Consider the following 71,873-nt stretch of genomic DNA (forward strand, 5'->3'; position numbering starts at 1 on the left):
CCAATACCTAATTAATCACTAATTATATTCCTCAATGTCAAAATTAACCCCAATATATTCTCTAAATTTCCATTTATAACCCCAAGCTCGCCTCGAGCCGGGTATAAATCCCCGCCGTGACTTTTTCGCTTAACCGCTCACTAGGATCGCCTCGAATCACAGATCACGAATGTATCCACATAATAATGTGGTCTCAACAATTTATCACATTTATATACAGTTATGCCCTTGACGGGCCAAAATTACAATTATGCCTTTTCTAACCTAATCAGGGCCTACATACATACTAATACTCATAGTCACGCATCTCAAATATTCAAATAGTCATATAACATACTTTTAATCATTAAATCACATTTATTCCAATTATGCCCTCCCGACACACTAATCAAGGCCCTTAAGCCTCATTAGTAAATTTGGGTCGTTACAGGTCGCCTCTGAGGGACTATCCTCGAGCTCTGACTATAATTTGGCAAACCAGTCCTCCATTCTCTAATCTTGGGCAATCCGCGCTAACGTGCTTAACCATTCCATGTACAAAACATGCCTTCACTTAGCAACCTCCCAGATGATGTCTCCCGCATACTGGCACATACTAAATAACTTGACCAAGCCTCATCGCCGCCCTGACGGCTAACCTGTAAATTATAACCCTTCCTGTCAACACCAGGATTGGTAGAACTATCAGGGGTTCTTCTTTTCTGATTAGTGAGCATCTTCCCTTACTTAATCCCGCAAATGGTAATACCAGTACCCGCCCTTCTTGCCCTACGACATTCGCACTCCATATATCATCCCTTATGTCTTTAATAACAAGGCCCTCCCTACTGCCTGAGCACAGATAGAAGTCTCATGCACTAGAGCGACCCTAACTCTCTAGGCCATCCCAGAGTTCACTCCTCATTAAACAAAAAGCAGATCTAACCAACCCACCAAATTCATTGACATAATCTTCGTTGTCTTACCATTCTGAACCGAGTTCGTAAAATCATTAGTCTTCGTAGTTCAAATTTTATCACAGTAGTTACTTTGATCAAATCACTGTCTGAATTTCCTCCTAACCCATCATGACAACATTTGTAATGACCCAACTACTCTAGACTTTGGACCATTAATGAAAACTACACATAAACCCTAATCCTTAATAGAACTTACAAGTGAAAAGATCATAACTTTATTAAAACTTGTAAAAATAAAGGTTAAACTTACATAAAATTTAAGTTAGGATATGGGATCCCATTGTTTTAAAATCAAAACATAACATAATTGTAATTAAAAAGGATTACATAAATAAGTGCGGAAAAATACACATAAAACCATAAGTAAAGACTTCATCCTCAAATCGAAACTATCGGCTTCTTGAATCCATTCCGCCTCAATACACATGCCCCAAAACTACCAAGAACCTTTCCCGCCACTAAAGCTATTTTCCTACACATATAAACAAAAAGGAGTGAGCCTAATGCACAGCAAGGAAAATCTAACACATAAACCATATACATAAATTTCATAAAGAAACATAAAACATATCATAACACTTATGTCACATACATACTATAATGGCCATTATTACTTGGGGTCCCATAAACTAAACAAGTCATATGCCCATTAGATTAGTGGGGCTTGCTATCTAAGCAAGTCATATGCCCATAATCTATTTGGGGCTTGTTAGTTGTATAGGTCATATGCCCAAGCCTACAAACATATTTAGCATAGCATATTACATAACATAAAATCATAAGATAACATATAAAATCATATAACACATAAATCCTATCCTATTTTCCTTACCAAAATTACCGGGATATGAGAACAGATTTTGGGACTTTGGAACACTCCTAAAAACCATAAATGGGAGAGTGAGTATACTAAAGAGAATGAGATGAAAAGAATGGAAGAACAATACCATTGAGAATATACTTACCAAAAACTTATGTTCAAGACCTTAAGTTTCCTAACCAAGAATAAAGAATAAGGTTAGAATGCTGAGTAGAAGACTACAATAACTTAAAGAAAATAATACCAAATGAACTAGAGTGTGAAATACCTAGAATGCTTCTATAGCCAATCTAAACCTTGAACTGAAATGCTATAAACCTTACTTCCCAAGTGTTTGGTAAGCTTATAATGATCAAGCTTATAATTCCCAACCCAAGTGTTTACACTCTCAATATAATAACCTAGCAACTTGCAGCCTCTGAACTTAGAGTAATAGATGAATAAATGGCTGGGTACTAGGTCTTATTTATAGAGTTTAGAAATGAAAAGATCTTCATTTAACTTGAATAAAAATAATGGCTTTTTAATTGAAAAACATTTGAATTATCGTTCAGCAGAGGCTGAAGACTCGTTCAGAAAGATGCTAGACTTATCAAGAGGTTGAAGATTTGAATGGAGAACATTTTCAAAATGTTTCAAAATGCCCTGAAGGAGGCAATATATCGCCTGGGCCAGTATGCCTAAGGCAATCGTGCGACGTTTTTTTTTTCGTGCTGCGATATATCGCCCCCTATAGCTGCGATATATCGGCATACGCTGAATATTTAAACACGAAATTACACATTTTTAGCTTAATTTGAATTGAGTAAATAGCCTTGACTAAGCCCTCTAACGTTTTCAAAGTTGCTGACTGACCCTAGGATATTCAAATTTTAACCTTAATAAATTTATTCCTCAAAATACTTAATCATTAAAAAACATACACATGACATGTGCTATAATCTTATTGGATCTTATCTAAACCTTATAATATAATAGATATTATCCTCAATATCAGTCATATTAACCAAACCTTAGGTTAAAATTAATATTCCTAAACTATAGGTTAAACTTAGAAAATCTACAAGTGTTACTATGAGTGTCCAAATAAATCCCAGTCTGAACCAAAAATCCATAGTCATAACAATAATACTACTATTACTATTATACTACTATCTAACTAGCTAAGTAAAGTTCTTTGGACTCTACAACATTCAAGGTCTAGAGTACTATTTCCTACAACATCAGGGCATCCTCCTGTCGCATATGTATGGCGCAACTACTCTATCATGGCCCACCATTCTCATATCATCAAGGATAGAGTTAAACATGTCCATCCACTGATCACTTCCTAAGCAAACCTAAACCTTCCTCGAAAACAAGAGGATAATGCTTCTAACATCGTCCATACGGTAACTCTTATCTGTTTCCGTCCTCAGGTTGAACCAACACTGGTGCCCCTTCTGTCAAGACATACAAAGCAGTGTTTCCCCAACGGAACCCACTGTCTCAACCATCCAATCTTCTTATCCAGATATAGCAGCCTTACTTGCCTACCAACAAACATCTGCTGCAAATTCCAGGGGCAGATGGAGGGTTCCGACCCTAACTATCATTTGCAGCCCCCATTCTAACAATACCAGGTCTAATTAACTATCTTGAGTACATACATTCTAAATCAATCCGCAATCACCGACTTAACCCCTCAACCCTGATGCTCATATCAAGAATCATCCCACAGGCAGGTCCAAACAATCACAATAATCACACACACAATATACATATCAAAGCACCAATCTGCATTACTCATGCATTAATTATCAAATCCCATTACTACCAAATATACTCATACACATCATGCTTTCTATACTAGCATGTAGATAAGGCACATAAGTTCAATTTAAACAAGTAGCCACATAATCATGTCATTAGATACCTAACTGTGAGTCGAGCTTATCTTTAGCGGCGAGTGTACACGCCCTGCCAGTCTTCAGGAACCCTTAAACCTAGATCGCTCTGATACCAAGTTGTAATGCCCTAGATAACCAAGATCGTTACATTGTGTGTTTAAAATGGTGCTTAATCTGCTAAGCAAGTCATTTGAACTTAAATGTGTAATTAAAGACTAAGTCGAGGTCAACTAATAAAAGATTTGGTCAACAAAATGATTATTTTTCATTAAAATATTAAGTTTGTACACGGGATCCCAAAAATCAGTTTATAGACTTGTAAAAGATAAACAAATACAATTTATCCATCCTAAGCGGCAAAACAGGGTTTAACCCTGGTTCCTCCTAAGTTATCTCGACCGTGGCGATCGAGCAGGCTGCATATGTACACATCGCCCTTGAAGCTCTCCAACTCATGGCTGGTCCAGCTATCAACTCCCTTACCTGCACCACATAACATCCGTGAGCCAAGACCCAGCAACAAAACTTAAAAACAACAAACATATATAGCATAAGAGCAATTAAAAAACTTCAAACCAATTAACTCAATTAATCAATAGAATACAAGTATCAAGCTAGGCAACGATTAGCATATACTTTCACATATAACTCAAACTATAATACGAATACTTAGGTGTCAGTGCCCTTAGGCCGAGACCTCTGGTTACTTAGCTGACCCCGTCTCGCTTAGGTCGAGTCCTATTAATTATTTAGTTGACCCCGACTCATTTAGGCCGAATTACGTCCAATACGCTTATCATCAGCCCTGACATCCTTAGGTCGTACTTTCATATCCCACATAACAGATATATAACTCACAGAACGCATATACTCAATTATAGGGAATCTCAATCCCAAGACAACCACATGGGTGTAGTTTTCTTACCTCGAATCCCGAGAAGCAGGCGTATGACGACCTGGAGCACGATCCTTAATTCCTGAGCCCTTGTGGTAAAACCTAGTCACAATGCGATAATGGATAACAATACGATTCTACATCATTTAAAATCTTTGGAATCAAATACTAGCCTCCAAGACCTTGATTTCTACTAAATCGGGTAGTAGAAATCGTCCCGAGCACTTTGGTTTGAATCCTCGAGCCTAAAAACCTTGGCTTCCCTCCATTTTCCATTTAGGGCCGCAACTTGCCCTTAAGGGTCGCGGCCCGCCCCTTAGACAGAGGTCAGGCCCTCCCTGCTGGAGGACACGGGTCGCGACTTGCACCCCCTGGATCACGGCGTGCCCGGCAAAATAGAGGCATCCCAGCCTCTTCAAGCACGCGGACCGCGGCCCGAGGCCCCAAACCCAGAAAAAACCACCCTTTTCCAGTGTTTTCTTCCCAGGCGAACTCATAATTCCTCACCCAATTCAATCATTATTCCCATAATTAACCCAGAATTCATATCACAGTATCATAACCAAACTAAATATCCCAAAACTCATTAGAACACAAAATTAAATCCTAAGTCTGAATCTAAGCAACACCCATAAGTCATAGCCAAAATTCAACAAGATTAGTATAGAATCCTTACCTCAAACAAGCAGGAGTTCAACCCCCAGCTACCACAGACTTGACCCTAGCTTGTTTTCCCCAAGTTCTCAGCCTCAAATCCTTGTCCCCTCAGCTAGTTTCCCATGAGTTCCTCCAAACTTTCAAACCTTATCTTTGAGGGAGAAAGAGAACGTGACAGAGAAAGGAAGAGAGATTATTCTGTGAGTTGAGAAAAATCTAGATAGTTCTATCATTCCTAGAATCAGCTAGGTGTAATATTCTTAGCTTGGAAAACACCAAAATTCCCTCGAATACCCACTTAACCTTTTAATTGCCCTAAGGGTAAAATGATATTTTTCCCCAATTCCTGCTAATTCCTCAAGTCATCCTACAAATTCCCAACTAATACCGACATGCCCATTTAATCACCAAATACTTACTTGTTACTCAATAAACCTCAAATACACATTAACTTTCCAAAATACCCCCAGGCTCGCCCCGAACCGGGTATTTAGCCCCGCTGTGACTATTCCGCTAATCTGCTCACTAGGATCGCCTCGAGCCGTATACTGTAAATATATCCACATAATAATGTGGTCTCAATCATTTACTCACATATATTAACATTTATGCTCGCAACGGGACAATATTACAAATATGGCTCAACTATCAAGAATGGGCCCACATGCATATATTTAATACTCATAAACATACATATAGTCATACTTACATTATCATACATATCATGCATGCCACATAATCACACATATATCTAGTTCTGCCCTCCCAGCACGCTAATCAAGGCACTAAACCCTATTAGCATTTTTAGGACGTTACAACTTCTCACCCTATTTCTAACTCCCTTGCTTACAATAAGCTTTCAGATCCATTTCGTGTTGTTGTTTTAACCACAAATACAACACTTGAGCCAACTTCCTACACTGAAGCATGTACCCGTCTCGAATGGCAAAAATCCATGCAACTTGAACTACAAGCTTTAGAAGCCAATAAAACTTGGATTATTACGTACTTCTCTACCACCCGACCACAAAGTCGTTGGTAGCAAATGGGTGTATAAAATCAAATACAAACCCAATGGAGAATCTAGAATGATGCAAGGCACGTTTAGTTGCCAAAGGGTACACCCAACAACAAGGTATTAAACCTTGAATCTTATGCTCCTGTAGCCAAGTTTAACACACTCAAAATCCTTCTTGCTTTTGATGCCCTTAAGCATTGGCATCTCCATCAAATGGATATAAACAACACATTATTGCATGGTGACTTAGAGGAAGATGTTTATATGAAATTGCCTAAAGGCTATCCACTTCCTTCAACATTCCCAAAAATCTCAGTTTGCAAATTGCAAAGATTTTTTATATGGCATCAAACAAGCTTCTAGGCAATGGTACCAAGCTTAGTTCTACATTACTAACCAATGGTTTCAAACAATCTCCTTTCGACCATTCATTATTCATCAAAAATAGTCATGGCATCTTCGTAGCAACCTTAGTCTATGTTGATGACATAATTATTGCTAATAATACTCCTAATGCCATTTCATATTTACAAACACTCTTGATAGTAAATTCAAACTAAAGGTCCACTACAGTTTTTCCTTGAAATTGAGATAACGCGATCAACTAAAGGCATCTTAGTATCTCAGTGACCTTTTACTCTCCAATTACTTAAGGACACTGGTTTTTTAGGAGCAAAACCTGCTCCCACCCCAATGGAACCCAACCTTAATTTAAGCAATGACATTGGTGAAATTATTTTAGATCCAACATCTTATCGCAGCCTCATTGGGAAGCTCATATATATTAACTATAACCCATCCTAACATCTCATTTGCTATCAATAGGCTTAGTCAATTTCTCTCATCTCTCCACGAGTTCCTCATCAACAAGCTAAGGATTTTACAATACTTAAAATCTACGCCTGGCCAAGGCCTTTTTTTCCATGCTAACTCTTCTTCTCAGGTCTCTGCATATGCAGAAACAAGTCTCAGTCCTCACAATGTTCAAGTCAAGTTGTTTGCAGATGCAGATTGAGGTGGCTACCTTGACACTCGTCGATCCATATTTGGTTATTGCGTGTTCATTGGTGATTCTTTGGTCTCCTGGATCCTCCGCCAAAGCTGAGTACAGAGTAATGGCAAATGTGACTTGTGAAGTCACATGGATTTTGGCCATCCTCAAAGATTTCTGCATACATCATTATAGCTACCATTCTCTACTGTGACAACAATTCTTCCATTCACATTATTGAAAACCCAGCATTGCACGACAGGACGAAACATGTTGATATTGACTGCAACATTGTTAGGGAGAAAGTTAACAAAGGCGCACTCAAAATGATACATGTCACTTCAAAAAACAACTTGGCTAACATATTTACCAAAACTCTCTTTCCAACTACCTTCAAAGACATTGTATCCAAGATGGGTGTCATCAACTTATACACTCCATCTTGAAGGGGCCTATTAGTAGTACCAATTGTTATGTTAGTTATCTTGAATTAGTTAGGTTGTTATTATTCTCTTTTGTACAACTCAGTCTGTTACTTTCGGATAACTAATTTTGTTACACAAACATAACCCCGTGGTTAGTGATTCTAACTACTGCATTAAGTTGCTTATGAAGTATTGCCTAAATACGCTCACAAATCTGTTTTGATTTTCACTATTGTAGTAAGTTTGCTAACCTTGCCAAAGTGTCTTATCTATATGAACGGGGACTCACTAGCAATGGCTTAGCTTATTTGGATCATCTTTTATTGAGATGTATACATTAGTTAGTTCTTTGAGCTTTTCCAACATGTAACAAACTTAGGTGACGTTTGGTTGGAGTGAATGAAAATTGATGAATATGAATGGGAATGGGAAAAAGAATAGAAATGGAATAGAATGGAATGAAATGAAATAAAAATTAATATGAATAAAAAAAATTATTAAATTTTTTTCAATTTTGCATTAGAATGGTTTTTCCTCCAACTTTCAAATGGAATAGTCATTTCACCAAAATGGTGGAAAAATAATTTTATTGAAATGACATTCCAATACTCTAAAATACAATCAAACAAAGAAATAAAATGAAAATTAATTTCTTTCCATTCCATTACCCCTAACCAAACATCACCTTAGTTCGTGTTAACAATTAATGAATTTTCCATTAAAAAAAGGAATTAATTTGATTTGATGAAAATGTCACTCCAACTTCAACCTACAACTAGTCTAGTCTAAAGTATTTCCATCTCTCTTGATAATTGACACATTTATGAAGTATATTCTCATGTACTTTAATATATAGGATGAATTGAATATGGTTTTAATTTTTATTTCATTAGGTGTGCTTCATTATCTGTAAAACTATGTACTTATTTATTTCTCTTCTAAAACATTTTTCTATTGGATTATTGCTCGAGGTTTATTCCACTGGATTTGTTTATACATCACTGTATCCTTCTGTGTTGTGTATACATCTTTGGTTGGATTCGCTTGATCTTAACTTTTTCTTTTTTTTTTTTAAAAAATACATTTTTAAAAATTTTAAAGAATATATATATATATAGCCATTAATACATAACTTTGCTAACTAATTAATTAGTGCAGGTAATTGCAAATCCGTTGCCATATAAAATAAAGAGAATTGAAGTGTGTAGAGACCTCTAGAATGTTAGCAATATTATTGTACATATGCATATATTCTCTCTCTTAATTCGAAAAAGACTGATTTACCTACTATATAAATGATTACATAAATAATATATATAGCCAAATTAAATGACTAAATTAATTAAATTAGCTAACTGGTATAGTTATTTTAGTGATTTTAGTTAGAAAAAGAGATCATGACATATATATATATATATACGATTGAAACTCTTCTCTAAAGAAAATGATTTCAATTCATATATAACAAACTATGTAATAGAAATCTTTTCTCTCAAAAATTACACATTTTTTTTCTTTACTTCACCACTTTAAATTTGACAAATTATTATTTATGTATAGAAATATGTTAATATGAAAAGGTCAAAACTAATTTAAATTTGTTATGAAAAGGGATTAAAAAAATATAGTGTAGTGATCACTCTTGTCAATTCAACTCAAGTGTTGATCACCTATATGAGAAATCATTTAAACAAGTTACTTAGGGTGAAACAAAAGTACTTATTAACTCATCATAATCATAATGATCATAATCATAATCATAATAATCATAATCATGCATGGCCCATGTGGTGGTGGTGGTGGAGAGAATATTGTTTTGTTGTTATATACGTAAATATTAGCTTCTGTCAACGGTGAAGAAGGAATATATTCTTAGACGATTGACAAATTAGTAAGGTTCAACTCTAGCTATGAGATTCTTTGCCCCTCAGATCTCTATAGAACCTTTTTCAAATATCCTACAGAAACCCTATATATTATATAAATATATACACAAATGTGTATATATAATATAAGGATCGAGTTTCAAAATAAAGAGAGAGAGATATACAATGCTTTGACCATATTTAAAGACAAAATCCAGATTCACTAAGATCTTTATAATAAACAAAGTTGGTGATCAAACATCCACATTATTAATTATTCACACATTAATTTACAAAACCCCCCCTCCTCCTCTTATACATATATATATAAATACATATTTATATATGTTCCATATTTCCTCCTTAATACATATATCTCATGATTTTCATCTTATGACCATAACAAATCACCCAAGTTCTATCCCTCTATATCAATATAGTACTTAGAAGTAGTTAATTAAATTAATTAACCTCATTTTGTCACAGGCCGTAACTCATTTGATCATAATGATGATCATGAAACATCTCATTATTAGACTGATGATGATGATCAAGAACCACAGAAGTAGACTCCCATGAGTTTGAAGATGATGATTTTGATGCGTCGAACTCACTAGACCACCATAGCAAGCTGTCCTTGGAGACCACACCATTCATATCCTTGAAACAATCGAACCCATCAGAACCCATTTGATCATGGAAACCAACTGTACCACCATGATCAGCTGCTGATCCATTAAGAATGCCCTCAAGCTCGGCCTGAAAAGCTTGAATATTACCAGTCTGATCTGATGACCCTTTCGCACCACTGATCTGATTATCTTCGTCAACAGCCATATCAGCAGACGATGAGCCATAAAAATCACCCTGCTCGTGATCATGATGATTATTAGGACTAATCACGTGATGATTATTGTGTACTTGCATGATCATGGGGTTTTGGGTTATTATCAGCTCAGGATTGTTAGGGTTAGGGTTAGGGTTTACATTCAAAGAATGGAAACTTTGTTGGATCATCTTTTGTTGGTAGGGATGAAGCTTAGGCCACAGAGCAGGATTGTTGTAAAAAGAGAGAGGGTTTTGGAGGCTTTGAAGTTGCATATGGAGCTGGAGCCTTTCAATGGCTGAGCTACTCAAGGTCTCAGAATCTTCCAATAACCCACCAGCCGCCGGAACTTTTCCGTCGACCGCCGCCGCCGCCGCCGCCGCTGAGGATAGTATTCTAGTACCATTGGATTGCTTGCGCCTTCCCAGTAGTTTTTTCTTCAGTCGAGTGTTCCAATAGTTTTTTATATCGTTATCTGTTCTTCCTGGTAACTGAGCTGCTATTATGGACCACCTATACATACAATTTTATATATATAATAATATATATATAGAAGAAATTAGCTCCAAACCCTATGAGATATATATATATAACTGTGTTTATATATATATATTGATCTAAATCTTAAGCATGAGAGTTTCTAGGCAAAGAAAGAATCAGGACAAGAGACATGGGACAACATGTTAAGGTTGAAACTTATTGCTAGCTTGTTTTCCAAGTAGATATGTTTATATATATATATATATAAAGAGAGAGAGAGAGAGAGAGAGAGAGAGAGAGACTGACCTGCTGCCAATACTTATGTAGAGACTACAGATGATGTTGTCTTCTTCTTCAGAGAATCCACCATGTTTGATATTAGGTCTCAAGTAATTAAGCCACCTCAATCTGCAACTCTTTCCACATCTCTTGAGCCCTAAACAACCAAATTAAAATACCCACCAAGAGTTTAATTAATTAATCAATTAATTATTACCAATGGAAAAAAAATATATCAAAATTTAATTTTTTGCATACCAATTTTCTGGGGAAGAGCAATCCAATTGCCACCAGTGCCGTAAGTATCGATATAAGCCTTGAGCTTAGCATCCTCCTCGGGTGACCATGGTCCTTTCTTCACGTTAGCCTTGTCACAACATGGAGCTCGACCCATCTTTTTGTTTCTACTACTTCTGAATCGATTTGTGTCTCTTTAATTGATGATCTTGGATAATAAGAAAAGTGTTTGGCTTTGTATTTTGATTGAGTCTATATATGTTGTTGAAAAAAAATGAAGAAGGAGGACTGGGATTTATAGTAGTTGGGAATAGTTGGGGGTGATGTGATGCTTATGAGGACAAAAAAGTCTTACAACATCTGCCTACCTCTCTCTCTCTCTCTCTCTCTCTCTTCTATAATTCAAATTCAACCTCATTTCTAGGGTTTAATTGAGTAAAATTCACACTCTCTCTCTCTCTCTATCTCTCTCTTACTTTTTTTGGATTAGTTCAATAATCCATATTTAACAATATATATGCACACAACTAGACAAAGTACACCACGATTTTTCTTCTACTTTATAGTTTTAAATTGTACTGCTTTTTCATAATTATATATATATGTGTTTTTAATTAACTATGTATTAAGTATTAATTTAATTTAATATGTTTGAAATGAATGTTGGAGGGTATATTTATATATTGATCATAAGAAACATCCATCCATGCCATCCTCTTATTTTGTCACTATTATCCTTGAAATGTATTCCATTTCATAGACCTTAATAATTAATTAATTGTAAGCCACCCTATATATATTTTACTGTTTAGCTTTATTATTATTAAACAAACATTATATATAGAAATGACCCAATTGGATGTGCCTACTTTCATTAAATTATTTTGCACAAACTTGTATTATTTGCCATAATTTTATTTTATTGGCATATATATAATATATGACTGCTGTAAAAGTCTTGGGATTAATTAAGACTCTAATTAATATTACTTGGATTGAGCCGAAACATATGACCTTGGGGAATGTACTTTTCGGAACATTATCAGTGTACTGTTTCAACTTTCAGATATCCATGATTTTCATTGGATTGTTTTTATTTTATTATTTTGTTTTCCAATTATGACCAAAGCTAGAATATGTGTAAACTAATTCTATATGGTAATTAGTGTAATAATAGCCATGTCGGTAGGATCAAATTATATACCATATCTATTAATTAAGAGTTAAGAGTCTTCTTATTTGACATATTAACGTGCACAGAATATCACATGAGGTGATACCACATAATTAGTTAGCGATATTCTACAATAATTATTAATAATATAAATATATAATACCTGAAATTGGATTGCTCTAATAATAATAATACATCACTTCCTTACGGTATTGAATAGTGCTGCTGGTGCCCCTAACAATTCTCATTAATTAATTGTGAATTGAAATATACTTATAGTAGGTACAACAATATATATAGGGTTATTTATCAAAATAATTTTTTTAATAATCATTTTGCATAATAATTTTGTTTTGATATATAATTTTTACAAAATAACCTTCCCCACATCTTATCAAAAATTAACAACAAAAAATCTATTTTGCAAGAAAATAATATAAAATGCCCTATTTTCACCGATTACTCATAATATTACATATTTATATACTATCTATTATATATTAAAAAGAAAAAAAAAAAGAAAAACTTCTCATTGCTTTTTTATTAGCCACTAGCATTATGTATGGAGTATATAATCACACATACACGTTTATATATAATATATATATAAGATTTAATTAATTTTCGAATTAAAACTTATGATCACCAATAATTTCCCCATACATGTTGTCCATAAGATAACAATTATCTACATAATTAAAGAAATATTGTATCATATTACAACTTGGGTAATTAATTAATTTGCCATACATAAATAATATGACCTATATAGCTTAATTAGCTACGTACAAGTACATCAGTCCACATGACAAGACTACTTAAAAAGCAAATTAAGCCAGCCAATCTATGTATATTACTAATTACCTCTTTTATTTATTGATGAATTTGGGACAGTACACTTTTATAAATCGAATCACATATATACTTAGAAAAAATAAATTAATATGGCAAATATATTATTTAATCTTACTAAGATGAATGAATTATTAGTTCATAAAGTCATTATAATAATAATATATTTCATTAACTATTGTAGTGTTAGTAAAAAAAAATTCCATTATATTAATTTTTTTACTATTATTATTATTATTGTTGTTGTTGTTTCCTAATTCCTATACACTTTCAGACACATGTATAATAACGTACGAGACCTGCTAAGAACATAAGAAACAATTTTATATATATTCTAACAATTTAATATTTGACTTGTTCAACTCATCAGTTTTACGTTATTAACTTCCTTTCAAAAAAAAAAACTCAGTTTTATACGTTAGTACCGATAGCAAAAATAATTGTCACATATATGGTCAACAGGTCAAGGTTAATAATTTTATAACTAGCTTTATCCCTACACATTTTCTTTTCTTTTTCTCATTAATAATTGAGATTTTCCTCATATATGAAAGAACGTTTTAGTAGTTATACTAGCTAGGTTTTTCTCTAGAAATATATATATCGATTAGGAAATCAAAACTCGACACGTTTTGATCCCATTGAACAATTGTATTTATGTATCGTCTTATAAATATATATAGTGGAATCAATTGATGATCACTAAATTGTATATATATATATATATATATAACTCTACTACCATTAATTAGGGTTGACTGTATATATAATTTCTAAATGATATATATATATGTGATGACAGCAATAAATGTGACATATATATATATATATATATATATATATATATATGAACAAGTCAAATTCTCCCTATTGATTAAATTACTATCATAGTTCACTACAATATTTTTTATATATAAAAAATAACACTATATATATATACCTAAATAATATCCGTTTTTCTTTATTTTATTGTTATAGTATAAACATGTTGAATCTAATTGTGACAAGTTGGCTAGGGGGTTAATATTATATATATACAGATTATATATTATATAGTAGCCAAGGATGGCAATAGTTAAATAATTGAAATAATAAGAATAATAATAATAAATTACCAAAACAAAAAGGCAGACGTACATAATTAATTATCAAAAAGCTTTTAGAAGAAGCACCACTCATATAATTGACCTCGGTTTTCCCTACTACTATTACTTTATCATTATTAATTAATTAATTAAAGAGAAAACTTTCAAAAATATATATTTATTTATATATATGTTAATTAATTTTATTACGAAGGAGGAAAAGAAGGCTAGGAACCACAACCACGTAGAAATAACCAAGAAGAAACTATCAAAATTTGAAAAGCACTCAGTTCCCCAAAATACTAATATTTTAATTATGAGTACCCAAATGGACTCAGATCTTTATGGCAAAGAAAAACATGCTTCTGCTTGTCTTTCTCTAAACCCTAGAATCTCTATATATAATGCTTTGAAACTAACTGAAAAGAAATTATTAAAACAAAATTATTAACATTTCATCATCAAGAAGACCAAACTTATCAAAGATTAGTATTGTAATGTATTGAGCTGGTAAAGGTGGTCCTGATGATAAGAGGATAAGTATGGCCTGTATATATGTATTTATCTCTTAATAATGCTAAGTACAATTATTATTATTATTATTATTCATACTTTAGGTTTCTATACCTAGCTAGCTTAATTAATTATCTTGCATTATATAATATATATATAACACTTTTTTTATTTTCTTTTTTGAGTTTGACTTGGCTTTCTTTTTATTAGCTCTAACAAATATGAGTCACACACATATATATAGAAGAAGCAAGTACTATATGTGTGTGTGTGAAGTTGAATTTGAATACTTATTGTTATTGACTTTTTTATATGACCATTCTAATAACTTCTTGGTAAGTTGGAGTTCAGAAGCAAAAAAAAAAAAATTATTGGTTTAGTCTCATGACCAGGTTAATCTCTAATGATCTACAACATTTATTTAATAAAGGCTAAATTAAAATGGGAAATTCATGTGTGTATTTTACAGACTAGTGTCTCTGCTATATAATGATTGTTTGAGTTTGAAACTAGGATTAATTTAGAAAAACCTTTTTAAAAAAATCTTGGTTTAGTACTCTTACCATGTTTAAACTCTCTACAACATTTAATTAATAAAGGCTAAAAAGAGGGAATTTAATTAATTTAAAATAAATTTATTTGTTTGGAAAAAGTGTGTACTGACAAGAATTATGGGGCTTTATTAAAAAAATAATTGGTGATTAGTGGAGTTACTCATGTTCTTATTAATGACTCAATATTTTTACACGTATTCTGTGTGAGACACCATACTCCAATATCTTGCCTCAAGATGGTGGCGATTTTTCGCTCACCAATCTTGAATCACCTGATCTCAAGTGTCTTTTTGCACTATGCGGATCTCATGCGACTTAGCTCACTATTTGGATATCAAGTGTCTTATTACACTATGCGAATCTCAAGCATTTTTAAATTATTGGCTCATCACTCCTTGGATCAGTGTGATCGAATGTCTGCTAGAATAATGATACCATGACAAGAATCATGAGACTCCATCCAAAAAATCAATTAGTGATTAGTAAAATTACTCATATTCTTATTAATAATGGCTCAATATTCTTACATTTATTTATTTTAATTTACACATGCTCTAATGTCAAAAAGTAAAACAAACACAAATAAAACTGAAAGACATATACATTTAATCTCATAATTAATCTCATCATCACTAAATTGTCAGAAAAAGTAGTACAAAATTGTCAGCAAAAGATATTGGTACGTATGATTTTTCTTCTCAAAGTTCTGGAAGTAGTTGTATATTTCTTGATCCGCAAAAGACAAAAGTCAAGGGAATCATTTTAGTTTCTCACTACTTATTCTTAATAAATATATACAAAGTCAAGAGAAAATTTATATATAATTAGAAGATTTTGTAGGAAAGGTATATGTACTGATCTAATTATAATTAATTACTTTTTCCCTTTTTTTTTCTTCTCTTTTCTTCGTGTAAGACAATGAAAGTTAATCAAACACAAACCTAACAAAAACCATTAATCATAGGGTAATAAATAGTGGTATACCTAATTGTTTAACAACATTTGCATGCATAGATATATTAATTGGTCTCATCATTAATAATTATTTTATATTTTGGGGTTCTTATATAAATATATATATATATATGTATATATTGTTTTCTTGGATCCTTTATCTGTCATTTTCCATTATATATATTATAGGTCAAAATTACAACCAATATATAATCCCTAATGTTTCACTTGATCACCACCTTGTCAATGTAATAATATTGCCTAAAGAAATTTTTATTGTGACCATATATTAATTATCAAAGGGTTGAAATGTAATAATATTAATAAATGTTAACCTTATACATATAAAAATAAATAAAATCAAAATGCATAATATTTAAAATGTTAGACCCGATCGAAGATTGTCATTTACATAAGTATGTCAAGGACCATATAATTCTACAGAGAATTACGAAATATCTCACTATAAATATATCACTACTAATTCTAACATGTTACCTGTTTATTTTTTTTAATTTAAAAAATAATGGGAAAACGAGGGCAATTTAATAACCTCACTTAATTTGAAATACAATATATTTTAGTAATTTCTTAATTATGTGAGATATATGGAAATGTGTGCATGCAACTCAAATGGGTATTTAATTAGTAATAACTTCATACATATGATAATTAAAAACGTGATGTTGACTGAGTAAGTATTGAAGTGAACATTTTAATATATAGTTTAAAAAAAATAGGCATGTAAATGGGGTGGGTCTGCCCTGTCCCATTTTTCCTATTTAATTTTTTTAAAATACATTAAATTATAATTTTAGAATTTTCCGTCAACCTGAATATTTTTTTTATTGTAATTTTTATTTTTTACACTTCGTATCAACTACACTTTCAAATATTATATTTTGTTTTCTTTATTTTAAAATTTACAAAAATAAATATGAATTATATAAAATATACTTTTCAATATTTACAATTCTTTCTAATCTATTTAGAATTAATGATATTCTAAATCACATATACAATGTCAATTTTACGCATTATGCATATATATAAATAGCATTAGAGAATTGAGTTAGAGTATAGAAAAAAAAAAAAAAGTTTTCGAAGCGGGGCGGGGGGCGGGGCTGCCCCGCCCCGCTTGAATTCATAGCCTGCCCCGAATTCTGCCCCGTTTTTACCGGGGCAAAAAGCCCCGCCCCGCCCCGCCTCACCGCCTTATTTTACCATGCCTAAAAAATATATTTTTTCTAGGAAAAAAAACATGTACGCACACAATCTTTGATTTTTTTTTTTTGTGCAATGAAGAGCACATTATTATTTTGAATGTAGCAGAAGGAAAATTCCTGATTTTAACAAACTTATGGTAGAAGAAAAGAACATATTATTGAATTGAATTAATTAAATTTGAACGGTAATAATAATTAAACAACAAACTAAAATAATCTATCATCTGTGAGATGATTAGTTAACTTTTTAAATCAGTGCATGTGCGGAGCAAAATTTTTATATATAGCTATATAACTAATAATTACTTAGAGGAAGAACTACCATATTTGAATTTTAAAAAAATATACAAAAAAGTCAAATCAATTATTATTGTTAAGAGTGAGAATTTGACAATATATATCGTACGTACTAAATTAGTTGGTAACTATATATTAAAATAAACCTTGCTAATGAGAACTCGACATGCATGCAGTTAGTATTAATGCTTTTTATCCCAATTGAAATAAAATAACACTGCTTAATTAATTACTTATTATTTTATAGTTGACAATACATAATTAATTATAATTAACAAGGATAATCACAAAAGCATCATCTCTACTACTTTATTGGCTACATTATTACATTCTACTAATGTGGTTTTTAAAAACTAATTACAAAATCTTTCTCAAATGGTGGGATATGATCTCATTGTAGTTCAAACTCTAAAGTTTAATTAAATTTAAAACAAATCAAGAGAGCATAATACACTCTTCATTAATCTAAAATAATAAAATATAACACAAATATTTTATACATGGACTTTTTCATTGTATTTTTCATCTAAATTTCATATATATAGGTTTGAAATATCTATTATGTCACCTATATATATATACCCATTAATCATTGATTATCTTAATGGTAACTTCTTATTTCAGGTATAGATTGAGCTAGCTAGTAATAAAATTAAGTTCTAGTAGTAATTTCAGAAATTAATTAATTGGGTTTTGGTTAAGGAAAAACCAGATATATAGTGATGCCTAATTAGTACTTAATTGCACCCTTTAATATTTTTACTGAAAAATACATATATATATATATATATAGAGTCCCCTGGCAAAATAGTCGATTCTTTAAAGTTATTTTGCAATCTAGTATAGTTTTAATAATTATTTATAAAATAGTCTCTTATAATTTAGACAACTAATTAAAAATTTAGATAAAATTTTAGATAATTAGTCAAAATATTTAAGTAACTGATCGAATTTATTCAGAGATGATTTTACAAAACTTTATCACAAAGTATAGCAGAGTTCAAAATCAATCAAATAAAAAGTTCATTTTCACCAAATTTTTATATATAACACCCAAATCATATATATATATATATTTCTAGAAATTCTTGCTTATGTCACCTTTGAAATTAATCTCCAAATCACAAAAATTAATGAAGTAGTCTAAGCAACACAGAAAACATTCAGAAAGTTCACAGAAGCTGAACAACACAGAGATAATAAAAATCTATCATCATCGCCACTAGGGTTGACAATAATTAATATTCATTTATTGATCATATGAATGTTCCATGATAAGACAGCCAAGTTAGCTAGCTAGCTAATTGACTTTTAAACCAACACGTATATATTATAATATTTAAGAATAATATAATTAAAACAAAAAAACAAAAAAGTAGTGAAGCTGTTATACATATAAAGAAGTGTAAATATATATATTCTATATAGAACCCTATCTGTTGTGTATCGCATAACATATTTAATATGCATGAAATAACTTTATGTAAACTAAGGCTAAATAGTAACACTATTATTAGACGTAGCTACAAAAAAAGACGCAGTTGCTGACCTCAAATTGGGGTCTCTGCCCTGTCCCCCAAAGTCTTTCTTTTCTCTTGTTATTATTTGGTAACCAAAAAAAATTCACCAAACCTGTTACTGTATCTATTTATATATATATATATACACAAAATATTTGTGTGACTGTGAGTGTTTTTGATTTTTGAACAATTTTTTTTTTATGACTGTGTATATTGTAGCTATTTAGGGTATCGGCAAGCAACAACATGTTTGAATCTAATTTTTGATACTGTAAACTATTTAGAATTTTCTAAAAATCGCGTTCATGCTCTAAATAGCTACAATATACACGGTCATAAAACGGTGAGCAACATGTATTTTTTGGTACTGTAAACTATTTAAATTTTTTTTAAAATTGCGTCGATGCTCTAAATAGCTACAATATACACGGTCATAAAATGACGAGCAACAACATGTATTTTTCGATACTGTAAACTATTTAGAATTTTCTAAAAATCGCGTTCATGCTCTAAATAGCTACAATATATACGATTATAAAAAAAAATCACGTCGAAAAATGTTCATGAGTCAAAAACACTAAAGAGTCTCACCGATAGGCTGAAGCAGCCCCTATAAGAGATATATATATATATATATCAAATTTATATGAAGATTTTTTTGTTTGAATTATTTTTTGAGTGAGAAATTAGTAAAAGGATTTCATGGGGATTCCGAGAATTGAACTCGGGACCTTTCGCTCCCTAAGCGAGCATCCTACCACTGGACTAAATCCCCTATTGTAGTCTTCTTCTGCACCCCAAATTTTATGACCCATGACAAGAGAAACATAATTGTACCAGTTTGGGACTTGGGAGGGACCACTACATTATGTACATGATGAAAATGGTCCATACATATATATGTATATGTGTATATATAATAGGGTTTGTGTAGGTGGACATTTGTAATTTCAAAGCCCTAACAACTGTTTGTCGTACTGATTTTGTACTCATTCTTGGAGAGAACATAAGAACAAACAATATTCAACATCTTCTTCTGTATTGGGTGTTATTTGAGTGAGTGAGGCATATTATCAAACAGGTTATAGGCGTGTAGCAGAGGTTGAGAAGAATATAAATCTTTATGGAAGCAAGAAGTCAAATGAAGGTTTGACTTTGAAACCCTAAAGTCTTTGCCGTGTGTTAGGAAATTAGGTATATATATATATATGTGTGTGTGTATCTTTTGATGGTGTCATAGAATTTGACCCCTATGGATTTTGTATATTGAATACATAGTTGGTAATGCCAAGCCAATTTCCTCTATCTATAGCTATAATATTAATACTTCATTCTATAATGATTAGGAGACACTGTACTAATTTATAGGCCCTCTTAGCAAGATTACAATCTTATTGAGTATAAAGATAATGTAAGTCAAACACACATATATATATATATATATATATTATCAGAGGCTTTAAAAATTGAACCCAAATCATCAAATCACCTTCCAATCAAATTTGGGTAGTGGGTAATCAGTGGGGACAATTGTTTGGACCAAAATTTCAAAGCAAAGAACGAAAAGAAAAAATTTCATGTGCAATTAGTTTGTTGGTTTATAATATTGCAAACTTTATCACGTTCTTGAAATGGTTTTTATAATAATAATCCCTTAACATTCTTATATTTGCAACTAACAAATATATAATGTTAGAAGTTAACTAATTACGTTGATTTCATTACTAAAATTATCTACTATAAATTTTTTTATTAATAAAAAATTATGAAATAAATTTTAATTATATTAGAATATTTATAAATTGATAAATTGCAGGTTGCTTTTATTTTACATTTAGAAGCAAATATGCTATTTTCATAAATGAAGATCTTCTTTGAGCAACATTTATTTTTTGTGTGAAAAAATCTTTCTTTTCTTTTCTTTTTTTGATTTAACTTCTAAAACTATCTGGTCATTTAATCCTTTTTAACACTTTTAGGAAACAATGCTTATTTAATTAGTGCATGAACTTAGAATCGAGTTACATTTAAAAGTTAATGTAATGGAATAATATATCTATATGAAAAGTATAAAAGAATCATTTTATTAGCAAGGATAAAGTTAAGTCACAAAAGCAGAACCACTTTCTCAAATGATTAAGAACCTAACATATATAGTAATCAAAATCATATCAACTAAAATTTAAAAAAAAAACCATCAAGCATGTAAACTAAAATTAAATAATAACATGGGTAGAATTTAAAAAATGAATTAAATTTTTTGAAGCTTCACCACAATGCTTCGAGGATCACTGATATCGGATGCTCCACAAATCACCAGAACATAATGTTGGGATTTCTTACAATCAATAATTATAATAACAAAAATATAGTTTCTACAACTCTAGGAGCCAAAAATACATATAACCAACACACTTGTGTATTAGGATAACCCCATGGAGTGGAATTTAACATAAAATAGAGAAAATCCCATAACAGAACATACAATAACTTCGACTCAATTCAGAAGCACAATGCATCTCTATCTATAAATATATCTCAATCAATATAGAGCATCAAACACAGGAATTGCCATTTATTTATGTACAAATCAAAAGAACTCGGTTCTCGCTTCAAAAGTGTTATAGTATCACCATATATCAGTAGTAGTCACCCTGGTCCTCTCCAAAATATCAGACCTGTTAAGAGAGCAAAAAATCATGTCATTACTAGAAAATAAGTTAGTTTAAGGCAAGGAAGACAAAAATTAGAGGGTATCATCAAACATGGATAACTCACATTCTGATCGAGTTCATAGTCGTCACTGGTTTGTTTTCGTCTTCCAGGTAATTTCTGGTAGTGAGTGCATATAATAGGGGCACTCAATAAAGAAAGTCACCATTTTTTTTTTACTAATACAAAAGATTTTGATGGTGATAAACCAAGGAATAATATGTATTATTAGAGCCTTCCATATACATAGAAACAGTGGTGGCTTTAAGTTGAGAGACGTCTATGCTTCTCATTATTTCGCTCTTGGGAAAAAGTATTGGTGACCAATGGGGGGAATAGTAAGGAGACCGCATTAAGATTGAAAACTATTTCAAATTCATTGCAGCAGCCATGTTCCTCAGCTTCTGCGAGATTTCTGAAAACGACGGTCTCTGTGCTGGATCAGAGGACCAACAACTCTCCATCAAAGCCCTCCATTCAGGATCGCACCATGATGGAATCTGCGGACGTAATGAGTTGTTCACAATTCCTCCTGCAAATACATTGAAGAATAAGATAACAGAATCAGAATCATATAGTTCTACAAAATTGTCATAGCTCTCACACAAATATTGTAGATTAAGCACATTAAAACACTTATAATCCTTTACTCGGATACTGAACAACTTGTTCTATCGTTTTTTCTGATGAAATTTCACTTTTTACATTTACAAGTAATAAGACAAGTTCTACAGGTCAACCATATTGAGTTCAAACATAAACTGGGAGAATAAAGGGACTCAATCAGCTATAGTGCTGTGGAAGAAGCTAAAATGGACTCAGAGAATGCTTCCTCATTATCAAGATCATTTCTATGAACAAACTTCGATGCTCTACCATTCATCACCTTCTATGCTAAGACTAACTAATTAGCTCAAACTATCTTTAAGTTGTAACTTCTCATTGTGTCTAGTTGTCTAAATCTCATATGCCAGTTTACATGCTGTCACATGTAGCAGTTTTCTGTAACTGAATGTAACAATGATCATTCATTCGCAAAATCTCGTATAAGAAAAGGTAGCATATAATATGTACCAAGGGAGAGAAAAAAGGTACATAAACAACGAATTGGGAGGACTACGAATGGATGATAAAAGTTCTGTTTTAATAATAACTATACCTATGTAATCCTTGAGGGGAGGAGAGCACATAAATAAAATAAAAAATTAGAAAGCTAAATTGACTAATTGATGTGCAAACATTTGGGTCCCAAGGCTGTGCAAACACGAATGCATAAGAGTGAGCATATTTCATGATATCCTAATATGTACATGCAAAGCTATGTAAAACCTTCATAACATACACACCAAAATGTAATGAATTGCAAGTGCAAGCGATACCTCACTCAAATAAATGATGACACTTGTTGCCAAAAAAAAAAAGGGAGTGGCGAGAAGAATAAAAAATATGACCATGTTCGGTACACCATATTATGGCAATCTCTTCTATTATTATAATGCAAGACAGTGTGTTGGTTTTTCATGTATTATATGACGAAATATATTATGTTAAGAACCAAAGAGAATAAATAATCATAAGACTAGGAAAGAAAATTGAGAATAACATAATACAATCATACTCTATACTACTATGTAATAGCTCACTCGTCATTTACCATATTCTTTTCAGGTTTCGTATTAGTGAACTATTAGAATGCAAGATACCACCCAGCACAATATTGTATTCAACCAAAAAAAAAATAGATGCTCAAAAAGGTGCCAAACATGCCCATTAAGTTTTAAAAAAATACAATATGCTTACCAATTATTGATGCACAATGCAAGTCTGCATAGGGTTCCTCACCAGTAAGCAATTCCCACATCACAATGCCAAATGAGTAAACATCAATCTGCATTATAGAAAATAAAAAACATAAAATATCCCAAAACTAATCAAAATTCACAAATTTAGGTCATAAACCATTGGAGGTAATAACTTAAAGAGTCATCAAATCAGAAAAGCCTATACTATTACCTTCTCCGTAACCATGTTACTTTTCCCACTAAGAAGCTCAGGAGCCATCCAGGGTAAAGTTCCACGAACACCTCCAGAGACTAAGGTATGCTGTTTTACCTTTGACAAGCCCAAGTCTCCAATCTAAAATAGTATAAAATAATCATGTTAGATTCCATTCGATCATGTCCTACATAAAAATTTTACCAGCACTTAGCGTACTTTACAGAAAACAGTTGCAATTGAAAATTTTCTGAAAAGAGAATTATGGAAAAAAAATCTCCAAAATGACCATCAAGAATAATAATTTCCAAGGTTTCAATTGTAACTTGTAATTACATGATAATAAACAATAAAGTGTATCCCTAAACTACATCGATAGTATCCATCCAACATACCTTGCAGACAGGACGCTGAGGATCTCGCATATTTACCAAGAGATTTTCACATTTCAAATCAAAATGCACAATATTCTTCCCATGCAAATACTCCATCCCAAATGCAGCATCCATAGCTATGATGAGTCTCTTACGTCGGTCAATTGTTCTGTATGATAGCACAATGGCGTCACAATCAATCAGGATGTCAAAGTATTGATACAGTTCTACACCAAGAGATTACACCAATTTATTCGAAACTTCATATGTCATCACATGATAATTACCTGTCCTTTTTCTGCAAAAACTGTTTCAGAGACCCATTAACCATAAACTCTGTTAATGTTGCCAAAGAACCATCAGGACCATCACGAACGATTCCATAAAAAGAAACTACATTTGGATGATGTAGTGAACTCAATATCAAAGCCTCCTTCCAGAAATCAGCAATCTGCAGTATGACGAAACAGAGTAAGTTCCATATTGTCCACTAGATACACTTAAACAAAACAATTTCCTACTCAACATCTCAGTATAATAATTCTAAAGAATGTTGCATGCTTTATTATATTAATTACAAGACCGGCAGTCAAATAGAAAGGGATTCTCAAGATCTAGAAATTACCAATCGCTCCCTTTCAGATGGTCTCCCAGCAAAACAGCTGGCTTTTATTCTCTTTATTGCTACATCAGAACCCCTCCACTTCCCATGATAAACCGCCCCATATGTTCCAGAGCCTAACTCACGGATCTCTTCCAGATCATCATTCTTTATAGTCTAAACAAAGAACCAACAATGTTTTAGAAACAAACCATAAGAAATAAGTACATAACCAGGGTAAAACCCATGACGTAAAGAAGATAGTGAATATGAACCTGCAATCCTTTTGCAATAGCTTCTTCCTCAGCTTTTGTAGGCTCAATTCTAGAGGTGTCTATATTATCGTTATCAGAATCCAACTCTAAATCCGCGTGAGCATTCTGCTTAACAAATATGATATAAAAGGAAAATAAGTGGGGCATCATCTTAACCAACTGATATGAATCAGATGAGAAAAATATGAGCATACAACATTCAATAAACTAAATCAATAATTATGCATTACCGCTGAATCTAATTCATTAGAATTTACTTCTTCAGCTATCAAGTCATTCTTTTCAAGATCTGAATTTTCTTCAACTTGCGCTTTCACATCCATGATCCCTTCTAATGCTGCTTTCTTCGCAGATGCAATCAACTCAGGTAAGAAACTCAGCTTGTCAACTGAAAGCTGTAAATCATTCTCCCCTTGTTTGACAACAATACCACTCTCGTCTGCAGGCTTTGAGCTAAGTGAACATGCTATTTCAAGATGCACACTCACACAATTATTGTCACCAACTTTAACTGCCTCTGAATTTAAAGAGTCGTGCACATCAGAGTTTTCAACCTTTTCTACATGAGTTTCTTCTTTTTGTTCTTCAGCCACACCTTTCCCATCTGATATCAGGGGTGCTATATCAGGTTCTGTTGGACTAGATAAGTTGATCATATCAGGTATGGTTCGTACATGATCTAAGGAAATAGCTTGTTGGTTTTCCTGACAAAGTGCGCTAGAACTTAATCTCGAAGCCTGACCAAGGGCATAATCAGGGACAGCTTTACCATCGGAAGCCTGATACTTTGAGGAGTCAACCCAAGGATTCTGATTATCCACCCCTAAACAGATCCTTGGACTACCTTCCCATTGACCCCTTGGAAGTCCTGCATTAACTTTACCATTTACTTGCGGCATTGAATTGCATGCTTCATAAGTTTGAGCAACAGGCGCTGGGTTCTGCAAATTTCTCCAAACTGGAAGTCCAGGTACATGTCCATGAGTTGGATGAATATTATCTCCTGCAAATGGTATAGGAATATTTCCATATCGAACTCCATTTTCTTCGGGAGGAGGAACATGCATGTGAGATGTACCAGCCACAGGTTGGTCATGAAAAGCTTCAATTCCCATTTCATTACCTCCTCGGTGATGAATATAATTTGAAGACGCATGACGACCATCTACCATATTACTGTGACCAAGAGGAAAATTCATGCCACCATCTACAGCATAATGATCATTCATTCTTACAGGTCCAGAAACATGTGCTCTTGCTTCCTCAGCTCGGGCATTCAAATTTTGTTGCAGCATCCATGCCCTATCATGATTTTGAGTTTCATTGTATAAAGATCGGTGGTCATTATTATGTTCGCCTGTGTAAATTCCATGTGGCAACTTTGCATCTGCATTCATCATGAAAGCCTCCCTGTTCGGTGGACACTCAGCACATGGATTAGAAACAGAGTGGAGTCCGTTTGCCATGTTAGGATGATCAAAATTTCTTTGGAAACTCATACGGCAATGCTCACAAATACTACTTCCTTCAGTAACATTTGGTCCATTCAAAATATTACCAGGAAAAGCTGACTTTTCACCCGAGGGAGCTCCACTAGGAAGCCATCCAATACTCTCAGAATATTGAGGATGGTGCTCATATGCAGGTTGCTGATTCAGTTGTTGCCGATATTCATCTGGCAATCTATCTGAGCATTTATCAGATAACTCTGAAAACGGTAAATGGAAACGTGCAGAAGTGGGAGAAGAAGGAAAATCTGACATTTGTCTTGGATCATGTCCATGATGCCTCGGAGAATAGTACGCCGGACTCCAAGGGGCTTCCATTTCGCTGTACCTCTGGCTCATGGGCTGATGGTGTTGTCCTGATCCCATATGAGGAATTTTAAGGCCATGCAAATTATACTGCGGCATTGCCATTTCATAATTCCTCTGGTTATGCACGCTTCCTTCAAAACTCATTGAATTAAAGTACTGTTCAGCTACATGTATATCATCGACAGGACTCATCACCGGCGAATCAGGCTGCAGTTGCCTCCTAAAATCAGAACCATCACTTAAATTGTTCAAGGCATCTACATACCTCCTCTCAGTATCCCTCTCATCCCCATCATAGAGAGACGAAGCATCTTGGTCGGGAAGCCCGAAGAGAAAAATCCTGAGCCTAGTGAAACCATCCCCAGAACCCAACTTATCATACTCCTCCATCATGTTAGTAACATCATCATCATTCACTACTGACACAAGGGCATCAAGATCTTCATCAGGTTGTTGGTACTTCAACACCGCCGCCCCATCATAAAGCTCCCTCATCCTGTTCATCAACTCATCAAAACATATATCTCTCGGCACGCTAACGATTCTCGTCTCTCCCCCAACATACCGCAGCTTCCCATCTTGCGGACGAGGCAATATACTTCCCAAAAAACTGCAAAGGAACTTAACACGAGGGGTTTCATCGTTGGAACCGGAGCTCAAACCAGGTGGAGAATTAGAAACTGAGTTTGTGGTACTAGAAAAACTGTCCATCAAGTAGCCAGACTGGTGATGGTGTTGCTGATCAATTGAGTTGTCAGCAATACCGTTGTTACACATGAGTATCATTCAGACCCTAAAAAAACAAAAAGAAAAATCTTTTACAAATTCCAAACCAGAAACCGTGTTCAAACTCTCATTTCCCACGAAAAACACAAAAAGCCACCACATTTTTTGTCAACATCACCAAAAACCACCAATGAAAGCAAATTCGAAACAACAAAAATTCAGCCGAGAGAGAGAACGAGAAAGAGAGAGAAATTCAATCAAATATAACACCTAAAAAAAAGCTCAATTTGATCGTCAAAACAAAATCTCCCTCTCTCTCTCTCTCTCTCTCTCTCTCTACGATTAACACCGAAAACAGTCAAGTATCTACGAAGAAGAAAAGAGTAGATAGATACCTGGATATTGGGAAATGAATAATCAGAGAGGAGAGAGACCCTCTCTATCTTCGATCCGGACAGAATCCACAGCCTTAGGGTTAGTTCGCGTAAGATATCGATCAGAAAGTCGCGTGAATCTGAGTAGGTAACAGAGGTAGAAGAAGGAGAAGAAAACGACGTCGTAGACGGTGGTGGTGATCGAAGCGGTGGTGGTGGTGGTGGTGGTGGTGGTGGTGATGAGAGAAGAGGAAATGGAAGCAATGGAGGGTGGGTTTGTTGGGTCTGGCGTCGCGTGGCTCCAAATCCAAGATGCGATGCCTGATTGCCAGGTAGCGTAACACGTGGCATTACGCCCTTTCTCTATTCCCTAAGCATATTATTTATCTCCTCTTTTGATCCCTTCATATGTGCCATTTTCCTCACACGCTTCGCTCGGCACGTGTCTTGCACGCACGTACTCCTCACTCCTTGCGTGGATATCCTAATGCTATTTAGTATTATGCTTCTATCATTTTCCAATTAAATAAAACAAAAACTTATCAAATTCTAAAACAAAAGGAAAATTGGATTTTTATAATAATGAATGAATATCTGTATAAAGTTTTGCAATAAATAACAATAATTAAGCTCTATCTTTTTGTTATTTATTTTTTCTTTAATTTGCTTGAAACGGGTATTTATGGTTTTTTTTTTAAAAAGGTATTTATGCTTTGTTTGATATGCTTCGATTTTCAACTTTTTTTTATTTTAATTTATTTTTTAAAATTAATGTATACAGAGTTCAATAATTTGTTGTAATAAATATTTTTTTTTATATACTTTTAATTTTGTTCCTTTTTTTTTTCACAAGTGAAAACACAACTTTAGGTTCAAAAGAAAAGGAATTCAAACAAAATTCAAAATTCGAAGGATCAAAATTGGAAGTGTTTACTTTAAAGGGCTAAGTTCAATATATTTAATCATAAAGTTTCAGTGTATTTTTTATTATTATTTTTAAGTTTCACATATCCAAATATTCTAAGGATGATATAATAAAATCATTTAATGAAATCTGCTAAAAATTCTCTTTCTTATAAAAATAAAAGTTGATTTTTATTATAATAGAAATGTCAATATTACAGTAACTTTTTGCCACAAAATATTATAGTAAATTTTAAGTTCATTAAAAAATGTGTAAAAAACAATCTGATACATCAATTTTCATTTTTATTTTTATTTTATTGACTATTCTGATACATTCAATTTGATGCAGTATGGTATGGCTGTATTGGGTTGATATTCTTGTAATTATTATTTATTTATTTAAAATTAGCATGTAATGTTGAAAAAAACTATCAAGTTCATTGGATTATATATTTGATATTATAGTCATATTGAGTGTATGGAATAAGATTATTGAAAACCCAACTTCAAATCGAATAGAATGTAAAATACTTTACAAAGTTTGATCAAATTAGAAACTTTAATTAGTGGAAATAAAATCCATGTTTAAAATGTACTAACAAACAATATTATTTTTGTCCAAATTAATACTTTAGCAAAATTATTTAGGTTCAATTTTATAATGTAATATTATTTAAAAATAGCAATAGCTATAAAGTCTGCAAACAAAATGAATAATATTAGGAAAATTCATTAAATTAAAGAAAAACAATTTAGATGATGTGTTCTTATTAAAAAAAAATTATTTATTTAGTGTTATCGCATTAATCAAATTAAATTAATAAAATAATAGGCAAAGTGAAAAAAATTTTACTACAAGACAAGAAAAGTGTAACATCTCACGTCACTATAGTTGCTTACTAAAATAACAAATAACCATGTAAACCAACACGAGTCTTTCCAGCGTGTTTTGTCCTCACTCGCACGCTTTTTGGGAAAACTTCCCAGGAGGTCACCCATCATGAGACTACTCCAGGATAGTACTCATCAATCCATTTAAGTCATCTTCAATTATGTACTCTCATACCTACACAGTCTTAGAGTCATCACACTTGACCTTCCCCAAAAGATGTGGGATTACAAGCTTTTTACCCGGTCTTTCTCCTTACAGATCACGGGATTCTGATTGTTACACACGTGGGGCCCAAAACACGTGCTTCCAATCATTGTACTACAGGTGGCAAGAAAGTACAAAAAGATTTGTTATGTTCTTATTTTTTTTCGATAATGATTTACATTCTCTTTCTGTCATTATTTTTCGGTTATTTAGTTTGAAATTACTAATATTAGAGATATTAAATATGTGTGTACCCATCACTAAATATTTTGAATCACACATCTCTATAACAAAAAAGCCTAGATTTTGAATATGTGGTCATTATTTCTTTTGACTTAGTAAAGTTTTTTTTTTTTCAAAAACTAAAAAATTGATAGCTTAGTCTAACAAATGAGGTGTCATTTGTTTTAGGTTAGAAAATGACACTATTTGTTTGTAGTTAAAATTGACTAACAAAATAATTGTAGATTTTAATTGTGACAAACATTTTGAATCACATATCTTTTGAATAAGTATAGTTTTTCTTTTCTCTTTTGAATAAATGGGTTGGTAAAATTGACATAATTCTTTTTGATGATGACTTGTCTACAAAGATCACTTTCATTTAAGCCATATTTTAAATATAATAATTAAGTATTAAACTCCTTTTGTTATGTCCAACATTGATTACTTAGCATCTCAAATCAATTAATATCTTATGTATTGTTTTAGTTTTGATAAGTGACATATATATATATATATATATATATTTATAAATGAACCCAATTTGAAAGCACACCCCTTAACCCTTTAAAAACACTTCACTGTGAAACCATAAACAAATAAGTTGATTTAAATATCCTAATGACAAATTGGAACCATATAAGTGGAACCCATACGTATCACTTTTAAAATCACTCTGTTTTAAAATATAATCACATTATTTTTATGGCTGGTTAAAAAGTATAGAATAACTTATATTAGTGTATATATATTTAATATATGTTAAAATATGTGTTTCAAAGATACATTTAATACATACTATATAGAAATATTGCACGTTTTCTTAGTTTTATTTATAAAATTTATTAATTATTTTTATTAAATTTATATTATTGTCATATAAATTTCAAATAAATAAACAATATTATATATAAAAGAATAATATAATCATATTAAATAAAAAATTAAACCAAAACATTGTTTATGATTTTTGAAAATATATATAATATGATAATGATACTTTTTTTAAAATAAAAATTTAGATTATGTATTATATATTACTATAATGATATTTAATAATATTTAAATTTATATTAATAAAAGTATTAAATATCTAGTATTGTATTAAATATTGTTATAATAATATTATTTTATATTATTTGAATTCATGTTAATATAATTAGGAAAAAATAGGATTATATATTATTATCATAATAATATTTTATAACTGTTACACTCAAATCTCGATAATAGAATTTTGTATGTCCAAAGTCAGACTCGTATAGTGTAAGCTTGAAATAAGAAATTTCGTCATGTGATCAGCAGTAATGAGAATTGAGTTTGACGGACTAACTCAATATTAAAACGACGATGTCGGAATTGGTGGGCTCGAAACTACAATCAGACAAGGAGGTTCGAGCTTAGGCATTGTGAGCTCGGAGAGGAAGATCTCGATAAAGTTACTTGTTAAGACCGAGACAAAACGAGGCAGCGAGCTCATGATGATTAGTCGATCTCGAATGTATGTGAGCCATGTTCGAGGTCGATAATCTAGTGTGAATACAGTTAGTGTTTGAAAATTCCTATATCTGGGGGATTTGTTGTAATATGTTAATAAATCTCAAATATCGGGGATATTATATATTTAAATGCATTTAATTGTATTTATTGGAAATTTGGATAATAACTTCCTGAAATGTGAGGGGAGATATTCTGTAAACCATTCTATAAATAGACTGGAGAAATTCATTTGTAGGAAGGAAAAATTGGTACTGGGAATACCCTGCTGAATTGCTTTCTAAGCGCTTTGAGAGAATTTCACAGTTGAATAATATCGACTCGTGGACTAGGCAGGTTTTAACTGCTGAACTACGTAAAAAATCGTATGCTTCTTATTTATTTTTATGATTTTGTGTTTAGTGTTATTCATTTCTAAGTTGACGAAAAACGACGTCAACAATAACATTTAAATTTTTCTTAACATAATTATTAAATATCTAGTCTTCTATTATTATTATTATTTAAAAAAAAATTATATTATATATTATTATAATGATGATATTTTACAACATTTGAATTGAATTATATTAATATAATTAATAAATATATATTATTAATTTAAAAAATATATTTCATTAAATATTTAGAATATTATGTTAACAAGTTAAAACCAAAAATTTCATTTATCTACACACTTTTTTTTATATATATAGAAGAGTTATTGATTATTTTGAAATTAGGATTTATTTAATAGAAGTGCTAAAATCAATGTCAAATTTAGAATAGTCGCTAAATGTTATATTATTTAGCATTATGCTTTATAGTATAAATGCATACGCCATTCAATTTGAAAGATAAAGTTATAAAATCAAGAATAATTAATTAGAACATTCGTTTTCACCGAAAGAAAGAATATTTTATACAAACCCTCTACTAATTTTATTGAAGTTGAGTTTTGAATAATAAAATAAATATATAAAAAAATTAATTAGTCAATTTTAGCAAGTATTTATTGTACTATGTTATACTTTTTATTATTATAGAAAGAAAAAAAGAATATAAATAAGTACCTCTTTCTTTTTCTTTTCTCTTATAATTGATTAGATTACATCTTAATTAAGTGAACAAAGCCCAAGTACCACCCAAAAAAAGTGCATAAAGACAGGTTTTCTTGGTACTTTTACTTTGGAATGTCAAAAAAGAAAAAGAAAAAGAAAAAAAAAGGCCTTGCATATTAGGATTAGGAGAATAAATCGTAATGTTGTACTTATAATTTACTTCTCTAGCTAACAATTTCGAGTAGAGAAATATTATTGAACTATTGTGATATATTTATCATTGTCACTTGTCCACTTTATTGTTTAATCATATATCAACACGAGAATAAGTGGGCTAAGAATAAGATTTTAACATTATATGATAAAGTTTAAGAACATGGATCTTTTGTCTATTTACAGCTACGTTTTCTCGACTTTTTTTTTCCTAGCTGATTCTTTTAATTTGCCAATTTCTAGATATTTATAAAACATGTGAACATGGGTTTTTCTTAATTCTGAAATCATTTTAGAATATGACCTTTCGGCCAAATTACCTAATGCTCATTTGTACACTAAATGCTCAGCTGTTTCTATCAAATGGTATAGATGGAAGAATCTTATATGTGAACTCACTTATGTTCTGTAATATTATGACCCAACAAGAAAAGATAAAATAATAATAATAATAATAATAATAATAATAATAATAACAAATTTAAAATATCTTAAAAACAACCCCAAATTTATCATATTTTTTCAACATTTTTTTTTAACATTGGAGGAGAGAATTGGAACTTGAGTGAACCTCCTCTTTATAAGAAGGCTATACCAATGATCATAATTTATCATATTTCTAATTAACCGCAAAGTGTTGTTATATTATGTGTTTGCATATTATGAGTGATTGAATTTAAAATAAAAAATCACTTATTATATTATAATTATAAATCACTTATTCATGACATACGACCTCAACTCGAGTATAGTGATTTGGGCTTCACAAGTCACAATCGTGGGTGTCTTCTAACGTAGTTCGATTATCAATCAAGATATTGGTTAAAAATACTAATGTCCTTTTGCTTTTAGAGAGATATAACTAACTTAGGTCACTTCCCATTGTTCTGTCAGATTATGTTATCTCATTTATCAACCGACTCTTTTCAGCCTTTCAGGTAACACAATAGACATGCCCAATTTAAAATAACATATACATGATCTTCAGAAAAGAGGTGTCAGTGGAAATCTATACATATAAAGCAATCACTTGACACTGATTCATATCTGCTTTATTTTGTCTTCTATGAAAAAGTTGGGAAACTGAAACTCACAAGACCTCATTTATACACACTTCCTGCTCCAGTGATGGATCCTTTAGAACTTACAATTTTTCTTTTCTTTTTGCTGGCTTAAAGAATTTCAGTGATGAATTTGTTGAGCGTCATCGGTTCGAAACAAATTATTTAGATCCCTTTAAATTTATTGTTATGCGGAAATAAACAAGTTTCACAAAGACAAGACAGACTTTTCAAATCCAAAAAAAACAGACAGATTACTTCAGGAGAAAGCAATCAATCATATACTTAGTAATAGGGCCATTGTCACCTTTTTTATGGTGGTGGTGAGCAGCGCAACTATGCCAATGCTTGGGCCATCAGAGAGCGATGAGATAGCTGTTGCTCGTACAATTCACGAAAGATGCGATATTTTGCATCGTGGTACTTCTTCACCTTAGGATCTTTAGACGGATGAATTACCTACAAAATTAATGTGTATAAATTAGTGAACACAAACAAAACAAGTGGTGTCGAAGTCATTTACTTTTCTTTTTTATATCAAAGGTTCTATGATTTGTTTTAATGCATACTTGACCAGCTGCATTTAGAGCCTTCATTGCATCATGCACGCTGGAATATTTTCGAGCAGCAACAGAACCGAGAATGGCAGCACCCAAGAGCACAGACTCGTTTTCTCGTGGCAAGACAATTGGACAGCCTGTAAAGAACAATTAGCATGGAGATGTTGGCTGGCCGGACACAGCTACAAAGTATCTCTAAAATGACTTCTTACATGAGTAAACAATGCGGAAATGAGAAAATAAATAAATTCCATCCAAAAATAGCAAGAAGACTCAAGAGCTGTTTTCTGTTAATCTACTTTATACCTGTAACTTTTGTTCCTTAAAAAGTCACTTGCATTGCATGCAGAACCAATTCAATCATTGCATAGTAACTTCAATCAGTTTCACAAGGAAAACTTTAGAATATTTATAATGAAAATAACATTGGGCCTAAAACCCTAAGAAAATGTAAATAAATATAAACGGACACAAATAATGAAGAACTAATTGATTTATTGAACACATATATACAGGAAACACAAGAAACTGGAAGAAACAAATGGAGATAGGGAGACAAAATACCAATTATATCTGCATGTTCTTGGATGAATAGTGAGTTCTTTGCAAGGCCCCCACAAGCAAGTATTGTGTCAATCTGAAAGGAAGGGGGCAGCAACAGAAACAATTAAAATAACGGAGATAATCCTTAATAACGAATTATAATAAATGAATATCTAGATATGTAGAGAACAAATAAGTTTCTCTTAAACAAATTCTACTTGGATGTAAAACCTTACAAGAAACACAAAATCCTGTAAACATTTAACAAAAGATTGAATCATTTTATAAATATTTTAAACACAAGATAAAGTAGACATATTTTACACGGTAGAGTGTTAAACTACAATCAAGGTGTTAAATTGTGTCCAGAATGATATAATTACTTTGTGGCCATGGACATTGCTGTGCTCAACAATGTGACGTGTACCATATGCAATACCCTGAACTGTAGCAAGGTACAGAAGAGCCAACTGCTTCTCGCTTGTGTCAAGAGTTAAACCGCAGATCATTCCTTTTGCTTTTGGGTCCGCAATGGGTGACCTGAGGCATCACAAACTAAGCAGCTTAGCTTTGAAAAAGATAATTGCATAAGGCCCTGAGAAATGAAGATAATACTATAAAATGATTCACCTGTTTCCATGGAAATCAGGAAGCACATGCATATCTTTGGTCAAAGAAGCAATAAATGGGAGCTCCTGTTCAGCCATTATTGATTCCAATCTCTTGTTTAGAAGTTCAAATATAGAGATACCTAAAAAATGAGAGAGAGAGAGAGAGAGAGAGTGAGAGATCCATTTAATTTTCAAAGAAATGCACCATATGTAATCAACATAACATTTCACTATAAACTAATTTGAGCAAAAGATCTCACTTTGTGAAGCAGCACGATTAGCAAGGTGAGCAGAAGCAACATGGTTTTCGATTATGTGATCCAACAATGCACCAGTAGCACTTTGACCACCTTCTGTAAGCCAATATTCAGGTACCATAGCTGAACATGTGCAAGAAAAGAGCAATAAAAGTGTTAAGAGTCATTTACTGCCCCTGGTTAATATGTGCCTTCTAAAAAAGAAGAATATCCTTTAACAAGGTAGGATGCACAGGTACCATAAATTTTTTAACAAAAAGCTAGCTCCAATAATTCTTCCCAATGGAATATACCAACTTTCTGAATTTCAAGAGCGTACCTGACCAGAATGGTCCCCATACCCCTGGAATGAATAGCTTGCTCCGTGACACAGCCATATGGCAAGTAGAGGTGCCACATACTAACACCATACGATGGCATAGAGCTTCCACATCATCCTCTAAAAAAAGTGGATTTACTTCAAATATTATAAAAAAATATGAATTAACGTAGAAACATATATGGACAAGTCATAGTAGTAACCTTTAGCTTCAGAATCCGACATAGGCACACTTTCCATTACTCCTACTCCACCAGCATGTGCATCAATTAATGAAGTCCCGACAGGTATTCCTGCTACTAAACCTAGTTCCTGAAATTCAAATTACCTTTTTAAGAATTATAAACAAACTACATTTTCCGTGTGCAATCGTTTTTATCATGTCAAGACACCCTTTTAAAGCCCACCAAGAAGGAACAAAATCCTAATTTTTCAACTAAATAAAGTTTTTGTTTTGTTAATGGACCTCAAGGGAGCGCCAGTGGAAATCAATGGGAAATCTTCAGTACAAAATTTCTTGCCTGCGCTGCAGCTGGAGTAAGACCGGAACCCAATGGATGGCCAGGAAAGGCTACACTACGTCCTGTTGGCAATATGGACATTGTCAAGAAACCACCAGGAGCCAAAATTAGCAAATTAAACCGAAAGCAACTTTACTAGGTAGCAAGAAAGTTGATGATGTTTAAAACAGAGTCCGAAGAGAAACAAACAAAATAAAGCAAATGTTTCAAAATTAACTCAAGTTTTCAATTCTAACAATCAAATTATGGACTGAGTGCCTACATGGTATTTCATAACATGATGAGAAATTATGAAGAGGAGAAATTATAAAGAGCAACCAATTAATACAAGTATTACCAAGGCAACCCAATAACATACCAATCTTAGCATGATGCCCATCGACAAGATCACCTAAGCCAATCTCTTCCCAAAAGTCATCATCCCATCCACAAGCTTCCATATCTCTTGAATCCTTCTCATTGTTTTTTTGCATGTGCGCATGACCAAGATATGTCCATTTGCACACTGTGGTACAGAGACTCCTGGTATCATCTCCTGTTGCCCTAGAAAAGTTGATACATATCATAAATTCATGTCATTGCAATTCAAATTTATCTGTACATATTCCTACTTCAAGAAAAGTCAACTATATAATTAAAGAAAAGGCCCAATGAAATCACCTGTATGACAACCAATCACTCAAGTCCATCCACCTGAACACCATTGACCAAGATTCTTGCAAATTCTCCTTCACCCATAGAAGCTGAAAAAGAAGAGTAAATTGGTCTTTTTAAGAATTTATCAGACAACTGCAAACTCTATAGAAAAGAAGCAGAAAAGGAGAAAAAGAATAACAGTCAATATAGATGTATTGAAAGAAAATAAATTGTGAGAACTAGCTTGTTAATTAATCTCATAAGGTAAGCTGTGATCTTTTTGTACAAACTTTCAAACTATACTAGCCAAAGAGATAAGCCTTCAAAGAAGTTGCACAGATTTAATATGCCAATATAATGTTCTTGCACAAACCATGTAATTGGATTAGGTGTGGTAGTACCTTTGGCGGCTGCATTTCAGGGGAAAGGGCCCCACCGCAATACTGCAATACAGGTGAATTATGCGAATTAATTCTCTGAGCTTGTTCTACAGCTCTGTGATCCATCCAAACTACTATGTTTCTCCTGGAGTCACCACTCCAAGATACTGTAACAGGAGAGCCATCGGAATCCACAGCAACTGCAAGGAGAAAACATTCTTTAGCTTTGTTGTATATAAATCAACAGTCTCCTTTTGCCATAATGTTGTGATAGCCTAAGCAGCTTAATTGTTAAAATTTCTTCATAAAAAGTGTGGGGAAATTTACACACCAAGGGAACAAGTAGCCGCAAATCCAATGCCCTTTACTTCTTCCCCTGCAACATCTGCAATGGTGCATGCTGTTTTAACAGCAGCACAGACTGCATGCCAGATATCTGTAGAAGATTGCTGTTTCATAAAGCGTCAGTAATATTTCAGTTCAGTAAATCACTTTCCTCTATGGTTTAAACAAATTGGTGCACCCACAAGTGGTAGGTAGAGTGATCAGTCCCATGGTTTAATCCCACAGGGTTTAAGGTTCAATACCTCATGTAATCCTACCCAACAATTTTCTAATTTTTTAGGTCATGTACGTTCTAAGAAGGAATCAAATCATTCAACCTACATGATACAATTTATTAGAGGATTTTACTCCTAAATATTTTCAGATCAGCAAGAAAAAAGAAACAAACAAATACAATTTATCACAAGAAATGTTCAACAGCATTTCGATAACACACTATCATTATCCTTACTAGCCTAATCCATAAAGTTCAAGACTTGAAACCAATATAAATTTACAAACACATACAACAACTAGAAATGAAGATTTTTTAGTTCAATCTGGCATTACCTCAATACAGTCACCTTCTTTCCATATCTGAATTGGGCTGCTAGACGAACCGAGAAGTTTTCCACTTTCATCAAACAGACCTGTAGTAAATTACAACAGGTACAACACGTCCATTGTTCAAATTACAACAATTGTTGATTCACAATTCAAAACCACATACTCGGAAAACAACATCCGATACGTCAACGGAAAACTCAATCGAACATCCAATCATAATCGCAAAAATCAAAAAACAAATTCAAAGGCAATACCTGCGCGAGCGCTGCCGGTGCCGACGTCGACACCAAGGAAAACAGTACGGGCGGTGGCGGAGACGGCGGCGGTGGAAGTCATCTCGAGGTAGACAGAGGAGGTGGAGAGAGAATGGTGTGGCTGATATTTTGATTTTGATTTTGACTTTGAAGAATATTGACCCAATAACGGCGCCGTATCGGACCAACCCTTTCTATCACTACCTGACATTTTTATTTTCTTTCGATTAGATCTCTGATTTTATTTTCTCGTTATTTTTTTTTATTTGTTCATAATTATTATTTTATTTTGTTTGGGGTTAGACAATGATTTGTTGTAGTTAATTGTAATTATTGGTTAATCCGGTTTTTTCGTATTTCTGTCCTTGTTGTCTCATAGAAATTATCGAAGCAAATCTAAATAATAAAATTAAATATGGGATTTATTTTTTTGAATAATGGGATTTTTTGGCATAAATATATATATGGGACATTTTACTACTTTTTTGTTTTTTCTGAAAAGATTTTTTTTTGGGGGGACAAGGTGAGAAAAGATATTTTGGTACTTCTATATTGGATTTTCTAGATAAGTTTATTTTGGGGAAATGAAAATTGTTGGAATGAGTTCGAATATTTAATACTTCCCTAAAAAACAAATAGAATATTTAATGATGATAAAATTTGATAGAAAAAATCAATAGAAAATTATAAATTGCACATTATTTATTATAATATACAGTTATATAAAATAATTATAAATTTATAGTATAAACTCTAATTTTCTATATAAATAATTGACTCTCTCACTTGCATACCATGCTTTTTTAGTCTCCACCCACAAATTGATTTTTTTTTTAATCACCCTCACAATAATTCTAAGGGTAGTATAAATTTTTTTTTCATATGCTATTTTATATTTAAATATATATCAACTATATTTATTTTTTCTTTTTTTTTTTCCTAATATTCTCATTTTTTTTCTTCACACTGGCCGTCTACATATTATTTTAATTTTTTTCTCTATCTCTTTTTTTTTAATATTTTACTTTTTACCTGATATTTAAAAGTTTAACAAAGCATTTTATATAAACAAAATAATCATGGCATTGCTTAAAAATAAACGTATTTTAAATAAGTCAATTAATAAATTAGTAGTATATATATATATATTGAGAGATGAGATAAAAATAAAAAAGGTTGAATAATTAAAAAATTGATCAAACTAAATAAATTTATTGATTATTTATTGTGTTCAAATTCAATATCTATGAAGTTATATTAGTTATTGGTCTAATAATTATATGTACAATAGTGAACCATCGTCACAATATTATTATTTGAATATTTTTAAATTAGATTTAAAGGTTGAAGAAGACATGCCCATTTTGATGCATAAAATTGTTCTCTATGGGTTCATATATCAAAGATGAGTAATGATATGTGAATCAAAATATTTTGCACATGACAATTCCATTTAATCAATAAATTTTATTTCAAGTGAGACTCACTGTTTAAAAAAAAAATGAAAAAATGTGACACTATAATATTTTTGGTGGATAATTTTGTTGAACGTATTATTATTCTAAAAAGATAGATGTAATATAACCGAAGTTAGAGCTAGTAAAGAGTATAACTATAAATGCTCTTATATCCAAGAGAAAAGCAAGACCCAACATTGCAAATCAATAGCTTTTTGTGAGCCACAAGAAAAGAAATCAAGAGACTATCGTGGACTTGTCTGAATGGCAGTGCAAAAATTGGCAAGCAATTTTTTTCCCCCCTTTTGAAAGGAATCCATGAGTCAAACGAGATTTGTCAAAGTAACTGTTCTTTATTAGCCAACAAAATTATTGTTTCCTTCCTCTTCCTTTCTTGGTTGACTGTGCATCCACAGGCTCTTTTCCGGTAGCTTCTGATGTATCCGCTGTACAATAAGACATGAAAGGAATATATGTTCATCAAAATGTATCTACAATATCATGATTAGGTGTTTTGCAAAACTGACATTTTTTTATAATCACATGGGTTTTTTCTAATAATTCTTTACAAAATGGCATTTCAGACACATTCTATATTGCAAAAAATTATCCAAAGAACATAACATTATACAGCTAATGCATAACATTAGCATCTAAAATCCAAGAAACCCTGCTGCTTTATATCCTACTGTTGTTCACGATTAAAAAACAAAACCAAGAGATTCCAAGGTGGATAAAGTAATGTCAAGACCAACTAAAATTATACAGCATATGCTATACCTTCAGGACCCCGAGCCATCAAAGTGAAAAACACATTGTTGAGCTTTTCCATTTTCTTAGCATCCTGTGCTTGATCTGTCTTAAACTTCAGACACTGAAGAAACAGAATGATGATCGCGAGTGAGACAAGCTAATATTCCACATGCCACAAACTATCCAATTATGCGCATGTAATTATCTCTTTTCCAATAAAGTTCTAATGAATATATAATGAACAATGTTTATAATATCTACTGTAATGAAAACAAAACATTTAATATGACAACAGAAGGATAAATGCATTGATAAGTTAAACTTCAAGTTCACTTATGCACTAAGGTTACGTAATGTTCCATCTCTATCAAATGCATGTAACAAAAGCAGTATAGAAACTTCCTTAAGAGTCTAAACTCCCAGTAATACAACTTAAACTTCCTTAAGGTTACGTAATGTTCCATCATTTGACACAATTTAATCTGATCAGCGACAAAGAAAGAATAAGAAAAAAGGACAAGAAAAGAAAAGAACAGATAAATGTTAGTGGGAAACATAGCAGTGGATAAATTGTCCTACAGTAAGAAAAACCATATAAAGAAATGCAGAGATGTCAGACTAATAATTGTACGCGGACCTCGAAGTATGCATAACTTGATGAGCTTGGAAGAGAAACTTAGGTTAGTGATAACTCACTACTACACGTTTCATTCAAAATTGATGAAAGAAAAATAAAGATATCAAAGTCAAGACATCTGAAAATACAACATATTGGAGATAACAATGTCTAATTAAATGGAAGGTGGTGTACAAGCGAAGAAATGCGTCTCTAATACCGGATAAAGAACTCATTAAGTGCAAATAACATTTGTGACCAAATAAGTATGATACAAAATTGATGTCCATAGCAAAAGTTAATAAGCTAGTTTTGAAATTTCCCACTGAGTTGCACCACAATCATGTGTAGCATATGCTATTCATCAGCTTCCATAGATCTTCCCCAGAACTAAAATAATGCATAATTTCAAATGTGATTCACATGTGATTTTAGCATTCCCTTATCACTGTTAAGTTGTGAAAGAATCAGATTTTAAACAAGGTTTTAGTATGAATTAATACATTATACTTTGCTGACTAAAATTCCTTTCAGCAAGTAACATTGTTCATCACTCACTAAGCATCTATACAGAGAAGCAAAGCATTTTATGGATATCAAGATCATTTTCCAAAAGAAGGAAAAAAGAGATGTGGGATTGAAAAGTTCTTAAAAAATACCTATTACCAAACACATATTTAATTAAAAATAAATTGCAGGATGATGCCCAAGCAATCAAATAAAAAAATTCACAAACAACTAAAAGCACAAAAGAAACAGTAAAGTTTATATATTATCAAATTGAAAAAATTCCTTAAAAAGTAGGACATGGGAGTAAAAATCTAAATGTACATTGCTGGACTTCACTAATTCCAAAACAAACAATCACAAATTCAAATGGGTTCCATTAAAAGATTCAATCAATCTATACAATATTCCAAGAAAGATGATTAAGTACCTCTCGATTATCAGTGACCTTGAGAACCAATTTTCCATCGCAATGTCTGTATTTCATGACATATCGGGTCTACATCAATATGGAAAAAGAAAATATTAATCCAACGCTAACATGAATTGGACTATCACATTCTCATATATTATATGTATTATATATAAAGGATGAATTTCTCGGGAACCAAACAGAAAATAAACTCACAGATTCAGGATCGGCACGGAACAATTGCAGAGTTCGGTCGGCGAACTCGTCCCAGGAAGTTATATAAACCATTCCGCTCTTCGAAACAACAATCTGACGATTTTCCGTACGTGCACAGTACACTGAAGAAGAAGAAGAAGAAGAAGAAGAAGATGATGATTGACTCAGAGTTTGGATTTTGGGGTTTAGGTATTGCTTTGAGATACGCCATGTTTGTATCGTCGGAATAAATAAACTAAAATAATTCTTGCTGATATTTGAAAAATAAAAATGTTAAAATAATTTCACTTTTGACCCTAGAGTTGCATCTTTATCTCATTTTGATCCCTAGAGTTTGGGTATGCCTTAGTAGTAGTAGGTGTCTAAACATTGAGGAATGGTCAAGATCGTATATACATAGTCTAATCATTGAGGAATGGTCAAGATCGTATAAATATATATATATATTTTAAGAAAAGACTAATCTATAGTGGATATGAACCATAGGTGAAATCACTTCCACCAATGTATAGTTATAATCTAAAGTGCATACTTGGCTAATATATTAGCAGCGTTGTTACAAAAATACAACACATGTATCAAAGATACACCTAAAAGGATAAACAATAGATTCTTACTAACCTTATGGAGAAAACCTTAATGCAAAGAAAAAGAATGGAAAGACAAAGCAGCAAGAACCATTGTTTCAACTAGGGGTGTTCATTAATCGAGTTGGACGTAAACTTTGGAGCTTTCATTTGGGCACGTCTTAGCTCCGATTACCACAAAATTTGGGGGTTGTCGTCGTTGCCAGTCAGTGATGCTGCAGCTCCGATGCATGTCGGAAAGGGGGGTCCAGCAGTGGTCCAATTTAGTTGTGGCTATGTGTTGCCATGAAGAAAGAATGAGAAGAAAAAAAGAAGAAGGAAGAAAGTAGTCAGGGAGTCAAAGATAGGGGAAGAAGAAAGAATTAAATAAATAAAAATAATGGGTCCCACCACTAGAAAAATGATATTTTTTTCTTTCTTTTGACTTTTCAATTTGAAAAGTCTCAAGTATTACATTCTTTCTTCCTTAAATAATTTTTATCCCAAAATATTCAAAGTACAACCTCAAGCTGAAAATTAAACAAATGAGGGTACTTCTCCTCATACATCTTCTATTGGGAATTTATGGTTTTACACTTTCATAATCAACAATGCATAATAGGAATAGTTCAATATTACAAACATTAGATGCTAGTCAAGAACCGTATTCAAAGTATAAATGCAAACATTGATAATCAAATATCCATATTCATAATATGAATGCAAATCTTGATAATAAAATATTAAGTGAATAAATGATTATAAGATGAACTTAGAAATATTTAATCATCAATACTAACAACATAAACACAATAGAATGACACAAATACAAAGTTAGGGTTTAAAGAGACACAATATTTTGTTTTGAGCAACTTGAATCTTCAAACTTAGGGAACATCTAAGGCTTATACACGAATTAACATCACTGTCCAAAATCTCTATTCCAAGTCTCCCCTTTGTTGCTTGAAGCTCCACCAAGATAAAATGAGATTTGGAATTGAACAAGCCTTTAAAACTTCACCAATTCAAGTAATACCTGGTGAGTTTCTTGGAGAAAACGTATGATTTTTGAGAGCTAGAGAGAGAGAGAGATGTTAGAGAGAGTTGATAAGTGTGATTAATGTTTTACAACTCTATCCTCTTATATATAGTATAGGCATCATCATCAAATCTAACCAATATGATTAGAGCTTTAGAACACATCATTTGGAGCATAATTACGTAATTGTATGGTCTTGTACGGACTGCCTAGGTGATGCGTCGCCTGCCTATAGGCGATGCATCACCTGCTAGGGTTTCCAAACCCTTTTCGCATATAGGCGATGCAACGCCACCCTCTCTGCCCAGAGCCTCCAAGAGGGACTCTAAAATTGCTCCAAATGCCCCCAACTTTTTGGGAATATTTAGATACCTCACTGTATCACTTTAGACCCATAAAAGTCAATTATAGATGTCTACTACACAATCTCATGTTTTCAATTCAACTTAAGTAAAAAATTGTTACGTATTTTGCACATCATTGTGTAAATAACTTAACCACTATATTTAACCAATTTCAACATTCCCCCACTTGGTTAAATATAATCCTCTCTTCATAGCTCATACAATATTGGTGCATAAAATAAAGTATCTTTCAATTTGAATTTTACCTTAGTGAAAGTATTACAAACCCCCATCGAAGTCATTGGTGTCTTAAAGATTGAACCAAGTACTCCTTAGCGATAAAACCGGCAACACCTCACACAAACCTCCACTTGGTCATTCATTTCCCCAATTTCCTCGGTTAACAGTCATATGGCTGTGTGGTCATCCATTTTATGAACTTTTCGGGGAAAAACTCCAACTCCCATAAGAGGCGGCACCACCTCTAAGTTCACATAGGTGAAGTTCTTACAACATATTTGCTACCTTTAGAGATGTTTATTTTCACACAACCAAACTTCATTAAAGCCCTAGGCTTAACCCTCACTCGGTAGCAACCAACATTAACCATCCTTGGATGAAACTCATGATTATGTTAGTGTTGAAACTATTCACTCAATGACTTGTTCTTACGCATTGAACTCTTGCTCTTGATGTATACAAGTTTGGAGTTGGGTTGCCATCATTGATGAATATTTTATTGTAGGAGTTTCAGTCTCATCCCTTTTGAAGTGGAACTTACTAACCTCTTCGCAAGAGATTTTTTAAATGGATTCGTCAAGTTCTCACTTGTCTTAACATATGAGATCAATATGATTCCATCTTGAATCAATTATCTCACATACTCATGTCTTAGACTTATATGTCTAGACTTCCCATTATATATGTCATTATAAGCTCTAGCTAATGTGTCTTGACTATCACAATGTATCAAGATCGTCGATACCTCATCCGCGAAAATTGGGATATCCAACATGGGATATCCCTAAGTCACTCGGTCTCTTTGTCAGTTTCTGCTAAAGCTATAAACTCATTCTCCATGGTTGAGTGTAAAATACATGTTTATTTCTTTGAACCCAATGAAACCGCTCATCCTCAAGCATAAACACTCAACCGATTGTGGAGAGATTATCTCCTACACTTGATATCCAACTTGCATCGGAATATCCCTCAAGTATCGTAGAAACTTTGAATATTGGATGCTTAGTTTCTTGGTCCTCTCTAGGTACCTAGAACTCTCGCACTTGCCTTCCAATCTTCGATACTTTGATTGTTAGTAAACCTACTATGTTTACTAACTGCTCTACCATTGTTCTTTTCAAGCTTTATGCTTGAAGCAAATGGTATATTCGTCTCTTTGATTTTGAGATGACTAAACTTGTCAAGCACTTTCTAAAAAAAATAAATTTGACTTAAGGCATAACCCCCACTATTTATTCTCACTTTTATACCCAAAATGGTATCAACCTCTCCAAGGTCCTTCATTTAGAAAGTAAAAAGATAGAAAATTTTTTGTTTCTGTTATGCCTCTCATCTCATTACTCAAAATCAACAATCATCAATATATAGACACACCAAGATGACATAGTTATCACAAGCCTTAGAGTATAAGCATTTGTCCACATTATTGTATCTAAACCCATAAGAAACTATGGCTTCTCTTGCCATTGTTTCGATGCTTGCTTTAATCCATATAAAGATTTAATAAGCTTACACACTTTATATTCATTTCACCTTAGAAAAAAAAAAACCCTCCGGTTGTTCCATATAGATCTCCTCATCGAGATCTCCATTTAGGAATGTCGTTTTGACATTTATTTGATGAACATAAAGGTTATATATTGATGATAAGGTAAACAAAACTCTTATTGTGGTTGTCCAAGCAACCAGTGCATATGTGTCAAATTAATCGATTCCTTCCTTTTGTTTAAACCATTTAGCTACTCATCTAGTTTTGAAGGTTTGTATGTGCCATCGGTGTGATATTTCCTCTGAAATACCCACTTGCACCCAATTGGTTTTGAACATTGTGAAAGATCTACCAATTCTCGTGTGTGGTTTGACATAATTGAATCTATCTCATTATTTATTGTCTCCTTCCAAAAATAGAGTCATTGCTTCTTGGTAGGTTTTGGGATCATCCTCAACTTGAAAAATCATAGGAAATTTCCATGTGACTTCTTCAAGATTACCATAGAGTATCTCTACTTGAGAACATTTCTCAATTCATCCCAACTATTTAAGCATTTGGCTTCTAATATAGGTTGTTAACCATGGTTCCAAACCAAATTTGTTTCCAAGTGGTTTGGTTAAGCATTTAATTGGTTTGGTTTGGTTTTTCATTTTCAAAAAACCGCTATGCTGGTTTGGTTAAAAAAAATGAAATTTCGGACCAAACCAATTCGTGAACCCATACTCTAAACAAAGTGTTGAGTGTGTTTAAAAAATTATTTTGTAAACTATCATAAAAAATAGACTATTGTAGAAAATAACTAAAAAATATCTATTTTTTTCAAACAAAAGTAAGTGAGACAGTGGTTTGCACTCGTCCAAATGTAGCATTGAATTGCCAGATTTGTGGCTCGACACTGGCCATCCCCGTTGTAACCATGACACCTAAATAAGCAACATGTTTAGTTCAATTTAGATCGCTTTAGGAATATACTTATTCTAGTAGATACACTTGTCGTTTGGTATGCAGGAATCTGGACACGGGAATGAGAATCTGAACACTTTCCCATGTTTGGTACTGGGTTTGAGTTTTTCTAACCTGGGAATCTGTACTCCAGGGGTTTTAACTTTTCCTGATTCTAGGTTCAAGTGAAACCCATCTGACAAGTGGTTTTCGAAAAAAAATATGTTGTCCCCAATTTCCTGTCTCCTCCATGTCCCACCAATTATTTTAAGACACCTTATTTATTTATAATGTTTGTTGACGCGGTTCTTCGGGAACAGATAATTAATAGAATAAAGAGTGGGATTAGTGCTAAATAATGAACCGTAATAGATGAATGATCTTAAAGTAAAATGGTAACACGAATACTTTTTTAGATGGTTCAAAGGTTAAAATCCTTCTAGTCCACCAGCCAATATTATTGCTCTCCTTCTGATATTCTTTACAGGGTATTTTTTTACAAAATAGAATCCAACCCCTTGCAACTCCCAGGGTCTCCATATTTATAGGGAGAGGGCACCTGGGGGTTGACAAGGGGGGTCATCCCGTGACCTTCTTACCCATCATGTCACTTCTGTGACATTCATGATTAATTCCTAAAACCTGACATTGAAGTGTGGTCTAATCAATAAGTAAGGGGGATAATGGGTTGCATGGCCCAACCCAGTCGTGGGTGCCTGAACACGCACGTTTATGCTGCGTGTCCGAGAATTCAATGATATATCAGACACGTGATGTCTGATATATGCACGTTTACATTGCGTGGTTGACTTTGTAAAGGGGTTAGAGGTGCCAACCCAAGCTCGTACCTCGAGCTTGATGTACTCTTAGCTCGTGATGTCCATACTTCTGACCCGGCTCCTTAGTAATCCCACTAAACCTTTGGTTACCTCGAGCTAAAGAGGTAGGACCTGGCAACAGCAGCTCCGGGTACGTGACATCTACGTGGCTGATATAATTATGCCATTTCTCAGCTCGCTAATAGCCCGTGGATAATTAGGGCGTACATTTTCCCCCAAGCCCCTGCTCGTGGTATGCGACGTCATTTGGGGCCATAGTGGGGGCTTTTAGGCTTCTTTGTGGACTCTTCACATTCCGCCCATTACACTGGCGTCGAATACGTGGAGCATCGTGGTTGGTGACGGTACGTCTTCCGAGAACCGCATTAAATGGCCTAGCCTATATTCGGCCATCGTTTCGTCTTTCGAGTAGTGATCCTTGTATCCTACATCAAGGCGATCCAACGGCCCTCCTCCTTTGGCCTTTTACGTATATAAAAGGGGTGGCCACCTTTCGCATGGGCTACCCGTTCATTTGAAAATTTTCTTATTTTCTCATCTTCTTCTTTCTTCTCAGTCTCAAAACCTTCTCTTTCTTTCGGTCACTGTTCTCAGCGTTCCAGAAATTCAGGCACGAGAACTCCTTCGAGACTCCGGTACCAACAATCCCAGCAGGACTCCAACCCAGGCGACCCTTTCAGTCTCACCACAGCAAAATACTTCTGTAAGTCCTCCGTTTGTGCATGTTTAAAATTTTTACCTTCACTGTTGCTGTTTTTTTGCTGGTATTTTAGGTGTAGGTTTTTAGCCTAGGGGCACCAGCCGTAGGAAAAAACCATTTAGAAGCATGGCTCATAAGGTACACTTTCTGGGGAAGTTTTTTGGGTAAGATTTTTGTATGCCTGTTTGGAATAACCAGCTTTTAGGGTGCAAAGACCGGGTAGCTTAGGGTACACGCTTCACAGGCGGTTTTGCACTGTTTGCCTACTAAAACTTTCCTTCCAAGGCAAACTTTTACTCTGACCCTCCTGACACACGGATTCCGAGTAATCGGGGACCCGTTGGGAGCACAGGCGCGTGTTCATAGAACCGCGTGGTCTCACTCTCCACGGGCTGAGATTACCTCAGCCCGTGTATAGGAAACACTTCGCGCTAGATTCTTTCTTATGCTTAGGTTGCCCTTTCTAAATTTTCTTCTTTTGTTCGTTAGGCGACCAGATGGGATCGAAGAAGAACGCACCCAAGAAGAGTTCTGGCAACTCGTCTTCCCAGCAAGCCAATAAGGGGAAGGAGGTGGTCATGGATTCCCCGATCCCCGCCTTCGGCCTAGCCGTGGAGCAGGAGCTCGAGGTGGGGCCCGACGCTTTCTTTGAGGCCGAGAGGATCGCCTCGAAGGTCACCACCCAGGGGAAAGTGAATAAAATCTTCCTTTACCATAACATTGAGATTGAGAGGGGCGCCCTAGATGCCCGACCTCCCTTGGAAGGCAAGCGAAGCCGCGCGTCGCTTTATGAGGAGTACGCCGCTTGGAGTGACGAGCATCTCAAGGCTGGGGCCTTCCTTCCGCTGGACCAGTACTTCGCGGATTTCCTAAATTACGTGAAGCTGGCTCCTTTCCAGCTCCCCCCTAACTCATATCGTTTGTTAGCGGGGCTGAAATATTTATTCCTGAAGCGGGAATGGGAGGTCCCTACTCCGGCGGTCATCCTCTACTTCTTCTGCCTCAAGGCCAGCCCGGAGCAGCGGGGGCGAGGCGACGGGTTCTACTACCTGACCCGTTTTCCAAATTCGGATGCGCTCATCGAGCTGCCCAGCCACCCCAACGACTTTAAAGACCAGTTCTTTATGTCCAAGGGGTTTCGCAACTGCGAACACCACTATTTCAACCACCCTCGTAAGTACCTTCTATTCTCAGCTCATAAGTTAATTTGTCGATTAGCCTCTTTTATTCGTTCTTGATTTAGAAACAATCATGCAGCCATTTTCGCGAGGACGGCTAAGTCCATGACCCTTGGGGGTCAATACGAGACCTTGGTGGGGCTGCCCCCAAGCGAAAAGGATTATCGCCAGCTCGTGTCCAATGAGACGATGCTGGCATGCAAGCTAATCTCTCCGGGCCAGACTTTGGCCTTGAGGAGACCGCGGGGTCTCCCTCCTGCTCACAAGATGGCGCCCATCCCCGAGGAGGAGGCCGCTGGAGAAGATGAGGACGAGGAGAAGCGAACGTGGAGAGGGCCCAGTCCGGGGCAGCAGCCGGCCCCTCCGGCCATTGCTTTCAAGATCATATCTTTAGTCGATTTTATGGGGTCCATTGTCACCTAAACAATCACTGATCATCTTTTGTTTTGCATACTCTGATATTTTGGTCTCCTATCACCACAGAAAACATGTTTAGACAACTTCGCTTACTTGGGATTAGAATGGAATCAAATTATTTCCATGTTGTTTTTTTGGCATGTTTTGAATTGAGCCAAGAATTGCTAGCAGCCCTAGTTGGAAAGGAAAAGAATAAAAATGAAAGATGCTTGTTGCTTGTTCCAATGTATATAATCTATATGATCAAATGTATTTGATATAGATTGAAAAATTATGGACAATCTTATTGATATAACCCATGCTGTGACTATGAGGACCACCACACTTATTGTTTTGCTTATCTTTCTACTTTCTCATGCAGATGTGACAAGTGAAGTATAAAATGATACTTAATTTTGAAGGCTTTGTGTTGGGCAGCTGTAGAATATTTTGTGTTGAAAGTAGTAACTTTTCACTATGTTGAATATTTAAGACTCCTTGAATACTTAAATAACATTTTGTTGTTGATGACAGTGTTGAATGTTTTAAATTAATTTGTGGATTATTAATACAATGTTGAATGTTTTTATTTTTTGTTTTTTGAAAATCAAGTTCATTTGATGATGCTAGTATATAATAGAAAGCTAATTTTAATTATATAAAAAAATTAAAATATAATAGAATAAATTAGTGTTATAATACGAAAATTGTGTTATAATATCTATTACAATAACACTTTTTATGCAAAGAATTGTGTTATGCAAACTTCATTATATAACACAAATAATGTGTTATACTAAAGTGTAGTATAACACAAAAAATGTGTTATACTAAAGTATAGTATAACACAAAAAATGTGTTATACTAAAGTGTAGTATAACACAAAAAAGTGTTATACTAAAGTGTAGTATAACAGAAAGGCGTGAGGGTTCTCTCTAGCTTCTCCATGGCGAGGCGCAAGAAATTTCACCAGAAGCCTGCTACAATTGACAAGGGAAAGGATAAACCAGGAAGTGAGAAAGAGGGTGAAGGTTCACTAGCAGTGGATGATGAAGTTCCTTCGACTGAATTGGAGGAAATCTTTAAAGATACTATGGCCGATTTCCCTGAGTTTGGAGGCTCAATTAAGAGAGATCTGAATATGGATGGGGATGAGATTCAAGATTCTGGGTTGAAATGGAGTGAACAAGATGATGGTGACAACGATTTTCTGACTCAAGCCAAAGATAAGTGGTCTTTGTTTAAAAATCTACTACCGAACCAAGGTGGTGCTCGACTGCAATTTGCAGAACCTTTGGTTCAAGATGGCCATCGAATTGCTCAAGTGGATTTGGAGGAAATTGCTGTTGAGGCATCTATATGGAACTTAGCTGTGGTGTGTATGGTTTTAGGTGCCAACCCCCCTTTTGCAGTCTTTGAAGGGTTCATAAAGAGAATGTGGGGTAATCTGGGTATTGAGAAGATTGCAAGGTTAAATGCCGTCCATACTCTTGTTAAATTCAGAGATGAAGTTACTAGAGACTTGGTGTTAGAGAATGGGGTTTTGCATTTTGATAGAAAACCAGTCATTGTGAGACCTTGGACCACTGAATTAGATCATATGAGGTTAGTCAAATCAGTTCCTGTTTGGGTGAGATTACCTGGGTTGGGTTTGCAATATTGGGGAACCAAATGTTTAAGTGCTTTGGTGAGTACTCTTGGGAGACCAATTCTAGTAGATAAGGTCACAAAGGATAGATCTATGATGCAATTTGCCAGGGTTTTAGTGGAGATTGATATATCTGATGAGGTTCCGAAATCTATCCAATTCATGAATGAAAGAGGCCAATTAATGGAACAATTTGTTAAGTTTAAATGGCTTCCAACTCAATGTAAGAATTGCAAGGTTTATGGCCATATTGAGTCTCTCTGTAATAGGAAAAAGGAGGAGATATGGAAACCAAAAGAACAGAAAACTGGGGAAGTAAAACAGGGCAGTTCGTCTGAGATACAGAAGGAAATTGCTTCAGTTACACCAGAATCTGATACTAGTTTGGGAGCTAAACAGGCTGATGGCAACTTGGAGAGTCCTAATGAACATTTGAAGTCAACTAATGATGAGGTTGTAACTACTCATACATCCAAGACAGATCAGGAAAAGGAGGACCGGAGCTCATTGAACATCAATGCAGATCATGAGGATGTTTGGATACACCCAAGAGAGTGGGTGGGGTGAAGAAGTTGGCTCATAAAGGTCAGAACAATTTGAAAAACACTTATGATGTGTTACAAGATAAGAGATGAGAGGGTTTGAAAATGGATGACAATTCAGTAAAAAAAATTAAATGGGGGATTTCCACATACTTAGCTGGAATGTTCGAGGTCTGAATAAGAGGGAAAAACAGCGATCCCTCAATGATTTTTGTAGGCTGAATAAAGTTGGTTTGGGTGCTTTTCTTGAGACCAAATTAAGGGGAGAAAAATTGGAGGATATGATGAGGAGCTATTTTTATGGGTGGAGCTTTTATAAAGGGATTGTTAATGAAGGTAGAATCTTATTGGTGTGGAAAAGTAATATGCTGGTTGTGGATATAGTTCAAGATAGTGACCAATTCATTCATACTCTTATTAAAGAGGTCAGGTCTGATAGGAAGTACTGTGTAACTTTTGTTTATGGCAGAAATACAATTCAGGAAAGAAGTCAATTATGGAGTGATTTATCTTGCCTTCAGTTTCCTGCTGCTGCTTGGTTATTGACAGGGGATTTCAACTCAGTTTTTGATGAAGATGATAGGCTTGGGGGTCGTCCTGTGACTGCAGCTGAAATGACTGATGCTCAAAGTTGGAAAGCTTTAGGTATGGCTGATGAACTTAGGTCTATTGGCTCTCACTTTACTTGGACTAATAACCAAGTTGGTAGGGCTAGGATTTACTCTAAAATAGACTGTATTTTTAAGAATGAAGAGTGGATTGATTTGTTCCCTGAGTCGGTTGCTGTTATAAGGTGGGACATTTTTTCAGATCATTGTTACTGTCTCATTAAGACTTTACAGGAGGTGGTTTCTGGGTTTAAGCCTTTTAGATTTTTTAACATGTGGATTGAACATGCTAAATTCAGGAATACTGTTATTGATTGTTGGAATAAACCTGTTAATGCTCATGGGCTTGATAAAGTGATGGTGCAACTTAAGAGGCTGTCCCGGGTTCTGAGACAGTTTAATAAGCATGAAATTGGAGATGTTGAACGTAATTTTCAGGTTGCTAAGGAGAGGTATAATCGGGCTCAAACTCAATGTCAGCAAGCTCCTCATATTGTTGTGTTTCAAACTGAAGAACAGACAACATTTGATATGCTGGTTCAACAATATAGATTATATGACAATTACCTTCGACAAAGAAGAAAAGTGAATTGGCTTAGATTTGGAGATGATAATACGACATATTTTCACGCTTGTTTGAAGCAGCGAAAGGAAACAAATCGTATAACTTCCTTTGTCACTGAAATTGGGCAAATAGTTGAGAATTATGAAGAGGTTGTGGCTCATTTTTTACTGCATTTTTGGAATGCTTTGGGCAGTCACAGTAAGACTTTGGGATCCATACAAAAGGATTGTTTTATACATGGTAATATTCTTTCTCTTGAGCATCAGTTGGCCCTAATAAAACCATTTTCTAGGAAGGATGTTAAAAATGCTATGTTTAGCATTGGTTCAATCAAGAGTCCGGGGCCGGATGGGTATGGTTCGAGTTTCTTTAAAGCAATGTGGAATGAGATTGGTGATGACATTTCAGATGCCATTTTAGGTTTCTTCCAGCAAGGTACACTTCCTAAAGGTCTAAATAATGCTTTGTTGACATTGATTCCTAAAGTTTCGAATCCGACTAAGGCAGTGGAGTATAGGCCTATAACTTGCTGCAATGCTTTATATAAATGCATTTTGAAGATGATTTGTGGTAGATTGAATATGATCCTTCCAGTGTTAATCAACCAAAACCAGGGAGCTTTTGTTAGAGATAGACTTTTAGCTCATAATATCCTTATTTTTCAGGATATTCTTAAAGGTTATAGGAGGAAGCATATCTCTCCTAGATGTGTGATGAAAGTTGATCTAAGTAAAGCTTATGACTCAATTGATTGGCACTGTTTAGAGGACATTCTTTCTGCTTTTTGTTTCCCGGGCCTGTTTATTAAGTGGATTATGACTTGCTTAAAAGATTCATCTTATTCTATACTGTTGAATGGCAGAGTTCAGGGTTGTTTTACTGGGAGGAAGGGGCTTAGACAAGGGGACCCGATTTCCCCTTTGTTATTTGTTCTTATCATGGAGTACTTTACTAGACTTCTCATTCAAGCTACTCAGAATAAATATTTTAAGTTTCATCCTAGATGCAAAAAAATGAGTTTGGTGAGCTTATGCTTTGCAGTTGATTTAGTGCTTTTTTGCAAGGGTAACAACACTTCAGTTCAGGTTATTCAAGCTTGTTTTAAGTCTTTTAGTGCTGTTTTTGGTTTAACAGCAAATTTGGAGAAATCGAGAGTTTATTTTGGTGGTCTGTCTGAGAAAGAAACTAGAGATATATTGAAGGAGCTTCAGTATGCTGAAGGTGAGTTCCCTCTCAAGTACCTTGGTGTTCCTTTAAGACCTACAAAGTGGAAAGCAGGGGACTGTGATAACATGATAAAGAAGATAAAGTTGAAGCTGTATCACTGGTCTAACAGACACATCATTTCCTGGAAAAGCTCAGTTGATACATTCTGTGCTATTGGGGATTAGAGCCTTTTGGATGAGTATCTTCCTTCTCCCTAAGAGAGTTATTGCTGAAATTGATCCTCTTTGCAGGAAGTTTCTGTGGGGTACTAATAGCAGGAATGATAACAGGAGTAAGTTGCATCTCACAGCTTGGGATCAAGTGTGTCTTCCTAAACAGTTGGGGGGTATTGGGTTTAAGGAAGGAGTCAAATGTAATATGGTTTTACTTGCTAAATATATATGGGTTGTTTCTTCTAAACAGGTTATTCTTTGGGTTAAGTGGATTGATGCCATTTATCTTAAAGGGCAGTCTATTTGGGATTATAAGCTTCAATCGGATGTGAGCTAGTATTGGCGTAAACTCATTAAGCTAACAACTGTCATCAATTCTGAGATATTGATCAAAGCAACAATGAGGAACAAATTGAATACCAGTAAATTGTATGGTCAATTGGTTCACAAGGAAAAAGTTCATTATGTTCATGTTGTTTGGTGTAATTTGACTTTGCCCAAGCATCGGTTTATCCTTTGGCAAGCTACTTTGAGGCATTTGCTAACTAGAGACAACTTGCTAAAGTGTCACTTACAGCTGCCTTCTGACTTGTGCCCTACTTGTGAATTGCAGCAGGAATGCCATGAGCATCTTTTCTTTCAATGTCAGTTCTCCCAACTGGTGAGACATAGAGTTGCTGAATGGCTGAACTGTGATGTTTGGCCTGTCCAGTTCCAAGGCTGGATTGAGTGGATGGAGGGGAAACCGAAAGGGATTCAGCAAAAGATTCTAGCTGTTGGTTTAGCAGCTTCAGTTTATTTGATCTGGTGGAATAGGAATCATTGCTTGTATAATCTTTGTTCTTTATCTGTTAATTCTTTGTTGCAAAAGTGCTTAAAAGCTAGAATTAAAAATCTGTCTAGATCTAAGCTGAATAGTAAGGATGTAATTTTTCTTGAGAGAATTAATCTCTTGTAGTCCTTGGCTGGAGGGGCTCTTTTGAGCTTGTTTTGTGTATTTGGTTTGTGGTTCAATATATTTCTTCTTTCATCAAAAAAAAAAAAAAAATGTGTAGTATAACACAAATTTATATGTATTGAAATGTGTTATATAATCTGACTATAAATAACATAATTAAACACTTATCTATTTATTAAAATAACACAGAAATTGTGTTATTGTTGACAGTATAATAACACATCTGTATAACAATGATAAAGTGTTATGTAAAGTACCCTGACCTACGATAACATAGTCGGTCTTAACACATCAAAAAGTGTTATGGTATGTTTTGATAATACATTTTCGGTGTTATTAAAAGCATTTTTTCTTGTAGTGGCCTGGCTTGGGCTGGTGCTTGGTTGGCTGAAAGTGTTTCAAAAATGCCACTTTTTCCTTCTTTTTTTTAGCTTTCTATCCTTATCTTTTAAGCACAAAAATACATCAAATTCCCTAACAAAATAAACATAAAATAAATCATAATAACATATTTTCACTATAAAATAAATCAAGTTAATTCTTTGAAAATATTAATTATAACTTAATTTATATTTAACATTTAGTTTCAATAAAACAACATTTTTTTACCCCAAACTAAACAACAATAATTTAAATAATTAGCTACAATATTTTACAACAAAATAACTATAAAAACACACAAAAATATATAAAATCAAAATAAACCTAATAAATTCAAAATTACTTAAAAACTTAATAAATCAATTAAAAACTCAAGAATTAAGCAACAATTAGCACATAAAAAGTGGTAAAATAACTTTATTTTGTAGAGTTATCACATATCCTGATCTAGGGCCAGGCTCGAGGAGATGAGGAGCGAGCATCAGACCGCCCTGGCCGCCCTGGCCGCCCTTGCGACTGCCCAAAAACAGGAACAGGATGCCAAGGACTCCCTGGCAACCGCACGGGCTGAACTGGATGCATCTCGACCTAAGCTGCTGGAGGCCGAGTCCACCAAGGTCGCCCTGGACGTTGCGAGGGTGGAAGTTGAAGAAGCTAAGGCCGCCCTTGCGGCGGAGAAGGCTGCGCTTGCGGTGGAGAAGGCGACCTCCACCACCTCCATGGAGAACATGTTGTACCATTGCTGGGCCTTCAACCCAAATGGTGACTTTTCCTTCTTGGGGACGGAAGCGTGGGAGTCCTTCCTCGGGAAGTTCAAAGCTCGCCTCCAACAAGAGGCGCCCTCCGAGACCGGGGAAACTCCAGCCGCGACCGAGCAGGACGGCGAGGTGGTGACTTCAACAGAGCGACCCGACGGGGCCTAGGAATTTTCTCCTTTTCTTTTTATCCTTTACATTTTTTTTGTAACTTTATATTATGAGGTTTTTTAACCTCGAGACAATTGGTTTTTTCAATTTTATTTTTAATTGATTTACATCTTTTTGCCTCTATCTCATTTCTCTTCTATGCATTTGGTAATACTCTTAGTTTTTGTTGGTGCTGTGATTGACATCTTACGCTTTTCTAAAAAAGATATCTGTTAACCAATTTAAACCAACTTCTAAGAGTTATTGGTTGCAACCAGGACATTAATTTGAAAGCTTAGTTCATGTTAATCCTTAATTAATATCTCGTGCTTTTTAAGAAAAACACCGATCAATCAATTTTGAATTAACTTCTAAGTTTTCGGACTTGGTTACATCCAGGACGTTAATTTGAAAACTTAGTTCGCGTTAATTCTTTATTAATATCTCGTGCTTTTTAAGAAAAATATCGATCAATCAATTTGAATTAACTTCTAAGTCTTAGGACTTGGTTACATCGAGGACGTTAATTTAAAAACTTAGTTCACGTTAATTATTTATTAATATCTCGTGCTTTTTAAGAAAAACATCGATCAATCAATTTGAATTAACTTCTAAGTCTTATGACCTGGTTACATCCAGGACGTTAATTTAAAAACTTAGTTCGCGTTAATTCTTTATTAATATCTCGTGCTTTTTAAGAAAAACATCGATAAATCAATTTGAATTAACTTCTAAGTTTTAGGACGACCTGGTTATATCCAGCATACAACTTAGTCCGCGTTAATCCTTTATTGATATCTCGTGCTTTTTAAGAAAAACATCGATCAATCAATTTGAATTAACTTCTAAGTTTTAGGACGACCTGGTTATATCCAGGACATATGCCCCCCAAGTAATTAGGAAAGGGTATTTTGTGGTTACTTGACATTACAGGTGTCTACAATCATTGGTATTGTGGCCAATGTCGTTGTGGAACTGACAAAACTTGGAAGGGTCTCACTTACCCTTCTGGTGCTTTAGCGGCTCCGGCTTCTTCCAGGGGAGGCGAGCAGAATTTGCTAGGAAGATGTTCTCCCTAGAGTGGGTGAGCTCGATATAAGTCGCGTAGACCGGCTTAAATTTTTCTACGGACTTGTTCTTCTTTGGGCCGTGCTGGTTTCAATCTCCGTTCCCCTTTCTCTTGCTTCCACCAAACTGGTTATTCTGTGCAACGGTTTGGGTCGCTGTCACGACCTCCGTTCCCACTCCAGCGGACTGCTCAGGGGCCTGGCTGGTTCCTGCGGCTGAGGCTTGTGCCTCCTCCAGGTTGATCCATCCTTGGGCCCTATTTAGGAATTCATTTGCGATGCTGACTCCCTTCCTTTGTATCTCTTTCCAGAGTCCCCCTCCGACGAGGATCCCAGTTCTCAAAGCCATGAGCTTGGAGCTGTCATGTGCGTCCCTGGCCCGAGCAGCGACGTTCGTGAATCTGCTCAGGTAAGCCTTCAGAGGCTCGTCGGGTTGGTGCCTTACGTTTACCAGGGTGTCGGCCTTGACGCGGGCAACCTGGGAAGCTCGGAACGCTCTCTTGAAGTCAGTAGAGAAAGTTTTCCACGAGCTGATTGACTGTTTCTTACTCTATTTGAACCATTGTCTGGCCGGCCCAGTCAAGGTGGAGGGAAATATTAAACACCTCAGCTCGGGGCCAATGTTGTGGGCTATCATCAAGGTATTGAACATACCCAGATGATCTGACGGATCCCCGTCTCCGTTGAATTTGGACAAGTGTGGCATACAGAAACCAGGTGGATATGCCGTTGCTGCTATGCTGGGGGCGAAGAGCTCAAGTTCGTCCCCTGAATCATATTCATCTTTTTCTTTTTCTGATAAGAGTTTCCTCATCAGCTCCTCCATTTGAGCCAGACGCTCAAGGGTTTTGTCCTAATTTCCTTGGTTGTTCTGAGGCTGTTCAACAGCTCTGGATCCATTGTACGCGTTTGGCGGGTTATTGTCCCTCCTATCTTGAGATAGGTTATATGGGACGTTCCTGCTGTCGCGTACTTCGGACAGGTCTTCCCTTTGGCGAGCGCGGCTGCCATTTCCCACTGGGTCTCCCCTTTGAGAGTTTAGACGATCTCGGAGGTCACCCCTCGAGGCGGCCTGAGGACTCTGCACCGAGCTCAAGCATTGGCGTAGGTCTCCGCCGGAGAGGTCACTTCGACGGCTTCCGGTCCAATAGTTCCCATTTGAGAAGCTTGGAGCTCTCCTCTGAGGATGAGGATCCGGGACTTCTCTGGGCACTCAGCTACGATGGGAAGGCCCGACGGAAGGAGGATTTCTCCTACTGCTCCCGTGAGCCGGAATGTATCGGACTGGCTGGGGAGGAGACGGGTATCTTATCGGTGAAGGAGGATGCCTGACTAGAGATGCAATTCTGGTCCCGTCAGGGCGGATTAGGTTAGGTCGGGGCCGCTCTGCTCTACCATCCTTCGGGTCCTATGCTCGGCGGTCTGAGCGGGGCGCAGGACGACTGGCCGGGGCAGGCTGTCGCTGTGAGCCCTCCCCGAATCTCCTTCGCGAGCTCCCTCAAGCCCTCCTGGGCGCGCTCGAGGGCGGAAGTGAGCTGGGAGTTGAGGTCCGGACCGATCGACTGTATTGTTGCTCGGCCCTAGGTAGTTCTTCAAAAGTGGTCTCCCGGTGGTGCGATGTGGGAGTAGAGTTTGATGTCGGGGGTCTGACCGACCGGCTAGGCGTGGACTGATTACCCCGGCGGGACTTATGAGTCTTGCCTTGCCTCGTTCCAACGTTAGCGTCGGTTGTAAGAGGGGGTAGTCGGGCCAACACCTCTTGAATCTGCTGGTTAGCTTTTGCCAGCTGACTCCTCAGCTGTGCATTTTCCATTTCCACTGCCGTGTAGAAATCTGGGGTTGGATTGGGTGGTCGGGGAGTCGAACTTCCAGTGTCATCTTGGCCTATTGGCTGCTTGCCCGGTCGTTGCTCAACCTCAGGGTTTTGATCATCGGAAATGGCGGCATGATGGGCCTCCTGCCCATCACGTTGGTCCGCCTTGTTACCATGTCTTAAGCGAGTGATTACCATGGTTGGGTATTTGCGATAGCACCAATCTAACATGCTCTCAATGAAAGCACCAAGCTGTTGACGCGGTTCTTCGGCAACAGATAATTAATAGAATAAAGAGTGGGATTAGTGCTAAATAATGAACCGTAATAGATTAATGATCTTAAAGTAAAATGGTAACACGAATACTTTTTTAGGTGGTTCAAAGGTTAAAATCATTCTAGTCCACCAGCCAATATTATTGCTCTCCTTCTGATATTCTTTACAGGGTATTTCTTTACAAAATAGAATCCAACCCTTTGCAACTCCCAGGGTCTCCATATTTATAGGGAGATGGCACCTGGGGGTTGGCAAGGGGGGTCATCCCGTGACCTTCTTACCCATCATGTCACTTCTGTGACATTCATGATTAATTCCTAAAACCTGACACTGAAGTGTGGTCTAATCAATAGGTAAGGGGGATAAAGGGCCGCACGGCCCAACCCAGTCGTAGGTGCCTGAACACGCACGTTTATGTTACGTGTCTGAGAATTCAGGGATATATCAGACACGTGATGTCTGATATATGCACGTTTACATTGCGTGGTTGGCTTTATAAAGGGGTCAGAGGTGCCAACCAAACTCGTACCTCGAGCTTGATGTACTCTTAGCTCGCGATGTCCATACTTCTGACCCGGCTCCTTAGTAATCCCACTAAACCTTTGGTTACCTCGAGCTAAAGAGGTAGGACCTGCCAACAGCAGCTCCGGGTACATGACATCCACGTGGCTGATATAATTATGCAATTTCTCAGCTTGCCAATAGCCCGTGGATAATTAGGGCGTACAATGTTAATATAGTTGGGAAAAGAGAAAGTTGTAAATAATTTAAATATATATTAAATAAATAAATGATGTGTCTTAAAATAATTGGTGGGACATGGAGGGACAGGAAATTTGGGTACAAGGGATTTTTTTTCATGGTTTTCAGATATCCAGGAATGTGAAACACTTCAAAATTATTATTATTATTTTTTTGAAAAAAAATCTTAAACCAATAATTTTTTAGTTAATGACTTATTTTATTTTTGAAGCTTATAATATAAAAACAAATATACGTATATCAAACTATAAAATGATAAATAATATTTGTTTATTTAAAGAAATTGATTTGTAAAGCATTTATATCATTACTTTAGTCAAATAGTAAAGGGTATTCCATTAGTAATGAAAAAAGGGGTGGAAGGGATCCGTATATGTTGTTCAAGTCGATTAGAAGGCGCATAAATAGCATTAAGAATAAAATAAGGGTATTTTTGTAATTTTAAAAATTATACTTGATTCTAGTATTCAATAGATGTATTTTTTTAATTCTGTTAAAAAATATTTCATAAGTAAAATTATTTATAAATTATTTTAATGAAATATATTATTATATTAATTTTATAAAAATATGAAAACTTAACCGATATTCATATGCACAACCAAACACAGAAAGTGATATTCACAGGAATCATAGATAAGATTACAGTGCACAACCAAAGACAATGATGTAAGTTTCCAGACTATTAAATTACCCTCTTCAACTTTCTCAATAATATGAAAATTGTGAACTCCTCGTAGGAAACGACCCCTTATAGTCTTATAATATTACATATAGAAAGTAGTAAAAAAAAATAGTCAAATTAATTAAGGTCGACATCAAATTTTACTACCCATTAAAAAGTTATCAAAAAAAACTCTTGAACTTTATAGCTTTTAATAACCGAAGATCAAAAAGAAAAAAAAGTTAAATGATCCTATCCTAATTATCAAGACTTGTAAACTCATAACTAAACGTTGTACATGCACCAATTTTACATATCATTATTATCTTGTGATAATTGCTTTAATATCTTTATTCTCTACTTGCAAATAAGTAACATGTGATATATTTTATCTTATTTGATTTTCCCTTTTAATGTATAAATTAATAACTCTTGTCTTGTAGTGACCCAACTTGTGGTGGAGTGAAGACTATAATTACAATCTTCTTGGAGGCTATAGGTTGGTGATAAGAACACATAACAATTAGTAGTAATTAACCAATAACAAACATGCATGCACCACCCAAGTCCTTTTGTTCATATCAAAAACAGTGCATGAACAACAAAAAAAATTGCTTTGTACTACAGCAACATTAATTAATGGGGTTAGTTAGCTTAATAATATAATTTTTCTCAATTATTCCTTATCTTTACAGCTATTATTTTACACTTTCTCACAAGCCAAACAACTGTCCACAGCTATAAGTAATTAAAATAGGTTGGTCTCATCACCTTCCCATGCAGATTATTCCAACCTAGCTATAAATAAATGTATATATATATATGTACATGCTCACATACCAAACTCATCATCATCAAGTACCAAAAATCACAAAATCATATTATTAAGAATCCATGGATACTCATAATCATCTTCTTCTTTTAGTGCCACTGCTACTTCTAATAAACATGGCTACTTTTTGCTTTGGTGACTTGAGAAAAGACTTTGAGATCACTTGGGGAAATGGAAGAGCTCATATACTCGACAATGGAAAGCTTCTCACTCTTTCACTTGACAAAGCCTCAGGCTCAGGTTTCCAGTCCAAAAGGGAGTATTTGTTTGGCAAAATCGATATGCAACTCAAACTTGTGCCTGGAAACTCAGCTGGAACAGTCACTGCTTATTATGTACGTAACAATATATATATATATATATATACATGAATATATTATATATTGGTGTTTTTTATAACTTGGGTGATTTTTGTTTCAGTTGTCTTCAAAAGGGTCGGCTTGGGATGAGATAGATTTTGAGTTCTTGGGAAATCTGAGTGGCGATCCTTATATTCTTCACACTAATGTGTTTAGTCATGGCAAAGGGAACAGAGAGCAACAGTTCTATCTTTGGTTTGACCCCACTGCTGATTTTCATTCCTACTCCATTCTCTGGAACCCTAAACACATCGTGTAAAATTAAAACTCTCTCACTCTTATAAATATATTTATATATATACTATATTACTATTATATTGCATTTAATCTAGTTTTATTACAATAACTACAAAGTTGTTACGTGTCAAAGTATGGTTGGTTGAAAACTAAATCTTTAGTCACATATATCACACAATTTTGGCACGTGATTTTGTGTTTTCTGATACTATATATATACATAGCTTTATTTAGAGCTACCTATCACCAATCACCAATCACATTTTAGTACCTTTTTTATTGATCCCATAATAAAAAAATTTGTTATTATATCATCACTTTTACCATTTATATAAGGTTTATATATTTTTTTTTCCTATTACCCGTTAAAAAAATTATTTTTGGACTGTATATTTTATAAAATAGTTCAAATAGACATTTACGTTCAATTTTGATGTAAAAAAAAATTAGATATAATAACACAGTTTTTAAGCAGAATAATTTTATTTTCGTTCTGAATTGTTAGTTTGGTGAATTATTTGTAATTTCAGTTGAGAAAATTTTGACCAAAATTTTATTTAGAATTCTATTTGAACTATTTTATAAAATATAGATTCCAAAAAATAATTTATCCGAACACAAAATTCAACAAACAATAGTATAAAACAAAGAATAAAAAAAATGTATAAACTTATTTATATATGTCAGAACACATGTGACACTAAATAAGACTAAATGAGATCCAATAGTTTTTCACTATTCTTAGTCAGACATAAATTGGCACATAAGTGTAAGAACCATTCACAGTGAATTTATTATAGTTATTAATTATTATGTATTATATCACTATATTATCTCAAAATTAATTAGGTGAGTAAGCTGTTATATGTCATTGGTTCAATATTTTGATGGTTGAAATTTATATCAATACCCTAAACAAATAAAAAATTATACATTAAATTTTGTATTAGTTGTAACTTGTACATAAATTTAATTATTGTTCAATTCTTGTGGTGGTTTAGATTCTACGTGGATGAAATTCCAATAAGAGTGTTCAAGAATTTGGAATCAAAAGGTGTTCCATTTCCAAATAAGCAACCAATGAGAATTCACTCAAGCCTTTGGAACGCCGATGATTGGGCCACCCGAGGAGGACTAATCAAGACAGATTGGACGAAAGCTCCTTTCACTGCTTCTTACAGAAACTTCAAAGTCACGGCCGCCGCTGCCGCCTCTACTGCCGCCAGGGGTTCTGGTCGGACATCTGAAGAGTTGGATGCTCGGAGTGAAAATAGACTCAAATGGGTGCAAAAGAAGTACATGATTTACAATTATTGTACGGACACCAAGCGTTTTCCTCATGGCTTTCCTCCTGAATGTTAATACTTTACTTTATAGTACTTAATCGGCCAAGTGATATAGTATACATAATATATATGTATGTATATATATAAATATTTATAAGAGTGTTCGATGGATTGATATTGTATATTTTATAACATAATCAATTCAATCCATACTAAGTAGTAAATGTGTGTTTGTTTGTAAGTGAAGAAGTGATATAATATTCATAATATGTATGAATGTATATATATATATGAGTGCATTTTTAATACTTACCATGGATGGTTACTTTAATATTAACCATTACATTAAGATAAATGATCCATATTTATAGTTGTTAATTAATATTTCTAATTTTTTTTTATTTTTTTTAAATTTTTGGAAGGATTACCTAATGAAAAATGTGTATTTATTATAAAAGTATAATATTGTAAACTTTTCATTTTTCAAATGCATGTCAATTTCTAAATGTAGCTAGTGTCTCTTATTGGTTAGAAACAACATTAATTATGGCAAAAAAATAATAATTAAATTCGAAATTAATGTAAAAAAAAATATTTACGTGTTGGTGACTTACTATATAAAGTTACTATGTTGTTACATCATCATAATTGTTAGTACCCATTTATGAATAATAACAATTGAGAAGTATTCTATATATATATATATATATTGTCTTGAAAAATTATCATTGTTTTGTTTGTGATACAATTAGTCTAAGATTCAACTAGTGTAGTTTCTTCCTCTATATATACACTTGTAACAACAAAATGGTTGTTGTCTTTATTTTGTAGTTTGTATGTATTGAAAACAAAAATGATTTTCAATTGTGATGAATAATATTATTAAAAATCAGATTTTAAATATTGACAATATTTTGTTGTCCTTAATTATAAGAATTATAATACTATTTATAATTAATATAAATAAATTATAACGTGCTAATATAATTTCTCCTATTAAAATAACTAGTGAGACAGTTGAAATTACATGATTACCCTTTCCACGAGACAGTTGAAAACCATGGATAACCTGCAATTAAAATTTTAATATTTGTATATAGAGGAATGTAGTACGTGTACACCACTCCAAAACTTAAATTTTCGTTACAAATTAAATTACTTTCTATTAATCAAGAGAGTCAACATTCAATTTTCTCACTTAAATTTTTTTTTTCTCTCTTTTACATGAAAGCTTCAGATTTAAACGATTTCATTTTGTTTATATTGTTCTTGTTTAAATTCTTTGGTCACCCCATCTCGGCGAGGCTCTTGATAGATCAATATATATGATCTTAATTTGACCTTTTGTACTATGAAATATTTGAGAAGAAAAGAAAAAGTTGACTTCAATCTAAAATATATATATATAGAGAGAGAGAGATGCAATTTTATTAATGGACAATAATACATAAATTGAAGTAAAGAAAGAGAAAAAGACATCACATCTTCATACCATGGACATAGCTAGACGACTTATTAGAACTCATAGCTCATCATCATCATCATCATCGTGAATTTGATTGAGAGTGTGAGACTCCATTATCCAACCCTGCTACCTGTCTTTGAGTTTCATGAGTTGTTCACCAATGTAATCAATCAAAACCAGAAAGAAAATAGAGAGAAACAGAGGTTGAAGAGGGTATCATAGATTAGAAATACCCTTTTTTTTTTTCATATTTGGATTTTGGGACTGTTGTGAGGGAGCTCGTTTAGGGGGAGTGAGTGGGGATTCATTCCCCTATTTTCTCCTCTTACTTCATTTGGAATTGGATAATTGGGAATGCCTCAAACCCCAATTTTGGTCATAGAAATCCCACTCTTTATATATAAGAAAGGGTTTTTTGAGCTTAGAAACACAGGTGGGTGACTTGTTAGATTGTGTCTAATCTAACAAGCTTGTTAGTTGGTGTGGTTTTGGAGCTTTGTATTACTTGGCCTCACTAGAACCAAAATTTCTTCTATTCAACTTATCTTTTACAGATTAAGTGGCTGAATTTAAGGTTATCTACTGACTAGACCATTTATCATCCTTCCTATAAATAGAAAACTCGATAAAAAAAAAAAGAGCAAACTTTGATACAAATGTCAATGTGCGTAAGATTTTGTACTAAAAACAAAAGAAAGAGTAGTCACTGTGAAATGTGAATTGGTCATCAATATTACAAGTATTAGGTGTTCTATCTTATCACTCTTCTTCATTTTCCAGCCAACAGATTACATCTTGTCTTATGGCCACTCAATTATTAAAAATTATCTTTCTTTTATTTATTTATTCATTTATTTATTTTGATACTGTAAAATTTATTACTTAACATCATGTTTGACAGGAGTATGACTATTCTTCTGTAACCATTAATGAATTGCCTTTCTATAAAAAAAAAATAATAATAATACTAAATCGCAACTTTAAATGCATATTAAAGGCAATTTCTTAATAATTTTAACTGATCCTTATCCTTTTTAGGTTGGACATGATTAATTCATATTGGTATTATATGATATTTGAATCCTCCTGAATATTTACATTAAAATAAATTTCATGTTCCTCAAATATTGTGACATGAGTCTAGTTTCATGTTCCTCAAAGAAGAACAGCTCTTCTTTATTTCCTTTTTTCCTCCGTTTTTGCCTCTATTTTACAACACAGCTTAATTAATTGACCTGTTTTCTTTTACAGTGAAGAACAGAGTAGGAAATAACAAGCATAACATAAATATAGAGATTTAAAACTATATAATAAGCCTACAAGGCATTCAGTTCAAGGTATAGAACTAAAATTAGAAGTACAACAAACTAGATAGACAGTATTCTTGAGCAAAAATCAACTAAAATTCAAATCAAAAGTCAGGATCAATTAGGTGTTTCCCTAAATAAATAAAAATAAAAAAAGGGCATTTTGTCCCCTAGAATCCACTATCATACATCATTACAAACCGATAGAAGAGTAAAATACAACAATATAAAAGAGAGGTGGGAGTAAGAAAAAAAAACTGAATAACAGAAAGGCTTACTGTACTGGTAACTGTACATGATCGGAATCCCTGCCTTGTAAGAGATTCTCCACAAACGTCGGTGAGTATGTCAGCACTTCTGAAACCAACAATTTCAAGCAGTTTCGACAACCGAAGAAGCTGTGGCAGGCACTGATGGAAGAGAAATGTTAGCTCCTCGGAAAAACAACAGTGCAAAGAAAGACTCGAGAATACACAGTAAATTTATGGAATTATAATGCACTGCAAGGAAAGTCTCATCGTCAAAAACCTTATATCTGCGTATCTAGGGACTGCTGTCATCATCCAACTCAACAAGCTGTGCCCGTCTCTCTGCTGCTTTCTTTCTGATAAAGAAACCCCATCTCATTGCTGCTTTGATTTTTAGCCATCCAACAACAGCTTTACCAGGACGGTTGCGGTCTTCGTCAAAGTTTGGCATTGGTGATTGCATGAATGATGGAAAAGTAAATCCCTCATCAGGCACATTCATGGATGAATGACCTCCCATACTAAAGAGTCGAAGTAAATGTTGCATATCCTCGTGCTCAAGCATTTCATTACTTCTGATACGAATATCTTCCTCCGAGAAGAAGTCATCGACTCCTTTGTCCCGGCTATGTGACCACTCATCAAAAGGATTAATTGTAGATGGCTGGATAGAATGGTTGGCTGTCTGATATACTGGTGTAGATGATTGAGGAGGAGCAAGAGCCAGCCCAACAGGACTGTTTTCACTTCTTAGGCTTTGGGCTCCGTGAGAATTGCTAATCAACTGGTCATGTTGCACAAATGAATTGCTGTCAAACTGAGGACGAGAACTTGAATTTACAAGTGGAACCCCAGTTGAATATCTATTTGATGGATCATCAGTATACCCTGGAATGAACCAAAAAAGAAAAGTGTAAAAATCAGCAACAAGTTCTCAGCACTGACTGGTAGTAAAATCCAAAATGGACAAAACAAATTTTCTGGGTGCACGAGGGTTGCATAATGGGTGTAAGTAGGGGAAGACTTGTATTTTCAAGACTAATAAAGAAAGATGCAAAACTTTCAAAAGAACATCAGAGATTCGAATTCCAACAAATTTCTCTAGAGTATAATCTCAACACCATAACCACAAATACTTTGTTCATGTATCAACACTTGAAAGCATCCTTCTATTAAAACTTCAACAAGGTTCATTCCTAGCCTGGACTCTGAAGGATCATTCCTGGTAAGTTCCACCTCTAAAGAAAACTCCATAACAAAACATGTCCAGTCACAGATTTTAGTTTCTTAGTGAATGTACTAATGATGATCAAGGTCAACTACAAAAACAATCAATTAATAAAACCATTACTAGTATGCTACTTGAGTCTAGCTCAAGTGGCTGGTTGGATGTTTGAGTAAGAGTTCTGGGGTTTGTCTGGGCTAATTTAACTATTTTTTTAATGTTTTTATTAACTAACTGTCCATAAAATTCAAGCTCCTAAGGTTTCATTTATGTACATATTTTGTAGTCACTCTTCTAAAGAACAACAATTCTTTTCATCTATCTTCTCTATGATAAAAAAAATCATTTTAGAACCATGGCAAGTATTTTTTTTAAAATAGAGATTTTTGACTTTAAGAGAATCGTAAGAACCTGAGATGACAGCTAGTCTTAGCTAAATGGCTCGGTAATAATGTATAAGACTGTCTAATAATTTAAATTTCTCCCCCAACTCTAGCAAAAAAGAAGCAAAACATGCACATGCTTACCTAGAATAGGCAAGCCAGAATTAAGGGGAGTCTGCTGAGGAGGAGCAATTGGAACGTGAGAAAGTTGCAGTTGATTATCTGGAGCAACAGCATAACTGGAACCAATTTGGTGATCAATTCTAGGAGCACCTGGGCTTTTATTTTGCTTGAAGCCCAAAAGTGATTTTCCATCATAGTCAATAACTTGATCCCAGTTCTCATATGCCTTCTTCACTAAGGAATCTACATAAAGCTGCAAGAACATGAAAATTTTCAAGATTAATAAAGTTCAAGATAGGATGCAGTCAGATGCAAAAGCAAATTACAAAAGATTTTATGTAAAAAAATGGATATTTTGAATATTCATTCCACTTATTTCATCTACCGGTTGAGAGAGGAACAGGTTCTTACCTTCTGGTTATCATCAAGAGAATCAGCAGAATAATACTGCTCCCCTGAAATAAGACCACTCAGCCCGTAGATGTTATTGAAGATAACTCCAACATTCCTTGTATCTTCAGGATAATAAACATAGTGCTTCCCACTCAAGGCACAGGTCTTTGCATGTTCTAATAGAGCCTCCCACATCTTATTTGACATGCCACTTCCAAGTATCTGTAAGCAGCAGAGAACAAACCACAATCAAATTTCACTCCACGAGCCTCTCTAACTTACAACCAAATTTCTACACTTACAGTCCGTAACTTCTGAGAATCTCGGACCACAAGCCGAAGAAAGTCTTCAACTGTGAGTATTCCTGCTTTAGTAAGCCTCTTGTGGAATGAACCATCCTTGCCAATCTTCTCCAATCTCCACACCTCGTCAGTCAACGCTGGTGGATAGTGTTTCTTGTATACTGTTGAAGGGATGATATACAAAAAGCAAAAAAATAAATAAACATAATTGGGGAAAAAGAACAATAAGATAGGACACATAATGACAGAAACATACATTCCCCTCTGTGGTCTTTAACAGTAAAAGCTTCAGTCTTTGCTTCACGTATGCGTATACCCTCACAAAAACCCGAGGCAACCTTTAATCCAAGTCTGAATTTCCTGCTTCTTATCCAACTAGAGTTATCAGTAAATATAAGGTCCCCTAATGTTCCTACCCCATCCTTGAGGGTCAGCTGAAGATCTCCATGCAACAAAGGTCTTTTCCCTTCACGTTCCTTCACTACATGACTTTCAAATTCTTCTTGGGTCCAACCTTCTTCATCTTCATTGTTAAAATCACCTTCAAGCACAACAACATCAAGTTTCACAGAGGCTTCAGGTCCAGATATTACAAGTTGGCCAGTGCTTCCATCAACCAAAACAACATGAATTGCAGCACCCTGCTCTCCTTCCACTTTGCCACCCGTGAAGAGAGGAAGAGACAACCTAGACCTGAAGTGCAGCTGCAAGTTTCGACCATCTGGACCTTCAATTCGTTTTGGGGAAGACCTGAAATCTTCCGTATTAGAATTTAGGAAACAGCACCAACCCTAAACATCTTATCTCAAAAAGTAAAACTAATATAAAATTTAGAAACAGATTATATATTTCCAGAAATTTCAAAATGGCTACACAACAGACAACAACTTCTCAGACCTTCCATTAAGCATCGCAGGGCCTATCTTCGCCAAAGCACGTTCAACCTCCTCACTGACCTGTTAAACATCACAAGCAAAAAAAAGTGTAAAACAAAGGTGCTGAACTAATACACAAAAGAAAAATGATAATCAGTATATTCACATAAAAATTA

At 34.3% G+C, this 71,873-nt stretch overlaps 7 protein-coding genes and 1 non-coding gene across 10 annotated transcripts in view; 2 read left to right on the forward strand and 6 right to left on the reverse strand.

The window, feature by feature from the left end:
• Positions 1-9,719: 9,719 nt before the first annotated feature.
• On the reverse strand, positions 9,720-11,587 carry LOC133784448 (transcription factor MYB36). Its single transcript, XM_062223792.1, has 3 exons — positions 11,363-11,587; positions 11,132-11,261; positions 9,720-10,858 (listed from the first exon to the last, which is right to left on the reverse strand). Exons 1-3 carry the CDS (start codon positions 11,496-11,498, stop codon positions 10,000-10,002), a joined length of 1,125 nt encoding a protein of 374 aa, XP_062079776.1. The 5' UTR covers positions 11,499-11,587; the 3' UTR covers positions 9,720-9,999.
• An 8,632-nt stretch (positions 11,588-20,219) lies between these two features.
• On the reverse strand, positions 20,220-20,291 carry TRNAP-AGG (transfer RNA proline (anticodon AGG)). The gene has a single exon. It is a non-coding gene; the product is annotated as a tRNA-Pro (tRNA).
• Positions 20,292-21,749: 1,458 nt separating this feature from the next.
• On the reverse strand, positions 21,750-28,872 carry LOC133783093 (uncharacterized). 2 transcript variants are annotated; one of them, XM_062222628.1, is made up of 10 exons: positions 28,412-28,872; positions 25,731-28,083; positions 25,474-25,578; positions 25,223-25,375; positions 24,885-25,048; positions 24,619-24,766; positions 24,242-24,364; positions 24,029-24,116; positions 22,295-22,760; positions 21,750-22,194 (listed from the first exon to the last, which is right to left on the reverse strand). In XM_062222628.1, exons 2-9 carry the CDS (start codon positions 28,074-28,076, stop codon positions 22,594-22,596), a joined length of 3,294 nt encoding a protein of 1,097 aa, XP_062078612.1. In that variant the 5' UTR covers positions 28,077-28,083; positions 28,412-28,872; the 3' UTR covers positions 21,750-22,194; positions 22,295-22,593. The 2 variants fall into 2 exon arrangements, with proteins under 2 accessions (XP_062078612.1, XP_062078611.1); XM_062222627.1 differs by having other exon boundaries at positions 25,704-28,083; positions 28,412-28,870.
• A 5,431-nt stretch (positions 28,873-34,303) lies between these two features.
• LOC133783095 (uncharacterized) lies at positions 34,304-39,639 on the reverse strand. The gene is made up of 15 exons (XM_062222629.1): positions 39,398-39,639; positions 39,147-39,226; positions 38,584-38,701; positions 38,274-38,452; positions 37,897-37,979; positions 37,595-37,779; positions 37,237-37,298; positions 36,919-37,027; positions 36,716-36,835; positions 36,400-36,519; positions 36,159-36,279; positions 35,912-36,068; positions 35,550-35,622; positions 34,995-35,122; positions 34,304-34,884 (listed from the first exon to the last, which is right to left on the reverse strand). The coding sequence occupies exons 1-15, from the start codon at positions 39,606-39,608 to the stop codon at positions 34,762-34,764; spliced, it is 1,869 nt and encodes a 622-aa protein (XP_062078613.1). The 5' UTR covers positions 39,609-39,639; the 3' UTR covers positions 34,304-34,761.
• A 1,328-nt stretch (positions 39,640-40,967) lies between these two features.
• Positions 40,968-43,576, reverse strand: LOC133783096 (signal recognition particle 9 kDa protein-like). Its single transcript, XM_062222630.1, has 4 exons — positions 43,359-43,576; positions 43,161-43,229; positions 41,635-41,728; positions 40,968-41,300 (listed from the first exon to the last, which is right to left on the reverse strand). The coding sequence occupies exons 1-4, from the start codon at positions 43,428-43,430 to the stop codon at positions 41,224-41,226; spliced, it is 312 nt and encodes a 103-aa protein (XP_062078614.1). The 5' UTR covers positions 43,431-43,576; the 3' UTR covers positions 40,968-41,223.
• Positions 43,577-56,236: 12,660 nt separating this feature from the next.
• Positions 56,237-56,794, forward strand: LOC133785930 (uncharacterized). Its single transcript, XM_062225145.1, has one exon. The coding sequence runs from the start codon at positions 56,237-56,239 to the stop codon at positions 56,792-56,794; it is 558 nt and encodes a 185-aa protein (XP_062081129.1).
• Positions 56,795-63,432: 6,638 nt separating this feature from the next.
• LOC133783097 (xyloglucan endotransglucosylase protein 1-like) lies at positions 63,433-65,600 on the forward strand. The gene is made up of 3 exons (XM_062222631.1): positions 63,433-63,829; positions 63,915-64,108; positions 65,092-65,600. The coding sequence occupies exons 1-3, from the start codon at positions 63,557-63,559 to the stop codon at positions 65,450-65,452; spliced, it is 828 nt and encodes a 275-aa protein (XP_062078615.1). The 5' UTR covers positions 63,433-63,556; the 3' UTR covers positions 65,453-65,600.
• Positions 65,601-66,782: 1,182 nt separating this feature from the next.
• The window catches only part of LOC133783098 (calmodulin-binding protein 60 B), a 7,754-nt gene continuing 2,663 nt past the window's right edge, over positions 66,783-71,873 (reverse strand). For both annotated transcript variants that reach the window (XM_062222633.1, XM_062222632.1), the window contains 7 exons: positions 71,720-71,778; positions 71,079-71,572; positions 70,823-70,983; positions 70,539-70,742; positions 70,149-70,380; positions 68,677-69,284; positions 66,783-68,558 (listed from right to left, as the gene is read on the reverse strand). In XM_062222633.1, the coding sequence (XP_062078617.1) occupies positions 68,692-69,284; positions 70,149-70,380; positions 70,539-70,742; positions 70,823-70,983; positions 71,079-71,572; positions 71,720-71,778 (1,743 nt within the window). In that variant the 3' untranslated portion in view covers positions 66,783-68,558; positions 68,677-68,691. The remainder of the gene's footprint in view (positions 68,559-68,676; positions 69,285-70,148; positions 70,381-70,538; positions 70,743-70,822; positions 70,984-71,078; positions 71,573-71,719; positions 71,779-71,873) is intronic.

Source organism: Humulus lupulus, chromosome 6 (assembly GCF_963169125.1).
Source record: "Humulus lupulus chromosome 6, drHumLupu1.1, whole genome shotgun sequence".
Classification (NCBI taxonomy): domain Eukaryota; kingdom Viridiplantae; phylum Streptophyta; class Magnoliopsida; order Rosales; family Cannabaceae; genus Humulus; species Humulus lupulus.

Excerpts from the sequence above, each read along its gene's own strand:
- LOC133783095 (XM_062222629.1), bottom strand. The coding sequence starts at position 39,608 with ATGTCAGGTAGTGATAGAAAGGGTTGGTCCGATACGGCGCCGTTATTG. Across the intron at positions 37,980-38,273 it reads CTGAAATGCAGCCGCCAAAG|CTTCTATGGGTGAAGGAGAA; the intron begins GTACTACCACAC and ends CTTCTTTTTCAG. Across the intron at positions 35,623-35,911 it reads GCAATGTCCATGGCCACAAA|ATTGACACAATACTTGCTTG; the intron begins GTAATTATATCA and ends CCTTCCTTTCAG.
- LOC133783096 (XM_062222630.1), bottom strand. The coding sequence starts at position 43,430 with ATGGTTTATATAACTTCCTGGGACGAGTTCGCCGACCGAACTCTGCAA. Across the intron at positions 43,230-43,358 it reads TCCGTGCCGATCCTGAATCT|ACCCGATATGTCATGAAATA; the intron begins GTGAGTTTATTT and ends ATATTGATGTAG. Across the intron at positions 41,301-41,634 it reads GATGGCTCGGGGTCCTGAAG|CGGATACATCAGAAGCTACC; the intron begins GTATAGCATATG and ends CTTATTGTACAG.
- LOC133783093 (XM_062222627.1), bottom strand. The coding sequence starts at position 28,076 with ATGATACTCATGTGTAACAACGGTATTGCTGACAACTCAATTGATCAG. Across the intron at positions 25,376-25,473 it reads CTATTGCAAAAGGATTGCAG|ACTATAAAGAATGATGATCT; the intron begins GTTCATATTCAC and ends TTCTTTGTTTAG. Across the intron at positions 24,117-24,241 it reads GTAACATGGTTACGGAGAAG|ATTGATGTTTACTCATTTGG; the intron begins GTAATAGTATAG and ends TCTATAATGCAG.
- LOC133784448 (XM_062223792.1), bottom strand. The coding sequence starts at position 11,498 with ATGGGTCGAGCTCCATGTTGTGACAAGGCTAACGTGAAGAAAGGACCA. Across the intron at positions 11,262-11,362 it reads TGCTCTTCCCCAGAAAATTG|GGCTCAAGAGATGTGGAAAG; the intron begins GTATGCAAAAAA and ends TTGGTTGTTTAG. Across the intron at positions 10,859-11,131 it reads TACATAAGTATTGGCAGCAG|GTGGTCCATAATAGCAGCTC; the intron begins GTCAGTCTCTCT and ends TTGTATGTATAG.
- LOC133785930 (XM_062225145.1), top strand. The coding sequence starts at position 56,237 with ATGAGGAACAAATTGAATACCAGTAAATTGTATGGTCAATTGGTTCAC.
- LOC133783097 (XM_062222631.1), top strand. The coding sequence starts at position 63,557 with ATGGATACTCATAATCATCTTCTTCTTTTAGTGCCACTGCTACTTCTA. Across the intron at positions 63,830-63,914 it reads GAACAGTCACTGCTTATTAT|TTGTCTTCAAAAGGGTCGGC; the intron begins GTACGTAACAAT and ends TTTTTGTTTCAG. Across the intron at positions 64,109-65,091 it reads TGGAACCCTAAACACATCGT|ATTCTACGTGGATGAAATTC; the intron begins GTAAAATTAAAA and ends GTGGTGGTTTAG.